At 44.4% G+C, this 72089-nt stretch overlaps 3 protein-coding genes and 2 pseudogenes across 4 annotated transcripts; 2 read left to right on the top strand and 3 right to left on the bottom strand.

Moving 5' to 3' along the window:
- The first annotated feature begins 18960 nt into the window (after positions 1 to 18960).
- Positions 18961 to 22506, top strand: LOC123403679 (phosphoglycerate mutase-like protein 4). 2 transcript variants are annotated; one of them, XM_045097593.1, is made up of 7 exons: positions 18961 to 19182; positions 20093 to 20225; positions 20625 to 20675; positions 20760 to 20870; positions 21021 to 21152; positions 21616 to 21691; positions 22111 to 22506. In XM_045097593.1, exons 2-7 carry the CDS (start codon positions 20124 to 20126, stop codon positions 22332 to 22334), a joined length of 696 nt encoding a protein of 231 aa, XP_044953528.1. In that variant the 5' UTR covers positions 18961 to 19182; positions 20093 to 20123; the 3' UTR covers positions 22335 to 22506. The 2 variants fall into 2 exon arrangements, with proteins under 2 accessions (XP_044953528.1, XP_044953530.1); XM_045097595.1 differs by having other exon boundaries at positions 18988 to 19182; positions 20625 to 20870.
- A 2415-nt stretch (positions 22507 to 24921) lies between these two features.
- LOC123403946 (eukaryotic translation initiation factor 5-like) lies at positions 24922 to 27329 on the top strand. Its single transcript, XM_045097851.1, has 2 exons — positions 24922 to 25004; positions 25582 to 27329. Exon 2 carries the CDS (start codon positions 25835 to 25837, stop codon positions 27128 to 27130), a length of 1296 nt encoding a protein of 431 aa, XP_044953786.1. The 5' UTR covers positions 24922 to 25004; positions 25582 to 25834; the 3' UTR covers positions 27131 to 27329.
- A 7018-nt stretch (positions 27330 to 34347) lies between these two features.
- On the bottom strand, positions 34348 to 40823 carry LOC123405072 (annotated as a pseudogene).
- Positions 40824 to 41485: 662 nt separating this feature from the next.
- On the bottom strand, positions 41486 to 42542 carry LOC123401037 (annotated as a pseudogene).
- Positions 42543 to 49485: 6943 nt separating this feature from the next.
- LOC123405071 (coniferyl alcohol acyltransferase-like) lies at positions 49486 to 50367 on the bottom strand. The gene has a single exon (XM_045098922.1). It carries the CDS (start codon positions 50365 to 50367, stop codon positions 49486 to 49488), a length of 882 nt encoding a protein of 293 aa, XP_044954857.1.
- Positions 50368 to 72089: the final 21722 nt, after the last annotated feature.

Below are 72089 nucleotides of genomic sequence, written 5' to 3'. Positions count from 1 at the left end.
TTGTGTGATGTGAGACTTGGACTAGTGTGAGACTTATTTCTATCATATGTTGTGAGTCATATGCTCTTTCATTTTCTCTACCACTATCTTTATGCTCACATGCTATTCACTGTGCAAATCCGGTATTGTCATCAATCCACCAAAAAGGGGGAAATTGTTAGGGCATATTTTATGCCTAAGTAATTTTGGTGATTGATGACAGTACCACAAATGACTAATCGTGTGTGTTAAGATTTCAGATAACACATGTCAACGGCACAAGACGACTCGTCCCCCCTTCCATGGAACAGAAGCACTGTGTACTCTACGATTCTCTTTGTTTGAGTCATAGGAACGTCGTACTATTAAGAGGGGACCCGTAGTGGAAAGGTTTGGGTGGAATCAATTTTGCACGCACGCACACACTTTATCTCCTTTCCCTTTCCGTGCAACTTTGGAGTGGCTCCCGCCTCTGGTTTATCTCCTCTAATAAAAAAGGTCTCTCAGCGGTAGTACCGCTGGAGCTGGCGGTAGTACCGCTGTCCCTAGCGGTAGTACCACCAGTGCTGGCGGTAGTACCGCCCCTGGTCAGCGGTAGTACCTCTCCAGGAACTTAGTACCGCCTTCCTAGCGGCTGTACTTCTCGGAATTTTTGTGAAGACTTTCTTGGCGGTGGTTGGCCCGGTAGTGCATCTGCACTACCATGGGCCCAGCGGTAGTACCGCTGCAGCCAGCGGTAGTACCGCTGGAGTGCCAGCGGTAGTACCGCTGCAGCGAGCGGTAGTACCGCTAGGCTCGGGCTGTGAGTGGGAAAACGGTTGGATTCCCCCCCCCACTATATAAGGGGTTCTTCTTGCTCTAGAACCCTACCTTTGACCCTCCCAAGCTCCATTGTTGCTCCCTAAGCTCAAAAGTGCCCGATCTCTCACCCTAGCCAATCAAACTTGTTGATTCTCTAGGGATTGGTTGAGAAGTGTAAGTGCATCTAGTGCCCCTTAGTGATTTTGGTGGTTTGAGGACTTATAGGTTAAGTATCTAATGTGTTTATGAGTGTACACAGGATCTATAAGTCATTGAGGAGTTTGAGATATTTGAAGAATATCGACCCCTAAAAATGTATGTCTTCAGTTGAAGAAATTGGTCTGAAGCTGAAGAAATGAATCGCAAGGAATCTGCGATGAAATTGATATTCCTCATGAAGATACTGATATTGAGGAATCCGGTGTGTCCTAAAGAAAATCACTCTGAAGATTTTGAAGCAGGAAGATTTACACATTATGTTTTATTTTCTTCGCATTTGAGTAATAGGAACACCGTACTGTTAAAGGGGGTCGAAGTTACACTTTGGAATGAATTTCTTCATGATGATCAACCCAAGCCTAATCCTACCAAAAGCCTCAAGTGAGGAATACGAGTGACATGAGGACTCTCACATTTGAGGGTTCCGACCGTTTCGATAGCCACGCCAAGTCATTGGTCTCATCCACTCCAACGGTCATATTATTTGAGGGCATTAGTGTCAAATCATGTCGGGATGCTCCCAGGCTATAAATAGCCACCCCCACAACCATTAGCTGGTTGGCTGCTCCGTTAGAAACTGACACTTGTCATAAGAGCAACCCAATTCCTCAAAGTCTTTGAGAGTAATTCATCAGTGAGGAAATACCCCATACACCGAAACCACAAACCAAACCTAGTGATTGAGCATCACTGAAAAAGTTGTTCCTGTGTGGGACTGAAGCCTTTTACCTTTGAGGACTGTGCATCCTCCAGACGGTTAGGCGTCATGGTCTAGAGCTTTCCAGCAGTCAATTGTGGATCGCCGGGTGACCAAGTTTGTGAGGGTTTGGAAGTCTGCCCTGAAGACTTACCACGAATGTTGGGCGAGGACTGTGTGTCCTTAGCTCAAGGAGAACACGGTAGGGACTGTGTGTCCTTTGGTTTCAATACCGAGCCGTTCCAAACCAGATGTACGACTGTCACAGCAGTTGGAACTCGGTCATCAATGATTGTCTTCACTGAGAAACGGGTTCTAATTCCTCAACTCCTTACTTTCCTCGTATTATGTGTTGATGACTTTCACTGCGACTGTTTGAAGAATTTGCTGAAGACTTTCTCTGAATTTCCTCAACCCCAAATTCTTAACGTTAGTTAATCTTCATCTGTATTTCTGCGTGCCTGCTCACAGTGCAATCTGTTTTCACATTCTTCACTCTAAAAAACTGTTGTTGTGAAACTTTGCACTACTGATCCTTTACTGTTTCCGCTGTAAGTTAGTCATCAGTGAGGAATTTCCTCAAAAGGAATTTCCTCAGTGATTAAATTCTAAAAATCTCCTATTCACCCCCCCTCTAGTCGATATAACGCACTTTCAATTGGTATCAGAGCAAGGTACTCCCTTTTCTGTGTGATTTTGGTTTAACCACCTGGAGTTTTAGTTATGTCGACTGCAGACATGTTTAAGGTGAGTGCAGCATGTCCTACCTTCGAAGGAAATAACTTTCCCTTCTGGAAGAACAAAATGCAAATGCATCTACAAGCTATTGATAATGATCTCTGGTATATTGTGGAACATGGCGTCCCCATCATCTCTGCTAGTGTCTCTGCTGCTGATATGAAGAAATTCAAGCAACTCGATTCTCAAGCGAAGAATATCATCTCTGGCCATCTAAGTCCAGGCCAGTTTGGAAGAGTAAGTGCTTTGGGCTCTGCAACACTGATCTGGGAGAGACTGTGCAAGGTAAATGAAGGAGTATCAACCCAGCGTGACTCTCGTGTTGATATTCTTCGCAATCTCTTCAATCGCTTCAAGAGACATGACAATGAAAGCTGCCAAGACACCTTTGATCGCCTCACTGACATATCAAATGAACTGCAAGCACTGGGAGCTCGAGACATCACTGATCGCAAAGTTGTGAATAAACTGCTGAGATCTTTGGATTCTTCATTTGATACTTTAGTTCTGATGATTCAAGAAAGACCAGACTACAAGATGCTTGATCCAGCTGATATACTTGAAAGGCTAAATACTCATGAATTGCAGCTAGAAGAAAAGAAAGATCTATATGGACCAAGCTATTCCAAACCACGTGCACTCAAGGCTAGAGCAATTTCCTCATCTGAAGAAGAAGACACAGATGACAGCATTGGTGACCCTGAAGAATTTGGACAGGAGCTTTCAATGCTCGTGAAGAAATTCCAGAGATTTACACGACGTGGCCAGTTCGGTAAATCTTCAAGAAGATACATGAGGAAATCAGAATCTTCATCTGAGGACTACAAGAAACGAACCTGCCACAAGTGCAAGAAATCAGGTCATTACATTGCTGATTGTCTCCGTTGGGGAAAGGAATCAAAGAAGAAGAAATACAAGGATGGCAGTTCTGATGACTCGAAGAAGAAGAAGAAATCTTCAAAATCCTCATCTTCAAAGCCCTCATCACACAAGAAGACTAGTTTCAGAAAGGCTCGGGCACTTATTGGCAAGGAAATGGACTCCGAGGCAGAATCAGAGGAATGTGATGAAGAAGAGGGTTCTGATGAAGACTCAGAATCCGGACAGGCTAGTCTTGCACTGGCAACCACTTTCGTCAGCAAGTCAATCTTCAATCTTGAAGAAAATGATTGCACCATCCATACTGATGACTATGCTGATGACTTCGCTCCAACCTATTGCTTCATGGAAAAAGGTTCAAAGGTACCAAATAATGCCTCCTCCTCTGATTCAAGTGACTGTGAACCTCATGATTATAAGAAACCCAGTTACAGTAAACTTGCTATCATTGCCACTAAACAACAAACTGCTCTGGAAAAGCTTCAGAAACTGCTAGATAAAAGTGATGATCTGTTGAATGATGAAATGAACCTTACCCAAATCCTCACTGAAGATGTGAAAAGTCTTCAGTCTAGATTTGATAATCTTCAGGATCGTTATGATACACTCCTCACTGATCATGAGAAGCTTTCCTATGAGTTTCTTCAAAGGAAGCTTGATCTTGAGAAGCTGAGGATGTCTCATGATGATCTTCGTATGGAAAATGATTCATTACTAGCTCAACAGATCAGCGCTGGTCAAGTTGAATTCATTCCTCCATGTCTTAAATGCATTGAACGCGAAACTGCTAATTCCTCACCAGAATAATCAAATGCTACTATTGCTACAAGTTCTTCAACTGCACCTGTTGTGTCTATTTCCACACTTGAGGAAAACACAAATGTTACCGATGAAAATGCAGGGTTGAAGGAATTGTACGTGACATGCATATACAAAAGCTTCAAAGGACATCAAACCCTGTGTGATGTGCTCAAAAAGCAGATCTTGAACAGGAACCCGAGGAAAGAAGGAATTGCCTTTGAGAGGAAATTAAATGCTGATGGATCTTATTGGAAACCTGAGTAGTATCCCAAAACCTCATGGGTTGCTGCTACTGGGCCTCCTTTTGATCCATCTAATCTAACTATCTTTTCATGTGAATTATCCTATTCCTCAGATGAGTCATTTGAATCCAACTATAAACTGTTCAAAAATCAATCTGGTGAAGTATTTGCTCGATATGTTGGAACTAACTGCAGGAATGGCCCTCCCTTGAGGAAAATCTGGGTTCCCAAAAGCTGTCTTGAAAATATTTAGGTGAATGTCCTCATGACACCACCACTGAAGAATCTGAACCCCAGATCAAATTCCTCAGGAGGACCAAAGTCTTCAAGAGGATCAAAATGCTCAACTGGTCAAAACTATGCTCGTACCCGTGCTAATGCATCTAACATGCAGGGAAACTACAAGGAATATGAATATGAGCGTTACTCCTCAAATCATTATGTCCATAAATCCTCAAACCAGTTCTCTGCATATTCATATGAGTACTTTAATCCCCCTACTGTTAAGAGAAGTGCATTGGCCTCAGTGCCACCGTTCTCATATGGTGCTCGCAGGATGATGAATGCTTTGCCACCCCTTCAGATGTGGGTGGTGAAGAAATCGAACTAATCACTTCTGCAGGTCAGGTCTCCAGATGAAAATCATCATCTGAAGAATTTGCTGGAGACCTGAGGAAATGCTTGATAGGACGCAAGCTAATGATTGATGAAATAGAAATATCTCACACGTCCTTACATTTCTGTTATGATGAAATTACTGATCTGATGAAATTAGTATCATATTCTTCAAATCTGAAGCATATGAGATGATAAGCTGTACTAATTCATCTGCAGGATGAAAAACCCAAGAATACTGAGTGGGTTCTTGATAGTGGCTGCACACATCACATGACTGGTGATAAAAGCTTACTGATGAATATGTCACTAACTCCATCACCTCTGAAGCAAATCACATATGTTGACAAAGGTAAAAGCAAGGTATTGGGACTTGGCAAAGTGGCTATTTCCAAGGATAGGCATATGGACAAAGTGATGCTTGTTGAATCCCTTGGTTTTAACCTCATGTCAGTATCGATTCTTTGTGATCTTGATATGATTGTTATCTTTGGTAGATATAGATGTGTAGTCATCATGGAATCTGACAGATCCAAAGTCTTCGAAGGTGTAAGAAGAGGGGATTTGTACATTGTTGATTTCTCTACAGGTCCTCAACCAGCCACTTGCTTACTAGCAAAAACCTCAGAAGGATGGTTGTGGCACCGAAGACTAGGTCATGCAGGCATGAGGAATTTGCACACGCTCGCGAAGAAGAAGCATGTCATCGGCATCGAATCAGTCAAATTCCTCAAGGATCATCTCTGCGGTGCTTGTGAATCTGGGAAAATGACCAGATCCAAGCATCCCTCGAAGACTATCATGACCACTACACGTCCATTTGAATTGCTTCATATGGATCTATTTGGACCTACTCACTATGCCAGACTAACCAATGCATCATCTTTATATGGCTTCGTCATAGTTGATGATTATTCCAGATATACTTGGGTGCATATCATAGTGTATAAAACTGAAGTGCAGAAAATCTTCAAACGATTTTCTTCAAGGGCCTCGACGAACTTTGGCATCAACATCAAACATATCAGGAGTGATAACGGAACCGAGTTCAAAAACTCTGGTCTTGATGATTATCTTGATGAACTTGGTATTACTCACGAATTATCTGCTCCTTATACTCCTCAGCAGAATGGTGTCGTCGAAAGGAAGAACAGGACTCTGGTTGAAATGGCAAGAACTATGCTTGAAGAATATCAGACTCCTCGTCGCTTTTGGCCTGAAGCAATCAACACTGCATGTCATATCATCAGCAGGGTATATCTTCACAAATTCCTCAAGAAAACCTCATATGAACTCCTCACTGACAAGAAACCAAATGTAAGTTATTTCAAAGTCTTCGGTGCAAAATGCTGGATTAGAGATCCTCACCATATCTCAAAATTTGCACCTAAGGCACATGAAGGTTTTATGCTCGGTTATGGAAAGGACTCGCACACTTACAGAGTCTTCAACAACTATCACAACAAAGTTGTTGAGACTGTAGATGTGCGGTTCGATGAAACTAATGGCTCGCAAAGAGAGCAATTGCCTTCTGATCCAGATAAACTGTCTCCTGAGGAAGCAATAAAGCTCAAACCTACTGAAGACATTGTCCCCACTGAGGAAATTGGTGAAGAAACGACCCCCATCACTGATGAAAATCAAGAAGATGCTCCTGAGGAAATTGCACCAGAACCACTTCCTCAGCCCATACGAAATCCTCAACCAGCTCATCCGAGGATTGCAAATGAAGTAGAACTTGACAAAATCCTCAACGACATCAACGCGCCAGGTCCTCTCACTCGCTCAAAAGCTTCACACTTAGTTAACTTTTGTGGGCATTTTTCCTTTGTATCCATCACAGAACCCCTTAAAAGTTGCTGAGGCTTTTCTGGAACCGGAGTGGATCCAAGCTATGCAAGACGAACTTCTTCAATTCAAGCTAAATGACGTATGGGAGCTCGTCAAACGACCAGATCCTCGCAAGCACAGCATCATCGGCACCAAGTGGATTTTCCGAAACAAGCAAGATGAGGACGGTCAAGTGGTGAGGAACAAGGCATGACTTGTAGCCCAAGGCTACGCCTAGGTTGAAGGAATAGATTTCGATGAAACTTTTGCACCTGTTGCTAGACTTGAAGCTATTCGAATACTACTTGCTTATGCTAATCATCATAACATCATCTTATATCAAATGGATGTAAAAAGTGCATTCCTCAATGGTAAGCTTGAGGAAGAAGTATATGTTGCTCAGCCCCCAGGTTTTGAGGATCCAAAGGATCCAGACAAAGTCTTCAGACTCAAAAAGGCTCTTTATGGTCTCAAGCAAGCCCCTCGGGCATGGTATGATACATTGAAGGAATTCCTCATGAAGAAAGGCTTCAAACCTGGTTCACTCGATCCAACTCTTTTCACTAAATCCTATGATAATGAGTTGTTTGTGTGTCAAATATATGTCGATGATATCATATTTGGATGTACTGACAAACGATACAGTGATGAATTTGCTTACATGATGAGTGAAGAATATCAGATGTCCATGATGGGGGAGCTGAAATTCTTCTTAGGTCTTAAAATTCGTCAACAAAGTAATGGAATCTTCATATCACAGGAGAAATACCTCAAAGATGTTCTGAGGAAATTCGACATGCATGAATGCAAAGGTGCCAAGACTCCAATGCCTACCAACAGCCACCTCGGCACTGATGAAAATGGTAAAGATTTTGATCAACAGGTATATCGTTCTATGATTGGTTCTTTATTGTATCTATGTGCATCTAGGCCAGATATAATGCTTAGTGTTTGCATGTGTGCACGTTTTCAAGCAAAACCGAAGGAATCACACCATAAGGTTGTGAAACATATTCTTCGATACTTAGCTCACACACCAACACTAGGATTATGGTATCCCAAGGACTCAAATCTTCATCTGGTAGGGAATTCGGATTCTGACTATGCTGGTGACCGTGTGGATCGCAAGTCAACTTTTGGCACATGCCATTTCCTCGGAAGATCACTAGTTTGCTGGTCCTCAAAGAAGCAGAAATGCGTATCACTTTCCACTGCCGAAGCTGAGTACATTGCTGCTGGTTCTTGCTGTGCTCAATTACTATGGATGAAGCAAACCCTCAAGGACTACGACATCAACATGAAGAATGTGCCTCTCTACTGTGACAATGAGAGTGCTATCAAGATTGCATACAACCCAGTATAGCACTCGAAGACCAAGCACATCCAGATTCGTCATCATTTTCTTCGGGACCATGTCCTCAAGGGCAATATCATCATCGACCATGTGAAGACTGATGATCAACTGACAGATATCTTCACTAAGCCCTTGGATGAGAAAAGGTTTTGCAAGTTGCGGTGTGAGCTAAATATCTTAGAATCTTCAAATGTTTTGTGAAAACATGCACACATCCTAACACTTATGCAAAATTCATGACTTAGATGTGCAACACATGATGAATCAATTTTCTTCAACTGATGAAGAATGTCAGTCTGAATGTGAAGAAATCAACGAAGAAATTGATTCTCAGGGCCCTACGACAATTGTACGCGGCGTCTGTAATCAACATTCTTATATGGTGGGTCACGCCACCGCCCAATGTGAAATTCCTCAAGTTGATTTTTCAAATGTTCTATTTCCTCAAAATGTGTTTTTTCTTCAAAACAACTGTTCTTCAGTGTGACGATTTATCACAAAATCTTCAAAAACACTTGATGACTTTCATTTGACTAGATAGACTGTGATTTCAAGTCCTCAACAACATCACTTATTGCTATTTCTTCAAGTTGATATTTCTGCTAAGTGAATGTGATCGGACCCTACTTTTCCTCTATGCTATACTCATCCAGTCTATTCAATTCTTCATATGCGTTCTACTTGAAACTTTGTTCAAAATCCTCACTGCATCCTTGTCAGCTGATGATTTTGTAACGAAAATCCTCAAATCTTCAAAAATTGTTTCTTTAATGCATAGTAACTGAACCCCACTTTCCACGATCGTATAACCACGATCTCCACTATCTCCACTGCATTGTTCGGGAACTACACGTGTCCTGCGGAGACGTAGAGGCAGGGGCTATTTGGTCCGAAATTTTCGCGCCAACAGTAACTTTTGGCTATAAATATGTCCTTATCCCCCTCGGCATACTCTTCTTCGCTCCATCGCTCTCCTACCACAGCAAACACCACCGAACCCTAGTGCCATCGCTGGTAGTCTCGTCGCCGGTGAGGAAGAGCTTCACTGCCTCGACTTCTCCGTCGCCGGAACCACGCCGGAGTCGGACCATCTTCGTCCGCCGTCGCGGTAGACGTCCTCTGTCACCGGGTTAGGGTGCATTGGACACGCGACCGAAGAGCTTCTCTACACACCTTTATGTGTTCTTCGTGCGCACCTTCCAGGGTAAATAAATCCCATTTTTACAGCAAGTTAGATCTAAAATTTTACATCTTCTATGTGAAATCTGTTTTTCCTCAAGAATCGATAAGCACTTGATTCCTCAAACACTGTCTATCACCACATCATTGATGAACTATGCTAAGCATCTAAGATTTTCACGAGTTTCCTCAATTGTGCGAATTTTCGGATCTGTACAACTCTGGAACCTAAGAACAGTATGCTTAGGCAAATTCCTCAACCACTGGTTATATTCCTCAACTGTCAAACTTTTTCATTTTCTTCAAATCTGAGAACGCATATGACCTCTCCAAATTCCTCGCAACTATACTCTGTTCACAGGTACACACATGTCAGCTGATGAATCTCTCGGTTCTCATCACATTAACTCATTTGCAGCGTTTCTGGAAGAAAATCTTCAAGTCTCATTAGAATCCTCAAGAGTTCAATCTCATCAGCAAAATCCTCAGCTGAAGAAAATGGAGGATGACAAAAAACAGAAGGTAGGAAAGAAACTTGAGCAAAACACAACTGTGGATATCCCTGACGATATTTACTTGGACTGTTGCACGCCTGATGAAAATGAGACAATGGACAAGAGAAAGATACGACTGCAGAAGATAGAACGCCGATGGGCGAAGGAATGGAAGGAATACAGATTTGTGAGTCCCAAGTATGCGAAGAATTCGCTCTGAAGCCCCCTGGCAGACGGGCCTGACTTGAGGATCATCAAGTAGCACATCCCTCAAGCCTCAAGACCATTGATGACTATCCAGATGAGAAAGAAAAGCATCTGGCTAAGCTCAAGAAGCAGGCAGAAACTGCAGTGAGGAAATTCAATGAATCCTCAACTGGTGCCTCAGCTGCTGCTACTTCTTCTGCCGCTGAGATCTCTGGCTCAGAAATTCCTCAAATGCAGTCTGTACCGTCAAAACCAAGGGCTCCAAAGCCTCAAGAGAAGTCTGCTCAGGCTTCAGTCACAAAACCCTCAGCACCAAAACCTTCAACACCAAAACCATCAGCGCCAAAGCCCTCAGTACCAATCTCCTCAACTCCAAAATCCTCAGCGCCACCACCAAAGCCTCAAGAGAAACCAGTACAGAAGCAAGTCATGAAGCCTATGACAGCCAGCTCCAGCTCCTCACTCCCAGCTGCAACCAGCTCGGAGACAAAGTTCTCAACACCTCCTGCGAAGACTCATGTATCTGCTGAACGTGCAACACTGCCAAGCCCCAGCAAAATCATCACCGTCCCGTCTGCATCAGAGGGCAGTGATGAATTTGATGATCAAACCCTGCAAGCAATCATCAGAAACAAGCAGGAAAGAGTAGCTCAAGCATCAGGCAGTGCCATTCCTCTGGCAATGGACCCCAAGGTCCTTCTTGACTACATCAACATCTGGTATGAGGATCCAAACACTCCGCTTGATGATTTGAAACTTCCCCCTGGCATCAGCCACATGGTGACCACTTTCATCAATGAAGCCAAGTGGAAAGAACAGCAAGCCAAGCAGGCCAAAGTTGCAAAGCTTAAAAAGGAAAAATTCCTCAAGCAGAATCTCCTCAAATTGACTCCTGATGCACTGGTATCCACACAGGCAGAGCTGAAGAAATTGACTGACAAGTACTCCAAGCTGTCAGATCGTAAGAGACTCAAGAGCAATTTCATCAAGCTGGCCACTAGTGCTGTTGATGACTACAACAAGAAGGTTGCACCCCCAGCACCAACTTCTCAGCCCTTGATTGAGGAGCCAACAGATGAATCTCCTCATGATGGGGAAACTCCTCAAGCTGAGGAAGTACACCAAGAACGCCGTGTGGATGAACCGGCTATTGAAGAAATCATAATGGAAACTCCAGCTGATGAATTTGCTGCAGCTGATGAGACTGCCCCTGACCCAGCTGCTTCGTCAAAACAAGCTGATGACTCTGTTCGAGCTGGTTCCTCAATACCAGCTGAAGAATCTGTCAAGAGAACCCCTTCACCAAAATCTTCAACGGTGAAGAAGATGACTCCGTCTGCATCAGACGTGAAGAAAACCAGGGCTGCTGAGAAGGAAGCCAAAAAGAGAAAGGCCTCCTCAGCAGAAGAAGAAACAGAGGCCAAGCGCCTCAAAGCACTTGAAAAAACTACTCATCTGGACCCCGTGCCCGTGAATGTTGCTCCTTCTTATGAAATGGTCATCATTGATGATCCAGCGAAAAAGGCAGATGAGTAAATGAAGGATGCCGCCTCTGAGGAACACACTGACGAGGAAATTCATATAGACGACAGTCCTCAGCCTTTCATTCCTCAGAAAGACACTGCTCAAGAATCAGCTGCACCAGCTGATGAAACTGCATCTGCCACCAAGCCAGCTGAGGAAGAACAAACTGAAAATCCTCAAACTGATGACATTCAACGCTCTGAGCAAAATCCTTAAGATGAGGAACAGGCTGACCCAACTCCTCCAACTGAGCAAGAAGAAGTTATTCCTCAGCCTGATGCACAGCTAGAGCATGCCCCTGAGCCTAACGCCCAGCAAGCACCATCTCCTCAGCCTGAAGTACCAGCTGCTGAAATTCCTCACCCTGAGGAAAATGCTGAGGAAAATGCACCTGACCAAGACAATGCATTCGTCGTGCTTAACCCAGAGACTGCCATTGTTGTCTCCCCTCCTGTTTCTCAGCAAAATCTTCAGCCAGTTCAACGTCAGCCATTCTCCAAGCGTCCCAAGTTTCAAAAGGAAATTTTCTTTGAAGAACGCATGTACTTCATTGGAGAGAACCCCTATGACAAGCCTCAAATGAGGCATCTGAAGTTTTGGACTAGGACTCAGATGAATTACTATGCCTCTGTGTTGTGTGGACGAAACAAGATATTCCAGCACAGGCATATTCCTCATGTTGAACTTGAAGCAATACCGTGCCTGGAGCCAGTCCTCAGTGTACTCCATGATGCTGGTTTACTACCTATGTGCTCCGACATCTCTGACTGGAACATCGAGCTAATTCTTCAGTTCTATGCCACTCTTCACATATCCGGCAACCCTGAAGATATTAACACTTGGGTGTTTGATTGGATGTCACAAAACACTCACTACAAGGCTCCTGCTACTGAACTCCTCCGAGAATTGCTTGTACCAATTCCCTCAGATGAGGCTGTAAAGCTTTATGGTGAGCGTGAGCTGCCAAATGGGATGATGAAAGTCCTCATGAAGCCTTTGGCTGAAGGAAAATCTCCGAGAACAACCTTCCTCATCCACGAGCTCAAGTACACACCCAGGTCTGTCTACAGAATCCTCTGCAGTGTGCTCGCGCTGATCAAACACCACCTTGAAGACAGCTCCTTTTCTTCATTCCGCACTGCTGAAACTGATGAAGAACAGCTCGACACTGCTACCGGTCCAAGGAAGAAGACTACTTCCAAGAAGCATCACGGCTCTTCCTCAACTGCCAAGAAGTGAAGTCTTCACGGACGTTAGTCCTCAGTTTGTCCCTTTTTGTCACTTGATGACAAAGGGGGAGAAACTTGAGAGTTAGTCTTCAAGCGGGATATTTTTGGGGCTTATGAACTATATTTAAGTTACAAACTCTTGGCTCTTCTGAAGTTTTTATGTAATGAGTTGTAACTTAAGCCCGATGGTACTCTGACGCTTTTGAACGTTTTTCTTTGCATGCTTATTCCTCAAATTTTAATGCACGCATGCTGAAATTCGTCAGATACCATTTGTCATCATGCATTCTCATTTTCTTCATATGATATGTTACATGTATGCATGATTTACAAGACTCAGGGGGAGATCTCCATGATATAAATCATCAATGTGCATTTGCTGTGAAAAGCAAAATCCTCAAGATATGCACATCTTCAGGGGGAGTCTCTGTGAATCTTGTCTTCAAATACCTCAAATGAGTATTTACACTTCATATTTTTGATCCCTGTTGAAGACTTAACCTAATAGTCATCAACCAACAAAAAGGGGGAGATTGTAAGTGCATCTAGTGCCCCTTAGTGATTTTGGTGGTTTGAAGACTTATAGGTTAAGTATGTGATGTGTTTATGAGTGTACACAGGATCTATAAGTCATTGAGGAGTTTGAGATATTTGAAGAATATCGACCCCTAAAAATGTATGTCTTCAGTTGAAGAAATTGGTCTGAAGCTGAAGAAATGAACCGCGAGGAATCTGCGATGAAATTGATATTCCTCATGAAGATACTGATATTGAGGAATCCCGTGTGTCCTGAAGAAAATCACTCTGAAGAATTTGAAGCATGAAGATTTACACTTTCTGTTTTATTTTCTTCGCATTTGAGTAATAGGAACACCGTACTGTTAAAGGGGGTCGAAGTTACACTTTGGAATGAATTTCCTCATGATGCTCAACCCAAGCCTAATCCCAACAAAAGCCTCAAGTGCGGAATACGAGTGACATGAGGACTCTCACAGTTGAGGGTTCCGACCGTTTCGGTAGCCACGCCAAGTCATTGGTCTTATCCACTCCAACGGTCATATTATTTAAGGGCATTAGTGTCAAATCATGTCGGGATGCTCCCAGGCTATAAATAGCCACCCCCACAACCATTAGCTGGTTGGCTGCTCCGTTAGAAACTGACACTTGTCATAAGAGCAACCCAATTCCTCAGAGTCTTTGAGAGTAATTCATCAGTGAGGAAATACCCCATACACCGAAACCACAAACCAAACCTAGTGATTGAGCATCACTGAATAAGTTGTTCCTGTGTGGGACTGAAGCCTTTTACCTTTGAGGACTGTGCATCCTCCAGACGGTTAGGCATCATGGTCTAGAGCTTTCCAGCAGTCAATTGTGGATCGCCGGGTGACCAAGTTTGTGAGGGTTTGGAAGTCTGCCCTGAAGACTTACCACGAGTGTTGGGCGAGGACTGTGTGTCCTTAGCTCAAGGAGAACACGGTAGGGACTGTGCGTCCCGGGACTGTGTGTCCTTTGGTTTCAATACCAAGCCGCTCCAAACCAGATGTACAACTGTCACAGCAGTTGGAACTGGGTCATCAACGACTGTCTTCACTGAGAAACGGGTCCTAATTCCTCAACTCCTTACTTTCCTCGTATTATGTGTTGATGACTTTCACTGTGACTGTTTGAAGAATTTGCTGAAGACTTTCTCTGAATTTCCTCAACCCCAAATTCTTCACGTCAGTTAATCCTCATCTGTATTCTGCGTGCCTGCTCACAGTGCAATCTATTTTCACATTCTTCACTCTGAAAAACTGTTGTTGTGAAACTTTGCACTACTGATCCTTTACTGTTTCTGCTATAAGTTAGTCATCAGTGAGGAATTTCCTCAAAAGGAATTTCCTCAGTGATGAAATTCTAAAAATCTCCTATTCACCCCCCTCTAGTCGATATAACGCACTTTCAAGAAGGCCTAGATCTACACTTCCACCAAGAGAAAAGTTGATTCCCCCACCAATCCCTTGCGGATCTTGTTACTCTTAGGTGTTTGAGCACCCTAGACGGTTGAGGTCACCTCGGAGCCACGTTCCATTGTGGTGAAGCTTCGTGGTCTTGTTGGGAGCCTCCAAGCTTTGTGTGGAGTTTGCCCCAACCTTGTTTGTAAAGGTTCGGTCGCCGCCTTCAAGGGCACCTATAGTGGAATCACGGTACCTCGCATCGTGTGTGGGCGTGAGGAGAATACGGTGGCCCTAGTGGCTTATTGGGGAGCATTGTGCCTCCACACCGCTCCAACGGAGACGTACTTCCTGTCAAAGGGAAGGAACTTCGGTAACACATCCTCGTCTTCATTGGTTTCACTTGTGGTTATCTCTAACCTTTACATTGTGTATGCTTATGTTGTTGTGTATCTCTTACTTGTCTTAGTTATCTTTGTTGTTAGCATCATATAGGTTCACCTCTTGTTGTTATTTTAGTGAACCCTTATGTTGCTTACCCTAACTTGCTAAGATAAATTAAAAAGTGGTCGTTGCCTATTCACCCCCCTCTAGTCAACCATATCGATCCTTTCACTGCGTCACCTTGTGAGAGTGATGCCTCAAGATTTTTACTGATGGGGTCATCTTGACTGTTCGGGGCGGCTAACAGCATCTACAGCCGCAACTTGCAAATCCATCCCCTTAAACGCCCATGGACGCGCTCGGACGCGTTCGTGGACACTGACCGGTCACATCTTAAATAATGCATTCTACATCCAGACATCTCAAATTAGAAACCTCAAATCCATATTATTACATGCAACATAAACCTAATACAAGCGGAGCTCGTCCAGCTCCGTCGTGCCCATATACGGTGACCGACTGCACCCTTCGTAGTGTCGATCCGGTCGACGACGAGGTAGAGTAGGACATGTGACACTAGCCGGCTCACGGGAGTCGAGAACCCGTCGTCTCCCATGCACTACTCTTCCTTGTCAGAGCCCGTGACCCGGACGGTGTCGATGGACGTCAGGTCGATGACATATCCTTCCTGGGAGGAGATGATGTCGACAACTAGGCGGTTGCGGCTACTGCATCCGTGCATTATACGGGGCACCGGAGAGTGTGACTTTGCCTCTCCAACGTCCACCGCCGCTAGGTCCTCCGCAACCTCCCGTGTACGCTGCCTCGCACAACGGCCATGCCATGTTAGCGTCCTTGACGCGCCAACGGAGGGGTTGCGCGTCCACCATGACGTTCTAACGCCAAACGGACCGCACCGCCTCCGGTGAGGCTGCGACGCCAGATCTAGGTACCAGTTGTGCCGATGCAATGGATTCCCGACGCTGCGAGTCGGAGTGCTGCCGAAGGGTGGCCGCCTCCCGGGAGCGGTGGAGCGCAAGCCAGGCAAACATCTCCTCCTCGGGGCCGTGTGAAACAAACTCATGGTCGGCAGATCTGGAGGTGAAGGATTCAGATCCGCTGCCCGCCATTCCGAAGAAGGCGGAAGGTTGCCGAAGGTGAGCTTGGGTGGCGGATGGGAGTGGAGTGGAGTGCAGTGAAGTAGCTAGGGTTTGGTCCGACGAACCCATGTATATGAGGGGTCGATGCGGGCTAGCGTGGACCAGTGCGGGCCAGGTAAGCGTGGCCGGGGCGCCCGAGCTCCCCTATATCCGCCCCATATTTGAACTGAATATGAGGGGTACTGGTCAGTCCACATGTTTGAGGCCCGTTTGACGGGTTCGATTGGATCGATTTTTTGTGACCGGTTACTGACCGGACGGTCTACCCGGATGTTTAAGAAGGATATGAAGGGTCCCGGTGTAGATGCTCTTAGTCGACTCAAAAAGGATGTACAATCTCTGGATCGCAAGGACATGTTCGAGTAAAACATCAACAAAAGTCTCTCGTGGCCTATTCGATTCAAAGGATTTCTAAAACCTAGGGATATATTGAAGAAAGAATAAAGTGATCAAATGTTTCAACGATGCCAGGGATTGGTGGAAGAGGCGTGGAACAAGAGGAGGCACAATAACTTTTGACTAACATTGAAGTGGTGTAGCATGATTAGCATTGAGTGTGTCCAGAAGTAAAGCAACAACTTCCGCAAAAATGGAGCAAATGTCATGCAAAGACATCATCGTGCCTCGCAATAGATCTGCATTTGCCAATAATTTTCCTAGAATAATTTTCAGAGCCTACTCGATTCATAAACCAACGATAACATCTTGAGCCACAACTATGCCGGAGAGCTACCTCCCATAATAACTAAAGCCGAAATTGGTTGTCTTGATTGGCAAAGTATGCAGAAAAAACATATGATTGTCCGGAAAGGCAAATCTACCATCTAGATTATGTTCGTGCCATTTATCTCACGATGACGAGACATGTCCCAAGCTACTAATAACCTACTCTTTATGTTTTGAAACTGTTCGTCAGTACCGGATAGGCCCTAGGCCAGGAGGCGGGGGGTCCGGGGCATGAGGGCCTGAACCTTGTGTATACCGGAGTGAAATACTGTAGCAATTGCTACATTGTACAAAGGGGCTCGGGACGGCCCGCTGGTGTGGATCCGCCCGTGCTGATCGTACTTGTCTTTTATGTTTTGTAATGAATGCATTTTTACTATGATTTCAGTGTGCAATATGCTTATAAAAAATCGCAAAAGGACATCCGAAATAGAGGCCAACTTGTTACCTACTCCCTCCGTTCCATAATATAAGTCTTTTTAGAGTGTAGATTCACTCATTTTGCTCCTTTTATAGTCTTTTAGTGAAATCGCTTAAAAGACTTATATTTCTATACCTAATAATAAAGCGGCTATTGCTTCCGTCGAAAAACCCACCGCGGCATTTTTATAAAAAAGGCTCTCTAATTTTTGTTATTCAACCCGCGCTACACCATTTATCTGCAACGTAAAAGGAAAAAACGATTCGCTACAAAAATTATACCCGTACGCATCGCCTCCTCCCGTCGTTCCTGAGCCACCCTCGCTTGTGCCCAGGCCGCCGCCACACCACTCGCCACCGCAGCCGACCTCAACCGCTGTCGATCTCAACCCACCCGTCTCCGCGGCCGTACCTCTCCCCGCTCACTGCCCCTGTTGCGGCGCTCGACCGCATCGCGTCGACCCTGGTCCACCCTGGCCTGTGCCTAGGCCGCTGCCACACCACCCGCCGCCGCGGCCGACCTCAAGCACCACTGTTGTCGATCTCAACCCACCCGCCTCCGCGGCCGTACCTCTGCCCGCTTGCTGCCCCCGTTTCGGCGCTCGAGCACAACTTCTGGATCAAATCAACGCGACATCTATAGTGACCGGGGATAATGCGTCTGCTCGATGCAGAACGGTGGCGGCGCACGAATAAGGCGAGGCGGAGCGAAGTACTTGCAGGTGGAGGCGGGCCTCCATGGCTCACACGGGGAACTCCGAGGTTATGGCGCGGCAACGACGACTCCTTATGGCCAGATAGAGGCGCCTAACCCTTGCTCCCCTCATCATATCTCCTCATCCGGCAGGAATTCATCATCTGGTGAGATCCCCTCCCCATGCCTCCACCGTGTGCCAAACACCGGCAAGAAATTTTGTTTTGTGGGGATTTGTTTGCTGATGAATGAATGTATTGAATGTCAAATTGTATTGTTGTAGAGACAGAGAATGGAACACCACCTTCAGTTTGTTATCTGATCCCACATTCTCTACCCCATGAGTGGAATAAGATAACAATCCATTGATCAATTCATGTAGCCTCTTTTGTTTTGCTTTGCTTGTCTCGTTCAATTTCTCATCATGGTGGAATTAACAATGGACGGGTTGATTTCTTAACAAAATAAAATAAGACTGACTACATTAGTTAGTTAGCTTATTATTTTAATAAATCAAAATAATTATTAAGAAAATTAAAAACGTGTGGTATTTTTTCTCCCGTTGCAACGCACGGGCCTTTTGCTAGTAGGAACAGAGGGAGTAACTGAGATGGACGGATAATTTCAACCTATTTTATAAAGAGTATAAAACCGAGCCATTTTCCAGCCCTTTCACATCATGCGTTTCCGGCCGTTCGTTTTCCTGATCTGGCCATCCAAGCCGTTAGATTTATGGGGTGGCCTTTGACCATAAAAAAAGGAAAATAAAAACTCAAACGTGCGCGTCAAGCTGATTGGGCTGGCTCAGACCCAAGTTACCAGCGACCATCGAATCGATCCATCGCCAACTCCTCTGCCCAGCATCCCATCGCCTAGCGCGGTCGCTCCACGGCACTGGAGCAGGGCGGCGCCCCAGCAGCAGCGGCGGCGCACAGGAGGAGCGCCGCGCTCGCCGACCCGGGCCTTCTCCCCGCGCTCCGCCTCCCCGCGTCGCTCGCCTCTGGTCGGCAGCGCCTCGCCCGCAGCCTCCTCTGCTCGGTTCCTCCCAGCCGGCGCCGAATTCCCTGCTCTAGGTGAGCAATCTCGTCCGTCATCTCTCCTTCAGTTCCGCCGTTAGTTCGGTTCGCCGTATCCGCTTGTGCTCGATGTATCGGGATGGCCCTGGGGCCCTATGCTGCTAGCTCTTGTTGATTCGGCGAGACGAGTTTAGACTTCAGATTAGATTAAAAATCTTCTGTGCCGCTTGTTCCTCTGTTTCGTTTCCAGCTAGTAGTTATTTTTTTAGGATGGAAAAAAAAGGGGAAACCGTGCCAGTATTTGTAGTGATTGTCATGGCCCAGCTAGTAGTTGTTTTTTTGGTGACCTGGTAATACTTGAAGGCAAATAGATAAGTAGTAGGTATCATCCTCTTTGCTTTTCAGTTTTAGATACCTGATTGATTCGCCATCCTGAGCGCAAGAGCATTGCTTGATTCTCATTGTGAACTGACGCTATTCATGTGAATGTTGGGTATCGTAAATTCACAATCATTTGGCTATTTACCCAAGGATGGGGATATGGGTAAGATGTAAGACTTCTTGTATACTAGCCTAGTAGTTTGTACTTAATTAGTTCAGTATCGTTATCTGAGTGTTGATAGAAGTATACCTGTCGATTAATCAAAATTTGGGAGTTGTACTTGCGGTTAAATGTCCTTTGCATGTTGCTAGTACAACCATTGCCACATGTGGAATTGCTTCTGCATTGCATCTTTTCGTAGTTTGCACGGAACCATTGGTAATTTCTAGGCACTATCTGATTTGGTTTTTATACTGACCACACCTGTGTAATGGAATGGTTTTTGTACTGACCACACCTCCATATGGATTGAAACTGTAATCTTGTGTCCCCTTTCTGGCAAATACCTTTGGTTGAATTGGAATTTCAGTCTTACCTTGTATGCAGAACCGCTAATGCATGATCTTTAATTTATTTTAATTCTAGGTGGCAGAATCTCTTCGCTACAGCTTTAGGGATGTCGTCCTCTTCCACAATCGAGGGCAAGGATGGCGAGTTCACCGAGGTCGTGGTGGTGCGGCATGGCGAGACTTCCTGGAACGCCTTGCGCATCATACAGGTGATCACAATTGCTGAATACTCCCTTATTTTCATTGGATTTGGAGCTTGGTACAATGTACTGTTAAAGAGAGGTGGTAGATTTAGATTGCCTGGTAGCTACAAACACAGATTGGCCTTCTCTTAATTGGGCAAGCTAATTTAATATTTCCAGCGTTCTCTTGCAAATGACCATGAATTTGTGATGGCACTGAGCCAATTAACAGTTTTGTAGTGTGTGTGAGCAAATGCCAACAGATAATAGTGTCCTAGTGCCAATTTCTCTTATCTGATTTTATAATCTGAATAAATAGGTAGGAGCAATAAATTTAATAGCATGATATGATTTTCATCTCTGGTTCGTATTTGCACATTACCTAACCCTCTATTGATCCGATATGCTATCCTACTCCTGTGTTAGGGGCACTTGGATGCAGAGCTGAATGAGATTGGGAGGCAGCAAGCTGTTGTGGTATTGTATGGCTTACTTATATATTACTACAAGACATCTGGAGTAGCATTTTTTATGTGGAACTTGTTTGACTCTAATGCCCAGGTTGCTCATCGGCTGTCCAAAGAAGCCAAACCAGCTGCCATATACTCGTCGGATTTGAAGCGGGCGGCAGAGACTGCAAGAACAATAGCAAAATTCTGCAATTTACCAAATGTTTGTTCATTCATGTTGACCCTTTCTATTATTCAAATATCTCGAGCATAGACCACGTTGCTGCCACGTAATTTGTGGAGTCTCTGCATCCCCACACATCTTGACAAATTGCTTGATATAATATTAATGAGCGAACAATTTGCATTATAGGTTGTGTTTGATCCTGCACTTAGAGAAAGACACATAGGAGATGTCCAGGGCCTGACGCTTCAAGATGCTGTCAAAGAAAAGCCAGAGGCTTACAAAGCTTTTATGTCCCACAAGAGAAACCAGCAAATTCCTGTAAGCATTCACATTTTTCTACTTTAGAGAAAATGTTTATCAGTTAATTTTATTTTTTAGAGCTGAAAGTTAAATATTAGTTCACTGACCAGTGCAGAATGATGTACTTGAAATATTGCAAATACATGGTTGGCTGTAACCGTAGTCTTAAAGAAGTCACAAGTAGATATGCATCGACACTGCACCATTTAATACCCTGCAATAGACTTGCAGCTGTTTCTGAGGGCAACTTAACAGAAAAACATCGCTGCCATATCTAACTGTCATTTCTTATGAACTTACATACACAACGGGTTCATATAGATTTGTACATGAAAGACGGTTTGGTATTCTAGGTCGATTATTATCATACAGGATGCCCATACAGCTTTCCTCTAACCAGCCTATGGCTGTATCAGCTGCATGCGTTAGCTTGTCTCGAAAGATTTGTTTTTCTGAATTTTTTTGGGGCTTGTCCTTTCAGGGTGGTGGAGAGAGCCTTGATCAACTGTCAGAGCGATGTGTCTCATGCCTGTATAAAATAGTCGAGAAACATAGAGGTAAACTCCAGGCTTCAGACTTTTCCCTGCAAAAAGCAGAATGAAAACAAAACAAAACTGCGAGCTTCATTTTCTCTTTGACTTGTAACTGGTAGTAAATCAGACTATTATTTTGTAAACTTGACAATCTGGATAAAATATACTGTATATTTCAATCTCGAAAAAGAAAACCATGACTGTTTGCTATTCATAGGAGGGATTGGCTTATTGGCTTCCTTTCGTGGGCTATGGAGGAGATACTGTGTTAATGTTTAACACTATAAATAACTGTTAACAAGAAATATTCCTGACAAAAACTACTCCCTCTGTAACTTAATACAAGACCTTTTTTTGACACTGTGCCTGTTCTGCATGAGATTTGCTTACTTGCCTATGACCTCCTGAGCATTTCTGAACCTGCTTTTCTCATTTACTAACAGGGGAGCGAGTTATCCTGGTATCTCATGGAGGAACCATCAGAGAGCTCTACAGGCACGCCAGTCCCATGCCGCTTCGCGGCAAAATACACAACACGTCGGTTACTGTCGTGCTCGTTTCTGGTGACACTGGCCGCTGCATTGTCAAGATGTGTGGAGATGTTAGCCACCTTGAGGCCACCGGTGTTCTGGAGAATGCGTTTGGGGGCGACAAGTCTTCAGCCTAAGAGCACCCCACCTGCAGCAGTTCTTACATGTAGAGGATACGGTTTACCATCTTGTCGTCATGTTTTTGCTGTAACACATACGGGTGCGATATATGGAGCGGATGCTACTTGAATACGGATATGGATTAGATGTTACTCAATCGCAGCATATATGGACGCTAAAATTTAGTGATGTAGTATTAGGTACAAAACTAAGTTAGCAACTACGAGTATACAACAAGTCAACAACACAAAGCCTTTAGGCTAGATGGAAAAACCATAAGATCTTACGACCAACTCATTATTCTCGCGCATGGATTGCAAACTTCCAAGCATCCATGTCCATGACAAAATTAAGTTAGCAACTATGTGACACAAAATTATTGACTCGTATAACATATAACAAATCAATGATATAATGGTAGATGAATAAATACCACTATAATGCATAACAGTTTTAAATTTTTTTGGCATCTTCTCCCACTGCAAGTCTATGATTGAAACCCAAGGTGGGTAGGTTTTGCTAAAAAAGGAACCTAACCAAGCCGAGCTATGCTCAATTCGCACAATAATTCTCTTAGTGTAATCATAAAAAGGTGAAATTTGACCACTTCTTAGACTTTCATGTTGGATATATAATTGAGATATGGGGGCTAGAATTGTTTAAATTGTTGACGTAAAATGTTGTTAATGAATACATCCAGTGCACAGAAGCTTCCACACAAGATGAGGTTTTAGGAAGGGACTAGCAAAAGGGCCCGTGCGTTGCAACGGGAGAAAAAATACCACACGTTTTTAATCTTTTTATAATCATTTTGATTTATTAAAATAATAAGCTAACTAACTAATGTAGTGAGTCCTATCCTATTTTGTTGAGAAATCAACCCGTTCATTGTTAATTCCACCATGATGAGAAATTGAGCGGGACAAACAAAGCAAAACAAAGAGGCTACGTGAATTGATCAATGGACTGTTATCTTATTTCACTCATGGGGTAGAGAATGTGGGATCAGATGACAAACTGAAGGTGGTGTTCCATTCTTTGTCTCTACAAACAATACAATCTTACATTCAATACATTCATTCATCAGCAAACAAATCCCCACAAAACAAAATTTCTTGTCGGTGCTTGGCACACGGTTGGAGGCATGGGGAGGGGATCTCACCAGATGATGAGTTCGTGCCGGAGGAGGGGATACGATGAGGGGGGAAGGCTTAGGCGCCTCTATCTGGCCATAAGGAGTCGCCGTTGCCGCGCCATAACCTCGAAGTTTCCCGTGTGAGCCATGGAGGCCCGCCTCCACCTGCAAGTACTTCGCTCCGCCGCGCCTTATCCGCGCGCCGCCGCTTTTCTGCATCTTGCAGACGCATCATCCCCAGTCACTGTAGCTGTCACGTTGATTTGATCCAGAAGTTATGCTCGAGCGCCGAAACGGGGGCAGCAAGCGGGCAGAGGTACGACCGCGGAGGCGGTGGGTTGAGATCGACAATAGTGGTGGTTGAGGTCGGCCGCGGCAACGAGTGGTGTGGCAGCGGCCTGGGCACATGCCAGGGTGGACCAGGGTCGACGCGATGCGCTCGAGGGGGCAGTGAGCGGGGAGAGGTACGGTCGCGGAGGCGGGTGGGTTGAGATCGGCAGCGGTGGCGGTTGAGGTCGACCGCGGCGGCGAGTGGTGTGGCGGCGGCCTGGGCACAGGCCAGGGTGGCCCAGGGTCGACGGGAGGAGGCGATGCGTACAGATATAATTTTTGCAGCGAATCATTTTTTTGCTTTTGCGTTGCAGATAAATGATGAAGCGCGGGTTGGATAACAAAAATTACAGGGGCTTTTTTATAAAAATATCACGGTGGGTTTTCCGACGGAAGCAATAGCCGCTTTATTATTAGGTATAGATTATAGGGACCTAGTCTTACCCCTGCTACAGCGCAATGCAGAGAGGCTGGTTCGAACCACTTTCATATCTGCGTACAATTTTAAAATTCTCTGTCATATTTGTATTTATAAAATAAATTCAGATATTTTTTACATTGAGTTATGTAGTACTCCCTCCGTTCCTAAATATAAGTCTTTTAAGATATTTTACTAAGAGCCTACATACGAAGCAAAATGAGTGAATCTACACTCTAGAATATGTCTATATACATCCGTATGTAGTCCATGAATAAAACCTCTGTAAAGACTTATATTTAGGAACGGAGGGAGTATTTGTTTGGATAAGAATGTCAACTTGTTTTTGTTTTATTTTATGATTCGATCGTGTGAAGATTCTAATTCACGTGTCACATGGCATACGTGGCAAGTTATATATTGGCAGGATGCAAATAATTTGAAATAAATTATTTTCTAACCCCAATACAAAAGCACAACAATTATATGGCAACTTTAAAAAGAAAACTTTCTCGATGAAAAAAAATATAAAAAAAACTTAAAAAGAAAACTTTCTCGATGAAAAAAATATATAAAGAAAAACTTAAAAAGAAAACTAAGTTCCTAGCACAGGTCGGACTAGATTAGAAACCGAATCCATCACGAAATCCACCCGGCCGCGCCTCGACCGCTTCAAATAAAAGCCGCACGCACGCCCTCCCTCCCTCCCCAAGCCTACTCTCATCAATCGCCAGCGCCGCCATCGCCCCCAAACTCCCCTGTTCGAGTGCTCCTCCCCGCCGGCGCCCGAGTTTCCGGCCCTAGGTGAGTAATAACATCGCTCTGTATTTTTGATTGATTCAGGGTGGATCCGAGCGGGAAGGCCCTGCTACCTGGATACTCTTTGTTTCGGTAGTTTTAGCGATTATTGCTGTGGACTGCGCATGAGCTAGGGTTTGGGCGTCCTCGTATTTATTTACTGTGTTTATTTATTTAGAACAAGAAAAATCTTAGGATCGTCCACTACGATGTCAGCTGAGCCGGACCTGATCCGGCGTAGGTTTTATTTGTTTTTTCATGGGGAATGATATGATCTTTACGGCAGTAGCAGGATGCGATTCAGCATTTGCAGCGTATGATCCTGTGCTGCTACCTTACCTTGGTTGATTGCGCGAGATGATTGATTGTTTGATTGAACCGGATCTGATCTATTTGCACTATCTGATTCTGTGTATACTGGCCACGCATATGCTGTATGCCAGTATGTAATGTTGATTTAGTAGTTGGTGCCATATGGATGGTTTTATCACGTGCCCCCTTTTCTGGCATGATGATATGCTTTCTCAATCTTAGCTCGTACGTCGAATCTCTAATGTGTGAACGTTGACTTGCTTTAATCCAGGTAGTAGGATCGCTTCGATACATCCTGACGAAGTGGAGTGGAGGGCATCTTTCATGTCTGGACAACATTGGCTCTACTTTGGATCAGTTAGATTGCCGGGAGAGTGTTCTCGCACATCGAAAAAGAGGGATAAGCTTGTCTTCCCCGTTATAGTTCCGAGAGATCAGTTGCCACTGGTCAAAGTCGGCTCAAACTCTGCTCTTGCTTCTGAATTTGGACACGGCTGATAGGACATAAGAAAGCTCGAGCCAAGATGGCGCTGCAGAACATTGGTGCTTCCAACAAGGATGACGCCTTCTACAGGTACAAGATGCCCAGAATGTTAACCAAAATAGAAGGCCGTGGTAATGGCATCAAGACAAACATCGTCAACATGGTTGACATTGCAAAAGCGCTTGCCAGGCCTGCTTCCTACACAACGAAGTTCTTTGGCTGTGAGCTTGGGGCCCAGTCTAAATTTGATGACAAGACGGGGGTTTCCATTGTCAATGGTGCCCACGACACTGCAAAGCTGGCCGGTCTTCTGGAGACCTTCATCAGTAAGTATGTCCAGTGTTACAAGTGTCGCAATCCTGAGACAGAGGTCGTCATCTCCAAGAAACAGACGCTGTCTTTGAAATGTGCCGCCTGTGGCTTCATCTCGGATGTTGACATGAGGGACAAGCTCGCTACATTCATCCTGAAGCACCCGCCAGAACAGAAGAAGGGAGGCCAGGACAAGAAGGCTATGCGAAGAGCTGAGAAGGAGCGGCTCAAGGAAGGTCAGGCTGCTGATGAGGAGATGAAGAAACTCAAGAAGAAGATAGGTGCTTCATCCAAGGACAGTAGTGCTGCAAAAGGTGTTGCTGCAAAGAAAAATGCTACTGCTGGTGGTTCTGATGAAGAACGTGCAACCTCGCCAACTTGCAGTCAAGATGCTGACTTTGCAGCTGCTGCAGACGATGACGATGATGATGATGATGGTGTGGAGTGGCAGACTGACACGTCAGCAGAGGCTGCGAGAAAGCGCATGGAGGAGCAGCTGAGTGCGGCAACTGCCGAGATGGTCATGCTTGCCACCGAAGAGGCAGAGAAGAAGAAGAAGAAACAGGCCAAAATGACTCCATATGATGAACTGGTCGAGGAGATCAAGGCCAACTTGGGCAATGCTGCCACTCCAGCCCAGATCAAGGCTGTGCTGTCCTCCTCAACCTTACCCGCCAAGGACGTGATGGGCGCTCTCTTTGAGGCGCTCTTCCATGGTGTCGGCAAGGGCTTTGCAAAGGACGTCAAGAAGAACAATGGCTACCTTGCCGCTGCCGTGCCTGATGAAGGAGCCCAGATGCTGCTGCTCCAGGCCATGGAGGCGTTCTGCGGCAGGTGCAGCGCCGAGGCCCTGAAGGAGGTGCCGGTAGTCCTGAAATACCTGTATGATGGCGACGTCCTCGAGGAAGAAGCCATTGTCCAGTGGTACGATGAAGCTGTTGCTGCCGGCAAGGACTCCCAGGTTGTGAAGAATGCTAGGCCGTTCGTGGTGTGGCTCCAGGCCGCCGAACCGGACGAGGAGTGAGAGGCCGTGCTGCTTGGTCCCGTTTACACGCTCTCTTTCTACCCCTATATACTTGCTTTAGGTGGTGTCTTTTGAGTTTTTATAGTGTTTGAAGTGCCCATTTTTGGATCAGTATTTGAAATGTCAGACGTATGCGTTGGTGTTTAAACACCTGATTCTGTCTTGAGCCGGTTAAAATATTTCTAATATAACAAATCAAGTCTTTTGATAGTGTTTGAACTGTGCATTTTTGGACCAGCATTTGAAGTGAGAGACGTACCGCATAGTCTGCTGCATCCGCTGTGTCCTGTTTTCAACTACTCCCTCCCTCCGTTCAGTAAGACATTTACGAGTATCAGAAAACGTCTTACATTAGTAAAGATACCATTTTTAATTTTACTTTGCTGTTGCTAAAGGTAGTAAATAAGTTGTTGAGCATTTGTAAGAACAAGACTGTTGTATGGTGACGCCACTTGTGTTGGGCTAAGTTCCTCCACATGAAGGTGTGTTGGCAACCTAACATCAGCCCATAAGTCCAACACATGTCAGCCGTTGATCCTCGCTGCATCCAACGGCTGAGAGTGCTTTCAAGGGAAGGAAAGCAAGAAGAAAACTCTAGCCACTCCACCCTTACTTGTGGTGGTGTCATTCTAAGAGTGAGAGAGAGCACACAAGAGAAAACACAACGTGTGAGAGAGGAAAGAGAAGAAGTGGAGATTCTGTCCAGATTTGGTGCATCTGACTAGACAATGTTCAAGCTAGTGATTGGAGGCTCAAACGTGCTTGGATCGACCCCAAACTTGGTGAGCTCGTTTCTTACTTTGAGTATTCGATCTGGTTAGCTCTTTTGAGGATTGGGTCAGCGGAGAATCAAATTTGAGAGTGGTTTTGTCACGAACTCGTGCGTCTACTTGTCTGCCAAATCTGGTGCTATTTGGTTCAGCGGGTGTCCCAACCGGACACGAATTCTTGGTTTTGTCAATTGCATCTGACGCCATCGAGGAGTACGGTGAGATGGGCTGGCCGAACATGAGTGCTCATTCCCCGGGTTCAGTTCGGGGCGTAGCTCGATTGCCGAACTTCCGAGGGAGTCTGGTCGGATACCGAAATATAGACGATTTTGAGCTCTGATGGTTGGGAAGGCGAACCTTGCCGGTTTCTCAATGGTGGCAATCAAGTGGGTGATAGGTGGGATGTGGATTTCCCTGTCGTCAGGTTTGATTCCTATCTGATCATAGATTGACGTTTGGTCGTGGGGTACTCCCATGGCCTAAATTTGACCGAGCAGCTCGTTTAATTCCGTAACATCCACGACGTCCATGTTTTCGGAGTTCATGGGGTCAACCCCTAGTGCCGCTGTTATCGGAATATTCGGAGTTGTGCCAGAGTAGAGTTCACCCAAAGATGATCCGGATATGCCATTTGGCTCGGGCCTCGAGGCCGGAGCTTGGATGAGAGTCATCTCGAGGACGAGATCCGCCCCTCCAATGTCAGGGCATCGAGGGTGAAAGTTGTTGTTAGAATAAGCTCTCCCCAGGAGTCGACGACGAACTCTAAGTTCCCGAACCCGATCTCCTCATCGGGGGAAAGGTTTCCGATCCGGTCTAAGCGACCAGATGGGTTAGCATGCATCACGATGCTGCCGAACACGAAGATCTATACGGGGAGGAAAACATCCTCGGTGCGGATGTCATCATTGACAATGAGACATGCCATCAATCAATCTGTAGTTCCACAACAGGCTCTTGTTGAAAGCACCAATGTCAAAACTGGCAGATCTCAAGTAGGGGGTCCAAACTATGGATCTTGGATCGGGTAACGAGAGACAGGGGAGACGATGTTTACCCAGGTTCGGGCCCTCTTGATGGAGGTAAAACCATACGTCCTGCTTTTGTTGTGTTGATGGGGTTGCACAGAGTATATATTTGATCTACCTCGAGATCGGATGGTGTGGTCTAAACCCTAATAGTAATGAGCTTAATCTACCCTGCAAACTATGACCCCCTGGTTTATATAGATACCAGGGGTGTTAGGGTTACACAGCGTCGGTTACACATTAAGGAGGGATCACGTAGGTCTCCACAGGATCATGGAGTACATGCCAAGTCTTTGAAAGAGTCCATCTTGAACATAACATCACTTTACTTATGACGATAGAACGGCCCGAGAGTCCGGCCCAGGGAAACCTGTAAGCGGCCCGAGGGCCCCTTAGTCCTGGACTCCCTCACTTGGTATATACTAGAGCGGTTTGCATGTTTGCCATGTTTTATTTGACATCTTATTGTGTGAGCATGTTGGTATGCATATTTTTCTTCATTCGAGGAAATCCAATTATTGTTCTTTGGCTTTCATTTTTCTCGCCAATTGGATGTACAAGAATGCCTAAGTACCCCCTCTAGCTATTTATGCTTTCTTGCCTACAATTATATTCATGCTTCATCATAAAATTTGAGCAAGCACTTTTCGGACCCTCTGGGTGAGCACTCACAACCACTGTTTCGACAAAGGGCTGACTTCCAAAACCTCCCAAGTGCAATTGATGTGACCAACTTATAAAACTCATTTCCACCGAGGCACTAGGGTTGATCTGGTTTTTGAACCTCGGCACCACAGATTGAAAAATCTCGGCGTAACCGGGTTGCCCTACCAACATACAGTAAAGCATCTCAATGAAACTGATTTCGATTAATCGGTGTTGCCGACAACACATGGGTATATATATCCGCAACCCCCGAACTTTAAAATTTCTCCAAACCTTCGGTCGCCCGCACACAACTGCTGCGTCCGCCCACGTTTGCACGACTTTGATGTTGCTTCCCGTGTGCCCTTGCCATAGAAATCCTCCACCCTCAATGGATTCATCCCCGTCGTTGCCTCCGTAGAGGAGATTTCGCTAAGTTAGGGTAAATCTTCAACTCCTCTTGCGCTCCAGAGTCCGATTCATGCGCATTAGGCTAAATTAGTTTTCTTACCATAGTTTCCAATGCATCCATCCTTAAGAAAACTTCATAGAATAGATGGAACTAAAAAATTTAGGGTTAGGTTTCCGCCGTAAGCAATTTTGGAGTCACCAAGTCTAAACGTTTCTGCGGCACCGATGTGGGCCGCCCACAGCACAAAGGGCCACTTGATGAAACACAGAAGTTCCTATCAGTGTCACCTAGATGGATATTTAGGGTTTTTGAGCACAACTTCGATGAGACCGAGTCTTTCTTCAGTAAAACGAATCCAAGTGACCACGTTTTTGTTAAGAAGGTTTGTTGCTTCGGAAGCTCCGAATTTTGAAACTCGATGGAACCAAACTTACTTACAGTGAAAACCTAGTACTAAATTTTTGAGTTCAAACTTGCAAAAATGTCTGAATTTTGTGATGCTCATCTTTTCAACTCCTCTACATCTATTCACAGGGTCAGTGCTCAGCCATGTCATGTTCAGATGATTGTTAGAACAATTTCAAAGAGCAGAGTATAGATCTTGATGCACACACTAGTCCCGAGGCAGGCCATTCACACCCAGGGACTCCTAGCTCCCATGACTTGCCCAAGGCAGACACTAGAGCAAGGAAGCCAAGGAACTCGGATGAAGAGGATGCTGATTTCATACTTGAGAAAAATACATCCAAGAGGAAACTTGTCAGGAAGGTGCTACCTCTTGAGCTTGAGTTGGTTTTCCCTTGAAGAGGAAAGGGTGATACATCGAAGTAGATAAGTATTTCCCTCAGTTTGTTGAGAACCAAGGTATCAATCCAGTATTAGGAACAAGCAAGGCCCCAATAGTAGTACCTACACAAACAATCAAACACTTCCACCCAACGCTATAAAGGGGTTGTCAATTCCTTCAGAGTTATTTGCAAGGATGAGATCTGATAGAGATAGACATAAAAGATTGCGGAAACAAAAGTAAATAAACTGCAACAAAATATTTTTGGTTTGTTTTGTTTATAGATCTGAAAATATAATATGGAAAATAGACCCCGGGGGCCATAGGTTCCACTAGAGGCTTCTCTCATAAAGGAAAAATAATACGGTGGGTGAACAAATTACTGTCGAGCAATTGATAGAAAAGCGAATAATTATAAAGATATCTAAGGCACTGATTATGCATATAGGCATCACGTTCGTATCAAGTAGACCGAAATGATTCTGCATCTACTACTACTAGTTAATTGCCCGTGCGTTGCTACGGGAGCCAATATTTTTGCAACACAACTGAGATTATATTGAAAAAACATGATGAGTTGAGATCATCAAAACATCTATCCGATCTTACAAACATGATATTTTGAGCAACATTAAGATAAATACGCATCAATTACACATATCAGAGTGAAAGCAAGCATGAATCAAGTATAGTAAACACGAAGTTCAAATTAAAGGAAGCATGTTCACATCATGATGGCTAAGTTCACCACAAGTCTCTATTGCAAATTATTTTCCTATGATATGGCTCAAATACCCCCATACACTTGCAGGAATCACAAATCATAGGGGATTCCTGTCATATGTGAGCAGGTTGATTCCCATCATATGTCATATAGGGGATTCCTCAATAATGTGTGTTCATTCCATGCATATGTCAAATATATGCATATCTCTAAGATTTGTACTAAAAAAATCTCACAACGACAAACAAACTGTACCAGTTCAAAATAAAATGGCAACCTTTTGTCCTCTTTAACCAATCAATTCTCCCATATAAGCATGAAGGAAGTAGTAGTGCATTATGATCACATGACTTCTTATCCAGTTAGAAAGATAGTCAATACTTCCACGAGAACAAACTCAACATTCTCAAATATAAATTATCATAGAAATTGCTTGGTATTTAGATGCTTATTTTCTCAATCGTTACTTCAAACCTTACATATGCTAGCAACTAAGATTTCTGGAAATTGAAACCTCCCCATGGTCCGGCTCCAGCAGAGTACCGTCTCGCCTCCTTGTTCTCGTGTTGCGTAGCCTTTCTCTGTCGAGGTGGCAGCATCGTCATGATGGCCTCCTCCAAGCTCCCCTTCTCATCACAGTCAGCTCAAGAATTTTTTTGAAAAGGAATGTTTTTGTTTATAGATGACAACTACATCATCAATATTTAGACATACAAGACCAACAATGAAGAATTTTGTAACAACTACTTGTTTTATGTGAGTATATATAAGCTCCCACATTTTGCATTACAAGTTAGAAAACAAAAATGACACTCCCTCCAATCCATATTAATTGACACTACTTTAGTACAATCCTACCCATAATAATTGACGCTGCTTTAGTACAACTTTGTACTAAAGCAGCGTCAATATTAATTGTATTGGAGGGAGTGGTTAGTTTCCTTTTTCTAGTTTGCAAGACATACGATTATATAAAACATGTTATTGGAGCTACTTTGTTTTTTCTCTCCGAGCAAGAATAAATAAATGGAAAAAGATATGTGTGTGTATTATAATTGATTTTTCTCTCCCAGCAATAATATGCATAAATGTGAAGAGAATATAGCTTACTGTTATATGTGCGATCATTGTTCCATCTACATAGTTAAGAGGAGAAACAATGAACTACAATAAACCATAAATTGGCTGCAACTTCAAATAATAAAATATGCAGACAGAAAAAGACAACAATGAACTTGAGATCAACGTTCTTGCCTCAATCTCCTCTCGGTCTTGTTGACGCCTTTGAGAATTCCTGGCATTTCACGTGGAGAGAAAGTCTCCATCCCTACAACAGTACATCCACCAAGTTAAAAAAGGTTCCCTACTTACCTCCACAAAAACTCTAATGGATTCACGGAGCTTTAAAGTAGGCTTTCTGAAAATAAAATAAAAATTGATTTAGAACACAACTTACAAAATTAAGTTAACTGGAAGATATGGCAAAATTCCTGAAATTCTCATAAGATTTGTACTCTGAATGACAATAGAGAAAAGAAAAGATCTGAATAACCGTAATTGGAAGGATAGAACAATATTAGCTTTAAATAGAATCAGCTAGGTGAGGCTGCAAGAACAACATACAAAGCTAGCATGGCTCTAGCAACTAACAAAATACATTTTAGGCAAGCACACCTGACCAGCTATAGACCATTTAATCGCTGGTGCTGAAAGAGATAACTCTGAAATGCAGAGATGCACGTCTCCTTGCATCCTTAGCTATTTGTGTGCCTCCCCTTTGCCGGATGGTCTTGTACTCTTCTTCATGTTGCACGGGCCATCGCCCTCGGGGCTCGTTGGCACATCCATTCGCTGCTGCTCCTTCTACACCACATCTCCAACTATGATAAAAAGGCAAATGATTCAAGTTTGAGTTAGTCAATGAGTGACCTAATTCTTATGGAATTAATCGAAAGAAATGACCCCTCTTTGTAGATGCAAATAACATCTTTCAGCATTGTACATTTTGCCTTCTACAAGTACTCATGAGAGTTAAAATATGCATCCATGGACCGTCTATTTGCAGCATTGTGACCACAAGTGGCACCTGCAGTAGGAAAACATATGCAGTTCTAAGAACTTTATGGTACGACAATTTTATAACATGATAAAACCAATGTAAAAAAAATGAACAGACCATATAATTAAACTGAATCTAAATGTCACTGATAAATTTTCTTGATAATCAATTCCAAATGTGTAGAGAACTTCCTAATACCGATACTTTTGGTAGAACAAAGGAATTGTGAAAAGCATCAATGCATCAAGCCAGTTACACTCGTCGCCATGCATCTTGTGCACCACCTTATTTTTCCTGAACCAAAACCATAGGTAGCACATTACCAGGGTAAATCACAAGCTTTCGTAGAGCACTCGCTCCAATTGAGTTCAGGATCTACCGGTTTAATCAATTTCAGTTGGTCATGATGATTGACAAAAAAACTCCCATAGAGCAAAAGAGAATGCATTACAGATAGTATGGTCAATCATGATGTCTTTGGTTATCATTTAGCCTATTCCATGGTGTTAGATAAATGTCACATTTAGATTTGCCCAGGATGACGCTGATTATATATCACGAGTGTTCGTTAGGTAGGAAAAACATACTGAAATAGATCTATGCCTGGTTGGTTATTTATGTACAACAAATCTATGAATTGGTTTGTTACAAATTATAGATGTGAAAATGCACATGCACCAAATCCTGAAGAAAATGCAAGGCAAAAATGATTCAAATGGGCTGGTCACCAGCAAGGCGACTAATGCCTTCTATCAGTTTTCTTCAGCAGAACCGTCCTCACCTTCCATCGCGACATCAGATTATAAGAGCAACAAAATGTACCACTGCTAGAACAAGATCACTCGAGCAGTGGCACGGCTCATCAGGTGATGCTCTCAAAAGCTTTACAGCAGAACTAAAAGCGCTTTCAACCTTGTGAAGACTAAAGAAAGGTCAGGATCATGCAGTAGTTTTGTCTGGAAGATATTCAAAGAACTAAGTGGAAACTTACACCATCTCGATCGCCAGGTTTTCGCAATGTAGCTGCATGAACTTACACCATCTTGATCATTAGGTTTTCGCAGTGCATCTGCATGATCACTTAGATGTGTGACATTGTTCTGCAAATCAGTGTCATCATCTGACAGATCATATGGCTCCAGGGATGAATCATTGAAGATGCAAAGACCTGGTAGAGTCACGAGGGACATGAGAACGGAACGGTAATTCCAACCATAGCCTTCAGAATTTAGAATTTGACGCACTGTGTATCAAATCAAACAGAAAAAGCTTGAAGCAAAGGAATTACCGATGATGTACGTGATGAAGGCGTGGTAGGGCCACCCTGCGGCGTTGTTCCAGATGTCGAGCAGCAACAGCCGTGCGCCACAGGAGAAGCGGACGGATGGGCGCGGCACGCCATAGGAGATGCAGAAGGGCGGGTGATGCAGTGTTACAACCTGACGAGGAGGGCCTGGCCGAGCGTGCCGCCGGGGTCGATGACGATGCTGGGCAGCCGCTTGACGTCCCAGCCGAGCACGCGGCAGAGACAGCGGCGAGCGCACGGTGCGCCAGTGGCCTCCCGCAGTGCTTGGCATCGCGCGCGTGGTGCACGAGGTTGATGCCCTTCCTCTTCCTCCCCACGCACCGGAACTCCCCCTCCTCGTGGCTCCGCTCATAGTACTCCGTAGCGCAGCATCCCGCTTGAACAGGCCGAGGAAGAACCCCGTTGCCGCGTCCCCGCCGTCCTCCGGCTCGGAGCCCTCATCCTCGCCGTCCTCGTCCGAGGAGCCGCGTCCGGAGAAGAACTCCTCGACGGCGCGGAGGGCGTCCCGCTGCGCGAGTGAGGCGGGGGAAGGCCGCGGCTCTAGCTGCGGCCTGGGCGCGGTGGAGGAGGGGGCGGCCTCGGGCCAGGATGCGGGGGACGGGGAGGCGGGCGGGGAGGGCGCGAGGGGCCAGTCGGCGCCGGGTCCCTCAGGCTCCGCGGTGGGGCGCTCGATCCTGAGATGGTTCGTGAGAGCGTGGGACGAGTGGATACGGACCGATCCCTGGGTCGGTGTCGATGATGACCTTCTTCTTCTTGGTGACGGCGGCCATGGACATGGATCCCGGGGATCGATCGCGGCGGCGTCGGTTGCGCTGGCGGATCGAGCGAGGTGGAGACAGAGAGAGAGGGGGGCGGAGATCCAGGAGGCTCAGTTGGGAGCATCGCAGGAGGGGATCATGCGTTCGTGGGTGCGTTCTTTTTTTTATGTGCAGGGTCGTACAAGGAGGTGGGATCGTTGGGAGAGGTCGAACCATCGCTAGGTTGAACCATCACGACGTTCGATCCTGCTTTAATAGTAGAGATTACTCCACACATGACCGACTCCTGCCTGCATCTAGAGTATTAAGTTCATGAAGAACAAAGTAACACATTAAGTAAGATGGCATGATGTAGATGGATAAACTCAAGCAGTATGATGAAAACCCCATCTTTTTATCCTTGATGGCAACAATACAATACGTGCCTCGCTACCCCTACTTTGTCACTGGGTGAGGACACCACAAGATTGAATCCAAAACTAAGCACTTCTCCCATTGCAAGAATTACTTATCTAGGCCAAAAGAAATTAATAATTCGAAGAGACTTGCAAAGATACGAAATCATGCATATAAGAATTCAGAAGAGATAATCTGAACATAAACTCACAATTCATCGGACCTCGACAAACACACCGAAAAAGAGTATTGCATCGGATAGATCTCCATGAAGATCATGAAGAACATGGTATTGAAGATCAAAGAGAGAGAAGAAGCCATTTAGCTACTAGCTATGGACCCGTAGGTCTGTGGTGAACTACTCACACATCATCGGAGGGGCAATGGAGTTGATGTAGATGCCCTCCGTGATCAATTCCCTCTCCGTCAGATTACCGAAAAAGGCTCCCAGATTGGATCTCACAAGAAGAGAGGCTCCCGGCGGCATAAAAGTATTTTCGTTGCTCTTTTTGGCAATACAGGAATATTTGGGAATTTATTGGGCAAAGAATAGGGTTAGGAGACCTGTAGGGGCCCCACAAGACAGGGGGCGCAACCACCCCCCAGGGTGCGCCCTGCAGGCTTGTGGCCTCCTAACAGTTGTCCTGCCCCCTACTCCAAGTCTACTGGGTGTCTTCTGGTCCAAGAAAAATCTTTCCGGAAATTTTGTTCTGTTTGGACTCCGTTTAATATTCCTTATCTGCAAGACTCAAAAGCGTGGAAAACCAGAAACTGTTACTAGGCTCTAGATTAATAGGTTAGTCCCCAAAATAATATAAAACATCATATAAATGCATATAAAACATCTAAAAGAGACAATATAATAGCATGGAACAATAAAAAATTATAGATACGTTGGAGACGTATCAAGCATCCTCAAGCTTAATTCCTCCTCGTCCTCGAGTAGGTAAATGATAAAAACAATTTTTTTGATGTGGAATGCTACCTAACATATTTATCCATGCAATATTCTCTATTGTGGCATGAATATTCAGATCCATAAGATTCAAAACAGAAGTCTAATATTGACACAAAAACAATAATACTTCAAGCATACTAATAAGGTAATTGATTCCTTTCAAAATAAGATGGTCTTAGAAAGTTATCCCTACAAAATCATATGGTCTAGCAATGCTCCATCTTCACCACACAACGTATCTAAATCATGCACAACCCCTATGAAAGTCAAGCAATATTTTCACACTTTTTATGTTCTCAAACCTTTTCAACTCTCACGTAATACATGAGCGTGAGCCATGGATATAGCACTATAGGTGGAATAGAGTGTGGTGGAGGTTGCAAAGAGAAAGGAAGAAGATAGTCTCACATCAAGTAGGCATATCAACGGGCTATGGATAGGGGCGGAGCCAGGATTTAGGCATAGGGGGGGCGAGATGATGGTGAAGCCAAATTTTTTTTTGTGCCTTGTGACTACTAAAAGTTTTATACCTAGTATTAAAAAAATGAGCAGGAGCATCCCTTAGCTATAGCTAGTAATGGTGAACAATTTCATATATATATATATATATATATATATATATATATATATATATATATATATATATATGTATGTAAATTATCTAGGGCACCTAGGAGCCTGGGCACCTTAGTCGGGTCCAACCCGTTTTTGCATTTGTATAAAAGCAACCAGCCACGCATTTAATTTCTTTCCTATTTGACTAGCATGCAAGACATACCATGTATGAGATGGTTCCAACAGATTGAAATTGCCTAATCAAGTGCATATATTCTTCATTGATTTTCTTCTCCCATAACTTTTCAAGAAGTGCTAACTAGATCAGTTACTCACCAGATCTTATACGACATCCTCACGTAAATATTTCTAATATACACAACGAACTTAAAAGTGAACAAATATACCCGAAAATAACACAGTAATACGCGCGGTTATAAAATGATATACGCAAGTCCCAACATACCTATTATTAGAACATATGATTTTTTACAAATGATATACTCTAATGGAAATATACCCACTGTGTCCGCGCATGTGTATACCTCACTATGTGAAAAAAGGGTATAAAATTGTTGTTGGTATCTAGTTAATGTATATATACCTATGTAGAAATATGGCTACGTATATGCCTGCCTACGTTGAATATGGCATCCCTAGGTATTTGGCAATCTCGCATACCCATTTATTTTTAGACTATGTACTTTAAAAAACAATTAGGTATAATACCTTCGTATTATTGAGGAATATATTCATATATTTAAAGCTAGGGTATGTAGATGTAGGGAAATATGGAAAAATAATTAGGTATAATACCTACGAATTATTGAGGTATGTACTCGTATATTTCACGCCGAGGTATATAGTTGTAGAGAAAATATTGCTACACAAATCTAATGAGTATATACACAGTTAAAACCTATACGTACGCAATTCAAAAAGTTCTTACTATATTTTACACGATAATAAAATGCATTCTATTTATTACTTGATCTCATTAATGGACAATTGATGTCGCACATTAAATAATCAGATTTATGTGTTTTCATAGATGACACGTCATGCAAACATCTATGGAAGGTGATTCATTGACACAATTAACATGTATCAAGGTCATGCAAAGAAGTATGGAAAGTTTTTCCCGACAAACATCTAAATTAAATATCAGCTCACTTGTTAATGGATGAGATCCAATAACCCATATATCCATCATCACAATAGAATCATGATGCAATCGAACGACATCTAGGCAAGGTGCCCAGGCACCTAGGTGCCCCAAATGACCGTCCTATATACTTATATAGAAGATGTAACCGAAATACTCCAAAATTATGAAATGAAATAAAACTTTATCGTATATTAAGTTTAAGATGTAAGAACTAGGAAAATCTTCATGTAACTAAATGGTAGTATTCAGTGTATCTAAATTGGTTGGGTCAACACTTACATTGTACCTGATGTGGAGTTGGTAGCTACCAATGCGTACACATCCTTAAACACACGTGATCAATTAGTGTTGCATTAGGAGAAAACGATCAAGATTTTCCAAAAACATACCTAGAGCATTAAATCCACACTGTCTTATCCCCTCCACTGCTAGGTCGAAGCAGATCGACTGGTGGTAGCTAGTCACCAGGCATGCAACAAGCATCCCTGATCACCAACGCTACAAAACGTTAGGGCGTCCGAGCTTCAGAGTTCTAACCAATTATGTGCGCCTATGCTCTCTAGGTGCAGTGATGGGCCACGACAACCAATTAACTCGAACATAAACATGATTAGATCAAAGGATAGTTGCTAGATCATAGCATCTTCCGAACTCGATTCTCATAAAGTGCTCGAGGCAGGAATCTGGGAATAACTTATGTGGATACTACGTTTGCGAGTTTATTCGCCAAACGTCCTGTGAGAGAGGCAGACTTTTGGAAAAACTTGAAGTACTTAAACAATATTCACAAATTATTTTATTACCATCAATTGTTTTTGAGTTTCATTCATAAATATATTAGCCCCCTTCTTTAAATTAGATCGAACGGAGGTGGGACGTACTCTTACCAAAGGCTCGCATACGAGCAATTCAAGAGGAATTGGCGGGATTCTTCCTTGAAGAGATCATAGCTAAAACTGGAGAATACCCTCGAGAATGGGTAGTTAATGTTGGTAACTACTCCCTCCGTTCCTAAATATAAGTCTTTTAAGAAATTTCATTAGGAGTCTACATACGGAACAAAATGAGTGAATCTACACTCTAAAATATGTCTATATACATCCGTATGTAGTCCACTAATGAAACCTCTTTAAAGACTTATATTTAGGAACGGAGGGAGTAGATATTAGGGATCGTAAGAGATGTTACATTGTATATATGCATGAACGTGTAGTATACGCAGTAGCGTCGAATAGATATATGAAAACGTGTTGTTCGATCAAGCACGGAGAAAATGAGGTCACTTTGCTCTTTATTCATGACGATTTGTGTAATATTTCCTTCATTGCTATATTTAGAAGCTAGCGTCGAGTTGAACGGAAAACATAAAATAAAAATGGAAACCCTTAATGTAAAAGAATTGAATGGTAAACAAAAAAAAAAGAAATGGGGACACACAATATGAAACCCCTAAACCCTCCAAATCCCTAAACCCCTCATATAAAGAAAACCACATCGCTTGGCAGATGCTGACGTGTGTCTACCATTTAGTCTCGGTCAGTGTTACTAACCGGTACTAAAGGTCCTCCTGCCTGAACGCCCCACAGCGGTCACATGGAGCTCCTTTAGTCCCGGTTCGTAACGCAACCAGGACTAAAAGTTGGGGCCTTTTGTCCAGATTGCTTAGTCCTGGTTGCAGAACCGAGACTAAAGGCCCTTAGAAACCGGGCCTGGTGCCCTGTTTTCTACTAGTCGCCGTCCACGGGTGCAAAAGGCAGGGCCTTTCTACTCGTCTCTTCGGTTGGATTAGAGGCGGGTCTCGGGTCAGGTGGTGTCTAGGTCTTGGATTCCGTGGCAGTGGCGCTGGTGGTGGTAGCGCGATGCATTTGGGCAGAGCCCGCGGCTTGGTTCTACCCGGTGGCCATGGCTGTGTGGGCGGCGTGGCAGCCGTGGTGTGGTGTTCCATGGAGGTGAGTGGTGGCAGGGGTAAAAACATGTTCGTTCTTCGGACTGTGTGGCGGTGGCGAAGCTCATTTCCTTCTTGAAGGCATCGTCCCGGTTCTCATCGTCTATCATGTTGCTCGAGGGGAAACTCTGATCCCTGGTTCGGGCGGTGGCAGCGCTCCGGTGTCGTATCCTTCCTGACGGCATCGCTTTGGAGTCCACGGATCGTCGTATGCGGTTTCAGCTCTTCATAGTTAAGGATGATGTTGTTGCACTGAGCGTCTTTGTATCATGCCTTAGATGTGTGCGTTTAGTGTGCGTTTGTATCGAGATGTTGATAATCATTGCTTTAGTATATGAAGCGGGGCAGAAGACTTTTTCAGTAAACATACAAGGAAGCTGCACTGTATGTTTTAGACTGAATTAAATATATTAAAGTCCCCGCAGAAAAATATATCAAAGTGAGTTATTGCCTTACCAAACGAAATTTTGCTGGTTACCAAACCAAATGTAATTTACCCCACCCGATTGATATACAGCAGTTTCCTTGCCGATTGAAAACCGAGTTGAGTAAAATTAGGAAGGGAAAAAACGTTTGTGGGTGGGAAAGCGTATCGTGGGGTTGACGAAGGGGAAGTTGGACGAACAATGTAAGGCAGGAGATGAAACCTTACATTCCTTTTTATTAGGAAGCATATAAGTATAAGTATTTGGATATAGAAGACATAAAAAAATACGGATAAATGAAAAAAATAGTAAGTCTAGGCGTGCATGGAATGTTAATCACATGGTTTCACACATGCGCACCATTTTGCTTTTCATTTAGACTGCCAACATTATTTTCATGATATCATCAACATCTTTGTTACTTAATTTTTCACAGGGTACGATGCTTCCATCAGGATGCCACATATGCCCTCCTTGGTGCGACCATCCACGCTGCGCGCGCCAGACGGATGTAGCCGTTTTCACCCCATTTTGGCCCCCAAGAGTTCTTTACGATCCAGTAATCTACGGGATCAGTCTCATCTGTCGTGCCATAGCCCACCACCGTCATCGAATGGGTTCCATTCGTCCCACATGGACCCACAAATACACCTCCACCGTAGCGCCGGAAGGTCTTCGTGTCAACCACCAAAACGACGGATTGGGCCGCCACCGCGTGCAGCAACGCCACCTCGTCATTTCGCGGCACCTTCTTGAAGCCGTCGATGGTGACAACAGGGTTCTTTCGTTTCGGCACCCAGCAGTAGCCGTGCTCATCGGCAATGTACGGGTAGTCAGCCTCTGTCGAGATTCCGACGTGGCCCATCATGTACTGGAAGGCCAATATCGCATTGCCGCCACTACAACCGCCACTTTTCTTGTCGCAGTCTAGACAACGACACCAGCTTCCTCGTCCTGATTGAATTGATGCCCTCCACCACGGCTATCGCCGAGAAGGCCCAACAAGAACCGCACCCTCTTTGGATCTTCACGTTGGTCACAGCCGACAGGCGTTGGTCGTACCCTGTCATGCGCCAGTCGACGTACATTGGGTAGTTTGCACGGTCGGCAATGACGCCGTGTGTGACCTGCCCTTGGCGCTGCTTCCCGCTGTTTGACAAGGGGGTGGAGCAGCGACCGTACCCGTCATCGACCTCTTCATCGGTCATGTCACCGAAGAGGTTGGCTCAGCTTGTAGGGTGCGTCGCCTTGGTTGAATTGGTGGATCATGCGAGCGTTCTCTTCAAACACGCTGAAGCGCCGGGCCTTTTCGCCGAGGTCGCGTCCCACATTGTGATGCTCGCACCAGCGATCGTACAGTGCCCACAAGGACTTCTCCGACGCCAAGTCCATGTCCGTGATGTCCAGGGACGTCGCCACTTGCATAGCGGCAACAAGCAAGATAGCCATGAGTAGTATCGTTGCAAGTTCTCTTGCCATTGTGTATAAGCCCTAAGTGGTTGCTTCGAGCGTCCTAGGCAGCTCTTGGGGTAGAGTCGGTGTTGTAGGTCGATTTAGTCCTCCTTATATAGCAGAATCCTGTTGGCACACGCGCAGTTTCTGCCTATGAGGAATCCATTTCCCGTCGTCTGATGGCAAGTATCAATATTACTTCTTGGAAGGTAAAGATATGGACAATAACTTTTAGGGTTAATATGGACTTTTCCCTTTATACAAATGAGGAAATGAATTATCATGTCATTGAAACATGGTGATAAATAGGAAATACATAATGGTACGATATTAGTGCAAGGTTCGTATCTCTTGGAAAATTATGCGGATGAATATATATAAAATAAATGTGATCCTCTAGTAAGGCATGCCTATTATATTTGTAAGCCACCCATGAATATTTTTCAGAAATGTTACCAAATAATATGGCACGTTTATTATATATGGAAGCCATGCATGCGTGCCTGCTATATACGGAAGTAAATAAACGAAATTCATGAATTTCCTTTGAACGCAGGGAAAAATGATATCCACTAATAAGGTATGCTTATTATATGTATGTAAGCCACCCATGAATATTTAGAAAAAACGTTATCCGGTAATAAGGCATGACTATTGTACCATGCGTGCCTGTTATATATGGAAGCAAAAGAAATCATGAATTTTCTTTGAACGTAGCGAAAACGTTATCCACTAATAAGGAATGCGAATTACTCCCTCGGTTCCTAAATATCAAGGTCAAACTTCTCAAACTTTGACCAAGTTTGTAGACAAAAATATCAAGGCCTACAATACCAAATCATTGTTACTAGATTTATCATGAAATAAATTATTATATTAGATATATAGTATTATAAATCATTATATATTTTTCTATAAAGTTGGTCGAACATAAACAGATTTGACTTTTTTAAAACTAACACAACTTATATTTAGGAACGGAGGGAGTATATATGGAAGCCATGCGAGCCAGTTATATTGAATCAAAATGAACCAATTCATGAATGTCCTCAAAAACAAAGTGAAAAGTGAGGTTAAAAAATTGTTTAACATTCATTTTTCGACAAGTAGTTGCTATAATTAAAATATTATTCGTGGTCTTTTTTTAGAAACACCTATACTCATAGCAATTATAGGAACACTCGTTCGGACCTAAGATGCAAGAAAATATAATGAAATCCCTTGAAAACACCTCGCGGTACCAATCTTTACTTGAAGAAATAAGCCAAAGACTTTGGTAAAGAAGCTGCAACTGGACTGGAGCAACGATATTGTCACTCTTTCATCCGCACCAACATTATCAATAATGGTTTTTGAAAGTGCCTTGAGTCGCCCATCCAAAAAGACGGAAAGTCTTAACCGATGATGTACTTGAGCCGGGGATGACCCCTGAAGTGCAGGCCATGGAATCGCTATATCTTTACATGGTGTCGATGAAATATTTCACCTTCACAAAGAATCAGACAAAAAAAAGAGCTTGACACGACAACATAAATTCATGACATGCGAATTATTGGATATGTGAGGACAAAAACTCTCTAACCTCTTGGACCAACGGAAGAACGAGAGAAAGTTTATTTTAACAAAGTTGTGATGATCACTATACATTGATGAAAAATATAGATGTTTTTGAGATCCGAGGTGCCCCCACCTCTCAGTGCCAAGATGGCAGCCGGAGGTGAGGGGGCATAAATTTGTCGTATGACAGCGACGACACAAGAAACCCTCCTGCATGTCAGTTGAATGTCATGCGTGGTCAAATGCACCCTTAATGAATAGACAATTCGGAATAAATGTTTAACTACTACTAGGAGGTAAGTGGGGCATCTTATCGGCCAACATGGCCTTACGAGAGCGCGGCACGAAGCTTCATTTTCTTATCGGTGCCATGAGACATGTCTAAGTCAAGATTCCCAAGGCATTGATAGAGGTGGGAAAAGTCATGGCGGCTTCGATTGGAGGTCTTGAAGCTTCGGTGAATGAGTGCATTGAATGGGGTGAAGAATGTGTGCCATGTGAATGGTGATTTGTAATAGTGGCCTCGGCAAGCATGGGCGACAACACTAAAGGATTGCATTTTTGGTGGTACTTCTCGAGTATCCCTATGGTGAAAACCCAAAGTCTAACCTTTATTGCTTGTACCTGACAATGCCCTTGTTAAAGGCATTGTTTGGGTGAACTCAGACTTTCTCCGGGATGAAAACCCAAGATTTTTGATCGCGCAACGACAACGATTGTGCATTGTTTCATTATTAAAGGCATTGTTTTTGGAAAACCTTTTTTGTATTCTCAGTGTTGTCTTTGGTGGTGGTTAGAGTGTTGCTGCTGCTAATGATTGTTCATCGTGGCAGTGTCTTTTTTCTTTCTTCTGTTTGTGTGTATCCTTGATGTTTATCGACATCTTGTTAGTACAAAGGCCGGGTGTAATCGGTATCTTTATGATATTAATATTTTTTTATATAAAAGTGGGGCATCTTAAAATGGAAACATTTGTATACGGCCAACCGGCTCAACTTTGGACCGGTTGGTCGTGCGATGCTCCATTTTTTGAACTAATCGTGCATCTAACAACTACTACCTTATATACTCAGCTGATCTATCTCTCCTGAATCGATCATCGCTCATCTCCTACTCCCCCCTCGTCGACGGCCGCCCACCTCCTGCCCTCCCACACGCCCACCCACAAATCTGCCACCGTACATTGGATTTGATGTGACCAGTCTGCACTCGTCGTTTGCTACCCCGGCCTTGCCACAAGCACATCGAACACTGACAAGTTCGAGGCCATGAGTTACGAGCTATGCCCCGGGCGTGGCGTTGCATGCTGCAGCCGCAGCAGGCGTCGTTGCTGGAAGTGGCAGTCTCCGGAGCTGCAATCGGAAACAGCCGGCATGCGAGGTGCGTTTCTGGTGCCGTGGTCCCGTGGAGTCGACGTGCTATACAAAAATGCTACACTGACGTAAAACTCCTAATCGTAATGTTACTTAACTTTCTTAAATAATCTCTTCTCCCCCTTGTGATTTCAAGTGGGTGAGGTTCTTCCTTAATAAATATCAATTAAACGAGGACACCTAAGCAATTAGATTAGTTTACGTAGCATTGTTGCGTGCTACAAACGATACGATTTTGAGCTACAACTGGCTTTTCCTTCTGGTAGAAATAGACGGGATTTTTTGTTGTTGCTGGCGACAGTGAGGCAACTTTGTTGGAATTGGATTTTTTTTCTTCCTGTAACAAACCAAAAAAAATTCAACCGAAAATGCGGACGATTTTTTTTTGCTTCAACCCAATGACGGCGAGGTATTATTTGCTGGAATTGACATTTTTTGACAACCGGGTACTGTTATTCAAAAGAAAAAGGCAAGGGCTCCGTACCCTCCTGGATTCTGTCGGATATTGAAAAGAAAAATAGACTACCGTCAAGTGACACAACCGACGGTAGCTTCGGAGACTACACCCAGTGGGTGCGTTCAACGCGCTCTCACTATCACCCAGCGGGTGTGCCTCTAGGCATGCCCATTCGGGACTCATACCAAGAACCAAATTCAAAAAATACTAGCGTGAAGAACTTACCCCAATGTTCTTCGCCACAGCTTCACTCGCGTCATATTCCTTCTTCAATTGCCCAGCCATCACGTCCACCTGAGCTAAGACCTCCTTGCGCGCCTCCTCTTTACCTTCTGAGGTCGGATGGAGCTGGAAGAGATGACGAGGTGGTCAGCGGATATTGTTCGAGTGACGCCCCGGCCGAAGCGGACTCTTGCACCACAAGAGCATTGTCTTTGATGTTCGCTCGGCTGGGAGTCGGAGCCTGCCTCAACACTTCTCGAGCTGCAATTTCGAATGGATTGCTGGAAAAACTCTAGGATTACCTTTAGATGAAGCAACGTCAACGTCAGCTCTACCCTTGTTAGTAGTCTTGGGATCCATTGAAGCAGTCGAAGTGTCAGGACTGCAGCAGAAACAACAAAACCCGATCATCACTCGGAAGACATGGTTCAAATCAAGACAATTCACTCGGTGAAGATACTTACGCCGAAGCCACAGGCACGTCAACCTTGAGGCGCAGCAGGACAACCTTACGAGACTTGGTGCTTGAGATCTTGGGTTGCTTGGCGGCCTGCTCCGATAGGGCCTCAGTCTCGCCCCGACCTCGTTTGGAGCTACGGGTTGGCATGGTTGAGGCACTCGACTTTACCGCCGACGGAGTCTTTGAAGTGCCTGCACAGACCCTAGGGTCCTGGCGTGCCTTGGATCGGTTCTCGTCCTGTTTCACAACCTGGACTTCGTCACACGTAGAAGATTCCTCCTCATCGCCGCACTCCTCCTCGCTCTCTTCAGTCTCCGCATCGTCATCAGCGTCGTCCTCAACGTCCTCCGAGCCCTCCGGGAGCTCGGTGTCTTGGTTCTCCGTATCACTCTCCACGTCAATCGGCGAGCGACTAACTGCTGGTATGGTGCTAACCAGCCCTATGAAAGCCTGCCGAATGAAAGAAGCAAAACCATAAGTCGTAGTTAAAACAACAAATAAGTTCACTCGGTGCAGGTCTTCAATGACTCACCTCACTCGACTTGTTATCCACCGCGAAGGGTTGCACCTGCCTGGAGCCTCTGGGGTTGTCCCTCATTGGAGTAATGGCCATGATCTTATTCTCCACCGCCTCTTCATCGAGCTCCTCAGGATGCACTCGGGTATGATCATCCGACCCCTCATACTTCCACATCGGGTGAGCTCTAGCCTGAAGGGGTTGAATCCTACACTGGAAGAAAACCTCCAAGAGGTTCATCCCGTTCACCCCCTTTCGGATCAAAGACACCACTGCTACCGTCAAGTTCTCTGCGTCGGTCTTCTTCCCCGTGGAGAAGGTCAAAGTAGGATCCGAGTGAACCCTATCAATTGTGAAGGGAGGAAGACCCGACTCACCTTCGCCGACTGAAACATCTCGACAGCTAAACCAATAGTCCTGCCAGTTCTTCACCAAGTCCGGGAAGCTCATCTCAGGGAAGCTATTTCTGCCCCTAAGGTGGATGCCTAAACCGCCGCAAAGCTGAACTACATTGGTCTTTCCCCCCAGGAAGGAGTCTTCTTCACGGTCATCACTCGACATGTGAACAAGCGCTTGAACAAGCCCCAATGCGGATGCCATCCGAGGAACTTCTCGCACAAGGACACAAACGCAGCCAAGTACGAAACAACATTGGTACGGAAATGATGAAGCTGAGCCCGAAGAAAGCAAGGAATGCTCGGAAGAAAGGGTGCGGTGGCAGAGAGAACCCTCGCTCCATGTGGATGACCAAGAGCACCCGCTCGTCGTTCTGGGGCTCCGGTTCGATCTCGCCATCCTCAGGCAGTCGACAGCTCCCCAGGGCTATCAAGCCCTTGCCCTCCAACTCCCGCAAACGTGCCTCCGTGACGCAGGATGGCATCCAGTCGCCCTCGATCCACCCCCGCAGAAGCACTCGGGCGCTCGAGGAGGATCCATGCGACCCCCTCTTGGCTCGCTCGGTCTTCGACGTCGCCCCTTTGCCATGGTCGGCGGCGGAGAAGTAGAAGCTGGAGATCGACGGAGACAACGGGCGATTCCGGTCCTGGGTGGCAAGAGGCAGGAACGGGGACGGGAAGAATTTAGTCTTAGGACACGGTTCCTTCCCTCTTTCCCCCGTTTCGGGCCTTAAATACCCAACGGCACGAAATCCCCATCGAGCACATCGCAAGTAAAAGAAGAATCTATAATATCCCGGGGATCACGCGCACTGTAGCGCGACGGCGACGTTTCAGGCGTAGAAATCGGGTCGCCGCTCCACTACATCCACTATCCGCGTCTCCATCGAAACTGCCGCCGCGCGCCCCCCCTTGATTAAAAAAATCGTGAAAAATCCGCTCCACCTCATAACTCGAATGGATCCTGTATCCAAGTCGCGTGACAAGGTGAGTCGAATGATCTTTTTGCCCGTCCTCCTGCGGGACCCCGATCACTCGGGAAATCAATGAGGCCGACCCGATCGTCCATCCCTCAAAACTGGCAGGGGTCCATCCCCACTCGTCGATTGAGCTCGCGGAGTTCCGAACACTGGTATGCTCAATGCACGAAATCTATCTTCCCGAAAGATAGTCCTTCATCGCCGTCTGCAGCCGTATCCGTATGGCTGGACAGTCGGAATTCATCACTCTAGAATCCGTGGAGGTTTGCTGAAAGCCCTAATGACCCAGCTCCCCACTGCAGCTCAAGAATTTCCAAGACTCTGAAGACATCGAAGGAAGTCATTCACTCGGTCTGCAAAACCTCAACCTAGTCGGGGGCTACTAATGGGGTTGTACCTTAGGGGTAGGCCTACATATTCTTAGGCCCACCCAGGACCCCCGACGAACATAAATATCCTACAAGTTACCGTTGAAGCCTCGACCTCACTCGGTTCGATGACCGTCACTCGGACAACCTCACGTCAGTCGGACACATCTCGTCACTCGGCCCATAACAAGGTGATGGAGCCGAAGAGGCAGCAATGGCTAAGAACTTAATCCATCACATGATGTACAGTGTAGACCTATGTTACTAATAACGCCAGGGGTTAAGGCTGCCTTAGGTGGTCGGTTGTGTTAGGGAAAAGGGTAATCTTACCAAAAAGAAGTATATATTGGACGATTGAGGGAGAGAAGACCAATGGCATAAACTGCCCAAAATCAATCTGTTTTAGTACCGACAACGACATTTCAAAGGCATAAGCTACATTGGAATGTTTTTAAACTTACAGATCGGAATGGCACTTGAAGTTGCCTATTTTATACTCACACTGCCAACAAACAAATAAATTTTCACTTCATTTTTTTTTTGACAAAGTTCGTGAATTTAAAACAAATAATAAGAAGTAAAAAAATAAAAGCAAAAAAGAGGAGAAGAAATTAAATAAAAATGAAAAGCGACAAAATTTTTCAAAGCCGTCTATAATGGCCAAGGCCGAGGAACTCAGCGGTGAGAGGCTTGAAGATGCGGCACTCGTCGGAGTCGAGCGCGGCGGCGAGCCTCGGCCACACATACATGTCGACGAGCCAGCCGTCGCCTCCCGGGCGCGCGATGATCTGCACGAAGCCACTGCACAGCCTCCCGCAGTCCTCCCCTGTGGGCATCGTCAGCGCGGCACGCCCGAAGCCGAAGTCGGTGTCCAAACTGAACGTCGCGAACGAGGTCACGGTCACCGCCGGGCTACCCAACCCGACGCAGGCCGTCTCGACGTACTTGGTAGCCCTGTGCTCCTCCACCCAGTCCACCTGCTGCTGGAAGTGCTCGTCCGTGGCCGTGGACCTGATCGTCTCGCGCACCGTCGACGCGATGTCCGGGAGCGGAAGCCGGCGGGTGTCCTCCACCCTCGCCTCGGCCACCGCGAGCGTGGTGACGTTGCCGATGTACTCGCGCTCCCGCATCGCCGCCTTGTACCTCGGCGCGGCGAGACGGGGCCGCCCGTTCACCCACCAGCCCATGCGGCAGCTCTCGTCGGACGCGCCCACGACGGCGGCGAAGGCCTTCCACAGGTACGCGGACACCGCCTCGAGGCGGGTGGCCACCACGCCGTCCTGGCTCGCCTGAGAGCGCAGCGTCTCGAGGTCTCGCGCCTCGACGTAATACGTGCGCTCGACGAAGGAGCACTGGGTAGTCAGCGCATTGACGAGGTGCTCGCCCTCCAGCGGCGAGAACTGCTCGCCGAACGAGGGGCTGTAGGACGGCGGGGCGCGTGGGCGGAACACGGAGCGGTCGTGGTTGACGGCGGCGGAGAGCGTCCCGGAGCGCGCGACCTCGGACCACGCGCTGGCGATCATGCACAACGAGTACCCGTCCGTGAGCACGTGGTTGCTGGCCCACGCCACGGCGAACCCGCCGCAAGAGAACGACACCAGCTGCACCGACAGCGCGACGCCGGCGTCGTACTTGATGGGGACGCCGACCTCCGCCAGCGACGCGCCTAGTTGGCCGTAGTCCAGGCTCGCCAGGGCCACGCCCGCCTCGGCGAGGACGAGCTCGGCGCCCTGGTTGTCGCAGTTTAGCATCTCCCTGCGCCCGGACCGCGGGTCGACGACGATGCGGCCGGTGAGGGGGAGGAAGTGGTCGAGCAAGGACAGCAGCTTGGCCTCGAAGGCCGCGACGACGTCGCCGAAGCCGCCGCCGGAGGAGGGCCGCCGGTAGGCGCAGAAGAGCGAGGCGGGGATGTTTTGAGGGGGCGCGGGCCAATAGCTCCTGTGCGACGTCTTTCCTGGGAATTGGAAGAAGTGCGACATCTTTCGATGAAATAGCTCTCGTGCGACGGTTTGCAGGGAGAAAATAGCTCACGACCACACATGCGATAAAACCTTAGTCAACTAGTCCAATTTGCGTTAAGTCATGTCTTACCTAATTTGGGCCCAAATTAATTAGCACCGCATCTCGTGAAACTGCCCGACTAGAGCTGTCCGAAACTGCCCGACATCTTCAGCTCCGGCAGCGGCTACGATGGAGGAGCCCTCTTTCTCGGCGTAGCCCGGTGGCGGCGGCGGCCATGGTGGTAAGTGAATTCAATACTCTAGTCCCAATCCCCTCCGCCTTGTAGATCCGAGCTCTCTGTTTTGCTTGGTGAAATCGATAGAAGGTGAGAGGGGGCGGCGCGGTGAGAGGAGCCCGTGGTCAGGTCGAGAAGGAGCCGTCAGATTCAGCTTCGAATAGGTAACACGCCTCCCTTCCGCCCATTTTGTGAGTGCGATTGAAGGCAATCTTTGCTCTGTCTGACACTGCCCGCCCGCCTATAACAAAGGGAATGCTGCTGAAACATTTGAATTTGCAATCAATTTCTTTCCATCGACGGCAAAATTAGTTGATGGTAGCATTGAGAACATCCAGAGAGACACAATTGTGAAATGGGAGGTTGATTGTGCAGAAATTGATCCCAATGAGATACAGTCGATGGAAGAGAAGGCAGTGAGGAAATTGGTGGAGAAAATTAGGGAAACTGTGCTTTGGGGTCCAGAGCAAGAGGTTTCACTATTGCGGTATGATGATTTCAAAGGAGAGTATGTCAGAATTGAAGATGGTGAAGATATTGTTGTTGAAATCGATAGGCAAGAGGGCTGGGCAAGCCTTAGGGCTGAATTTTTTCCTGAGCTCATTGATCTGAATATTGACTCGAAGGTAGGTTATGTGCCGTCACACTTGGCTATGCAGAAGGCAGATGATGATTGGGCTTCGCAGAGGCATATCGTTCCCATTATTACGGATCTAACAGTAATAGTCGATGGAGCTAATGCACATGCAGAAGAGGGAAATGTTAATGTTGTTGATTTGAATGCAGTTGAGTTGGAGGAGCCTACTGATTTGGTCATTGCACCAATTGCTGACACTGAGATGGCCAAACTATTTGGCATTCCAGTCGATGACAGAGATGAGGAGGAGAGGGATGAAGCTAATACAAGTGATAATGATGACAAAGAATTGAGTGATGTAGATGAACAGTTGATGAAAGATGCTGCAGATGATGTAGATGATGCACATGATGAAGAGCTAGTGCATGTGTATGACAAGGAAAACCCTGTCATTCGAGTGGGGAAGTTGTGGCCAAACATGGATGAGTTCAGGTTGTCTTTCAAGACTTATGCAGTCAGACATCAGTTTGATGCCAAGACAATTTGGACTGATAGAAAGAAGTTTTATGCTAAGTGCAGAGGTTTTGATGGTAGTGGTAGGAGGGCTTGCAAGTGGTACATATCTGCTAGACTGTAGCCTGATGGAAGTACTGTCAGGGTTAACCAAATCCCTAATAAACATACTTGTCTCACAAGTTCACAGAAAAAATCAAGCATGACATCACAGATTTGGGTTGTAGAAAAGATAACTCCAATTTTGGCCAAAACACCCAACACTACTGCAAAAAGACTACAAGTAGACTTGGAAAAGTTGTACCCCATTAAACTGCATTATACCACAGTGTGGAAGGCTAAACAAAGGGCAATGAAGAATTTGTATGGTGATTGGGCAAACACATTTAGGCTGCTTTCCAATTTCAAAGCAGAGGTGGAGAAAAGGTCACCTGGCAGTGTTGTCGAGATAGATACTGAGGTATCAGAGGATGGCAAGGTTTATTTCTCCAAATTTTTTATGGCTTTAAAGCCTTGCATCGATGGCTTCAAAGCAGGATGTCGTCCATATTTGAGCATAGACTCATCATTTTTGACAGGCAAGTGGAATGGTCAGTTGGCAGCATGTAATGCTCTAGATGGACATAACTGGATGTTTCCAGTTGCTATTGGCTTGTTTCAGTCAGAGATAGAGGCTTCATGGACATGGTTCATGATGCAGTTGAAAAGAAGCTTAGGGCCAGTGTCACCTTTGGCAATACACACAGATGCATGCAAAGGTCTAGAAAATGCAGTTAAAAATGTGTTCCCACATGCTGAGCAAAGGGAGTGCTTCGGCCATTTGTGGATGAATTTGATCAAAAAATTCAGAGGAGATGAATTTGGGAGAATGTGGCCACCAGCAAGATCTTACACTAAATAGACACATTCATATCATCTTAGTAAGGTAATGGCAACATGTGAGGAGTTTGGTACATGGTTGAACACCTACCATTCTTTATTATGGTACATGTTAGGATTCAACACTGCCATCAAGTGTGACCATATCAACAACAATTTGGCAGAAAGTTTCAACAACAAGGTGAAGCAGCTAAAAGATTTGCGTGTGCATGACATGGTTGATCAAATCAGGATCATGCTCATGCGGCTGTGGGAAATGAGAAAAAAGATTGCTGATTGTCTGCAAGGTGATAAACTTCCAGCAGTGGTGCAACAGGTGGTCAACAGAAGCAGAGGTCTTACACATTTGTCTGTTGAAAAATCATCACTGTGGGGTGCTGAAGTTAGAGATAACAAGACTGAAAGGAGGCATGTTGTTAACACTGAATTGCATGATTGCAGTTGCCTCGAATGGCAGGCCACTGGTAAACCATGTGATCATGCCATTCTATTCTTAGCCGGCCAACCAAAGATAAATATGCATCCATATCTGCATGAGTATTATTCGGTAGCAAAATTCAGAGCTGCATATGCAACTCCAATTCCACCTCTTACAGATCAGGAACAGTGGCCAGAAGTGCCTCTTGAATATTCCATGTGTCCTCCTCTAACAAAAAGAAAGGCAGGCAGACCTAAACAGAGTAGATTCAAAGCATGGTTTGAAAAAGGTGGGAGTAGTAAGAAGGGCAAGAAGGACAAGAAAGATGCAAAGCCAAAAAGGGCTCAAAAGGGTAACAAAAACAGATGCAAAAGGTGCCAAATACTTGGGCACAGAGAGGGATCGAGACTATGCATTTTCTCTCCTCCTAATCCGAGAAAGTATGTGCTTGTTTATTTGTGTTTGTTCATATTCTGATTTTGTTTAAATTATAAATATGTGGCATGCTTTGTTGTTTTCAGGAGGAAGCTTCCAAGTCAGCCTATTGTTGTTGAACAGTGTTGGCCAACAAAAAGAGCAAGAGTGAGTGGCAGCAGAAGGCAAACAAGTGAGTGGATGGAACAATTTGGTGCTGCAAGTGACGAAATTGAAGCTGCGCACACTGTGAAACTGTCGAAACTGAAGCTGTGCACACTGTCGAAACTGAAGTTGTGCACACTGTCGAAACTGAAGTTGTGCACACTGTCGAAACTGAAACTGAAGCTGTGCACACTGTCGAAACCGAAGTTGTGCACACTGTCGAAACTGAAACTGAAGCTGTGCACACTGTCGAAACTGTCGAAACCGAAGCTGATATCGAGTTTCATGAGGCGATAGCATCGAGTCCAGTGAAGAAAACCAAGATGATCAGTGAACTTGTGTGTGCAGTACAACCAAAAACAAGAAATGCCAAGGCGAAGAAGGGTACACGGCGTGGTCGGAAGAGATAGATCTGTTGATCATTTGAAATTTATGGCATGTAATAAAATTTGTTGGGCACTATGTGCCCATGTACCCACATGTTTCCATCAAAACTTGTTTGATTATTATTCTTTTCAAACTGAATTTCAAATTTGATGAAAAATAAAAATTTCGGTTTAAATTCAAATTTGGAGTAAGTTGAACTTTTGACTCGGGTATGATGTTTCAATGCTACCACAACAACTCAAATATGGTTGTTATGTCATCATTCTGAGCTCTTTTGTTAAGTTAGAGCCATAGTCATGAAAAATGTGTGACAAACGACCTCATAAGATAGGGTAAACGCCATCTTCTTAAAGGCATTTTTCTGCAAATGTATATAAACCATGTTTATGTATATTTTTGGTTGCTATTCAACATAATAGGACTACGGGCACAAGTTTTGATTTTTTTTTGATTTTTTTTGAATTATTTGTGCTCATTTGAAAAATAGTCAACTTTTTCACAAAAACGTTGACCGACTCAAAATCAAAGTTTATATTTTTGTTTGCTAAGTATGTGATGTAAAATGACAATGTGTGCTGGTTTTATATTTTTTTGATTTTTGTTGTATTAATTTTGTTCAACCCTAGCTCATTTCGTCGATATCGTGAACGTGTGAATTTTGGTTTTAAACTTTGCATATAAAAAATTTCCATTTTTTTATAGCAACTTAGTTGAATAAGTACACAATGTGCGCTGGTTTTGTATTTTTTGAATTTTTTTTGAATTACTTATGCTCTACCCTAGATCATTCCATCAATAACATGAATTGTGTGAATCTTTTTCATTTAAACATGGATATAACATGAATCAATTGTTTTATAGCAACGTAGTTGCATCAGTAAACAGTGGGAGAAAGTTTCATATTTTTTTTGATTTTTTTTGAATTTTTTATGCTCAACCCTAGCCCACTGCAACCCTAAACCCCGAAAACCCCATCCTAAACCCCTCCATAGTACATTGTAATTGTAACAAAATCCCATCTTCTTGAAGGCATTTTCCTGCAATTGTATATATACCATGTTTATATTTTTTTTTGATTGCTATGCAACATAATAGGACTATGGGCACAAGTTTTGATTTTTTTTGAATTATTTGTGCTCATTTGAAAAATAGTCAACTTTTTCACAAAAACGTTGACCGACTCAAAATCAAAGTTTATATTTTTGTTTGCTAAGTATGTGATGTAAAATGACAATGTGTGCTGGTTTTATATTTTTTTGATTTTTTTGAATTAATTATGTTCAACCCTAGCTCATTTCGTCGATATCGTGAACGTGTGAATTTTGGTTTTAAACTTTGCATATAACAAGTTTTCATTTTTTATAGCAACTCAGTTGAATAAGTACACAATGTGAGCTGGTTTTGTATTTTTTGAATTTTTTTTGAATTACTTATGCTCTACCCTAGATCATTCCATCAATAACATGAATTGTGTGAATCTTTTTCATTTAAACATGGATATAACATGAATCAATTTTTTTATAACAACGTAGTTGCATCAGTAGACAGTGGGAGAAAGTTTCATATTTTTTTGATTTTTTTTGAATTTTTTATGCTCAACCCTAGCCCACTGCAACCCTAAACCCCATAACCCCGGAAACCCCATCCGAAACCCCGCCATGTTTATAGCCGTCGATCATTGCTGAGTCAGCGGTTGGATCTGACCCCGCCATGTTTGTGATCCGCCCGTGATTCGCGTGTGCTGATTGGCTGGCGAGCGGGGGTTTGGATCGAGGGCCCGAGTGAGGGCCTGTCCGTTGGATCTAGTCAGTTCGGTGAAGATCCGACGATTGGAAATGAATCGGTGCATGGATGTGGCGTACGCGCCCCTGACTTCGTGTGCTTCTTTGTTCAATGACACGCGTCGATTTTTCTGCATGCATGCACGCGTCGCATCAGAGCCATTAGCAGCGCATCGAGGACCGCAGTCTGAATGGGCTCTGAATATGAGGGGGGCGTGCTCGACGCGGTGCACCGACGAAAGTCTGAACGGCGGGCGTGCTCGACGCAGTCCTCGACGCAGTGTGTGAATCGGCGACACACCCTTTGATCCAATAGGCAAACACAAATGGGCGGCATCCATTAATTGCTGCAACTGAATCGATGAACCGCAACCGACGTAGCCCAAAACCTGCTATTTAACCCTCCTCTGCCCCGTGCACATGTTCATCTTCCTCCTTGCCCTCCTAACATCCAAGAAACCGCAAGCCCCGGCATGGAGTTCCACGACCCGACGTTCCAAGCGCCAGGCACCAGGCCGGAAAGGATGTACCCCGCTGGGGTCGTCGTGGAGAACCAGCTCCGAGTCTGGGCCATGTCACGCTGGCGGGGTGGACGGGAGTTCGCGGGGCTCTTCCTTCGCGCCCTCTATCGCCACCTCCCTGTGGGTACTCCGCAGATGTTCACCATCGATGAGTCTCGCATGGGAGGAACGGACATGATCGTGCGCTTCCGCAACCCCTACGACGTGTATCACCTCCTCGGCCGTGTCTGGTTTGGCGGGTGCGAGTTCATCTGCTTCACCACCTACAACATCTTCACCGACCTCGACAGGATCTGGCCCAACGAGCACGCCATGCACACCCTCCCCTACAACCTCCCGCCGGCCGACGACGAGGAGTGAAGACGCACGCCCGTCGCCCCTCCATGCCGGGTTTATCGTAGTTTAATCTTTCTTATCTATCGTATCTGTAATGTTAAACACTATCTTATCTGTAAGTTTATTGTAATCGTCTGTACTGTTGTGCCCTACGTACTGTTGTGCCAGTTTATGTGATGCCTGTGTTTATATCGGGCCCGTTTATATCTTATCTATGTTGTGCACATCTATGTGTTTATCTGGGGCTATTTGTCAGTTTATATATTTATCAGTGACCGTGATGCAGTGCACCAGGTATTGGGCTGATCCTTTCTTCTCACCATTCATGGTTCTGTGTTTATCTTGTCACCATTCACCAGGAACTAATCTCTCGTTTGGTTGACCCAGGAGCAGCAAGGCAGCAATGGAGGGGGGACAATGGAGCACAGCCGCAGCGACCAAGGGGCGGGCTAGAAAAGAAGCAGCCAGAACCTGTTCCAGCCGGGCCCGTTCCAGCCAGAACAGGCGATTCTGCAGCGAGTAAGGGCCAGAAAAGAAGCAGCCAGAACCTGTTCCAGCCATTGTTCCACGCATTACACGCGTTCTGCAGCGAGTAAGCCCCAGAAAAGGAGCAGTCAGAAGACGTGCCCGACGTTCCTCACATGTAGTTGCCCCGTGTAGTACTTGCTCTATAGATTTTACACTTGTATCTTGCAGGCCGCTTAGGCCATGTTAGTAAATAATACAAATCATATTAGATGTTCAACCCTGTTAAGATAAATGAACTTGGATTGTTGTATATAATCCGTCGTTTTTATTTCCTATTGAAAATCATACATGACCAGTCAAATAATTTTGGGCCTGGTTATTCCTATTGAAATCAGTAGTACCTTTTGTAAATTACACCTTTGGGCCTGGTTATAATCCGTCGTTTTTATTTTGGGCCCAACATCTATTCGCCAGCCCACGAATAATTTTTTTGTACCGAAACTGAACTTTCTTTGGTCTCGCACTCGGCAGGCCAATTTTGTTTTTTTACTGCAAACTGAATTTGGGTGTGTACTTTGTTAACTGAAGAAGAAAAAACAGAGGAAACACAACATGAAAACTGAATAATTTGTGTTCCAAACTGCTGATTCATTTAAGATACATGAACTTGTCATGGCGCACAGATCACATCATCTACACTGGACAGACCTAAATGCCCCCTCTAATGACGATGAATAGCAAGTAAAACATAAACAGAGCAATGACACAGCAATAAAAAACACTGCCATGATATTTGCTTGCTTCTGCAAATCGATCATCTCCCTTTGATTTTTCTTTATCTTCTTCAGTTCATCGGTCAGTTCAGACTCCAAGTACCTCGCCATCGGCACAACTCTGCCCGCCCCTCTGTCAGAGCTCCCCCAATTCTCCATCTGCGGCACCCCGCCCAAATTGAGCTCCCAGGTTGCGGCCACGCTAGAATCAATGTAGCCCTTAGATTTAATCATGTGAACATATTCATCAATCCACTCGAAATGTGTGCATTTCTTCAGGATCTGCAAACCACAAAATGAACCCTAAATCTCAAATTCGAGGAGAAAAAACAAAATATGGAGAAATCAAAGAAAACAACAGCGAAAGAACGGGCTTAGAACCGAGATCTAACCTTGCCATCCCTTCCTGCCATTGGTTTGCTCAAGCATTTCACAAACTCCCGCCCAAGATTGCCATTCTCATCCGTCTTAGTCACCAACCGTTTGAGAGGCTCTGGGCGTGGGCAGTTAGGGCACCTTGTGAGCATCACTGGACCATACTGACGCCAGTTTGATTGTGTGGCCGAGGAGGTGGACATCTGCACTAGGTCGCCGGAGACCCGACGAAGAAGAAGAATGGGGAAAGGGGAAAGCAATGGGCGGCGGCGGACGGACGGGCACGGGCGGAATCGCTTCTAGCCGCGACGAGGTAGGTCTCGCGCTTACTGGACAAGTGGTGGGTCCCGCGCTTACGTGGATACGTTGTGGGTCCAACCCATAACAGCTAATGAGGATATCAGTTCAGCTTAAGGGCCATGTCGCACAGGAGCTCTTTACTCGCTCAAAAGTGTCGCTGCCAAGCCATTCTGTCGAACAACGTCTCATTCCATCCAATTCCCAGGAAAGACGTCGCACAGTGAGGCAGCAGGTCGAGGTTGGAGACGGCGAGGAGACGCGGTGGTGCGGGTGCGGCGGAGGAGCCTAACGCCTTGACGGTGCTCCGGCTCAGGACACGGACGCGCGAGTCGCTTGCCATCGCCGTTCGCCGCCGCTTATACAACAGACTTTGATTTTGAGATTTGGTGATGGCTTACGATTATAAGCTATCATGTTTTGTGAAAGTCTGTCACCTATTTTTATACAACCTTTGTCAATGCCAAGCATGATCAATAATCTTCAATTGGTTTGCAAATAAGTGTATACACCACAAGTGGACCTTGTGATTAACAAAGCAAGCTAGTGGATGCTCCCAAGTTTATTGACGACTACCGGACTTAGATCAGGTCTATGTCTAAACTTCTGAAAATTGTGGAATCTTTTGTATCATGGCGCTCGTTTAGCTTTGGATGCCCCAACAAATAAGACAATATCGAATTCACATGATTGACTAATGGAATAACATGACGACATCTACTCATCTAGGAACGCCCCCAAACCCGTCTCATACGTCCGGACAAGCCATCCGGTCACAAACCGATAAAAAATTCCGACCGAACCCGAGTGCCTCAAAACGGCCTCAAATGTCTGGGCTGACCGGTCCTCTCATATCCAATCCAAATAAGGGGCAAATATGAGGCTTATGGGCACCTCCGCCACGTCGACCTGGCTCACGCTGGCCGTCATCGACTCCATATGCATTCGTCCCACCACCCGTCGGACCAAACACTAGCCACTTCACTCCACTCAAATTCATCACACAAGCTCACTTTCAACGTTCTCCGGACTTCTCTAACATGGCGGACAGCGGATTCGAGTCCTTCACTTCGAGATCCGTCGACAACAAGCACGCAATTTTATTGGCGACTGCCAGACTCAGATCAGGTCTATGTCTAAACTTTTGATAATTGTGGAATCTTTGGTATCATGGCGCGCGTTTCGCTTTGATGCCCCAACCAATAAGACAATATCGAATTCACATGATTAACTAATGGAGCATGACGATACGCAATTACATGTCAAGAAATTCCAACACAACCGGACATCTCAAATGGGCCTCAAATATCCGGGCTGATTGGCTCTTTCATATCCGGTTTAAATATGGGACAAATATAGGGTGCCTGGGCACGTCCGCTATGTCGGCCTATCCCGCGTTGGCTCGCATCGACTCCACATATATCTGTCCCCGTCCACTCGCTGGACCAAACCCTAGGCACTTCACTCCACTCACATCCACCACACAAGCTCACCGTCGACGATCTCCGCCCTCCCCCGGCATGGCAGGAAGCGGATTTGAGTACTTCACCTCGAGATCCTTCAACCACGAGCTCATACCCCGCGACCCCGCGGAGTATATGGTCATACATCTTGCGCTCCGCCGCTCCTCGGAGGGAGCCGCCCTAGGGCAGCGCTGTTACTTGTGAGATGTGCTTGGTTTTTCCCAGAAGAGGGAGGGTGAAGCAATATAATAGCGGTAAGTATTTTCCTCGATGAGAATCAAGGTACCGAACCAATATAAGAATCAAACAAACTTTCGTCATCATCATCTACACACATAAAACCAAACACTTACACCCAACACGGTCAAGAGGGTTGTCATGTCTCTTGAACTCGTTACTTGCAAGGATTAATCCGGATAGATATAGATAATATAAACAGAAAAGTAAATAAATTATATAAAAAATACAGCAATGTATTTTTGGTTTTTATCAAGATGCTTAAGTATACCCGGAGGCCATAGTTTTCACTACAGGCTTCTCTATCAAACATAGCACATGATGGATAAACAAATTAATATTGGACTATTGACCGAATAACGCATAGATATGACATGTTATTGACGACAATGATTATGTGTATATAGGCATCACGTCCATATACAAATGGACTGAAATGATCCTACATCTACTACTATTACTTTAGTTCAAGAACGCTTCTATGCTTGCCTCTTTAGGTATTGAGTTCATGACAAACAGAGTAATGCTTGGAGCAAGATGACATGATGTAGACAAAGTAAGACAAGCAATATGTTCAGACCCCGTCGATTTATCCTTAGTAGCAACAATACAATATGTGTCTTGAACCTTTCTGCCATTCGGATATTGAGCACATCAAGATTGAACCCACTACAACGTACCACTCCCACTCGAGATAAATTAATCTAGTTGGCCAAACCAAATGGATAAATTGGAGTGAAATACGAAGCTATAATAATCGTGCATAATAGAATTCAGAGGGGATTAAATTACTTCCAATGAATAATCTAATCATAAACCAAAAATTTATCGGATCCCAACAAACACACCGTAAAAGAGGACTACATCGTATATATCACAACGGAAATCACGACAAACATCGTATTGAAGATCATAGAGAGAGAAGAAGCCATCTAGGTACTAGCTAGCTATGGACCCGTGGGTCTCTTGTGGACTACTCATACATCACCATGTAGGCAACAAGCTTGATGTAGACATCCTCCATGATCAATCCCCCCTCCAACCGGGCACCGAATCCACATGAGATCACGATGAAATAGAGACTTGTGGCAGCGCAAAAAGTTTTCCTGGTGGCTCTTTCATGTTTTTGGAATATTTCAAGATTTACAGAAGTAGAATTAAACTTGGGGATGCCACAATTTTAAAAATTATCATAGACCTAATTGTACTTGTGTAAATCTTGAAATATTTTGAAAACATCAAAGAGCCACCAGAAACACTTGTCCTCGAGTAGGTATATGATAAAAAACAGAATTTTTGATGTGGTATAATATCCAACATTTAATCCCTTTTATGCTTGGTCACTGAGAAACGATGAACTAATTGATGTCAACATCATAATATCGATGAACATAAGAAGCATTATACTTACTATTCAAACTATATGATCCTTAAAGAATGTTATTCCATACTCATTTTAAAATATTAGCATGGCATGACTCCATCTTCACTGCATAAGTATAAATTATGAGCAGCACAGTGAAATACAGGACCATGAAGCATGGATATAGCAATTGGATCGTATGTACTTCTAACGCGTTTCAGCATTTTCAATTTCACGCAATACATGAGCGTGAAGCATGGATATAACATATAGGTGGACTAGAGTATGGTGGTGTTAACATGTTACGCTGAGTTGTCCCTGTCATCCGCCACTCCTACCTCTTCAGCCTGCAACCCTAGCAGCTCCTACGTATTACTTGATACAAATAACAACACTAGAGCATAAAACTAACGTAGTGTTCATACACGTTATATTTAACATAGCAATAATCTAAACTTCAGATAAATAGATGTACACATTACCGTACAAAAACTCATGTCGCATCATTACTACGTACACATGCATACAAGACCTCATGATAACAACAATATCATAATGACAATGAGAAGGATAAATATAATCAAATTCTTTACTCGTCCACCTGTCCACACGGTCTTGCATACTTCATAGTTATTTTCTCTTTGCATACGTATTTGGCACAATGACCCTTAGTTTCTCTGCGGACGTAATTGGCATAATGACCCTTAGCTTCTTTTTTAGTTTTATATCTTTTGTAGAAGCTTTTTTTGTAATCATTCACTTGTTCCTTGCATATCTCCCATGAATAATAAATTCCATGATTCCTCCCGGTGTACCCCACATACCAGTTCCACTTCATCTCAGTAAATAAATAAAAAAGTCAACAAGTCAATTTCATAGTTATCCAATCACATCAAGCTAAGTCACATCTTAATCTTCAAAGAATCATAGATGATACAAGTCACCACGTTGCACAGTTCATTAGTTGTTCACAAGCACATGTCTAGCTCCATCATAGTAACTTAGAAATTTATTTCACAAGCATCGATCACGTGTATATAGGCATCACGTCCGTAAGAATATTGGCCGACTCCTGTCTGCATCTATTACTATTACTTCATCCACCGACCGCTGTCAATCATGCATCTAGAGTATTAAGTAAAATAGAGTAATGCTTGGAGAACAATGATATGATGTAGACAAAGAGAATCCAATTAATATGGATTAACCACATCATTTTATCCTTACTGTCAATAATACAAAGATCGATGTGTCTTGTCCCTTTCTGCCAATGGGATATTGAATCCACTACAACACACCCCTATCATTGAAGATAGATTAATCTAGTCGATCAAACTACATCAATAGATCAAAGATATTTACAAAGTTATAATAATCATGCAATTAAGAATCATATAATTCAAAATGACTCAAATCTTTTATCATGAATAATCTGAACATAAACCCACAATTCATCGGATCCCAACACACGCACTGCACAAAGTGATTACATCGAATAGATCACCACGAAGATGTGGTGAACTTTGTATTGAAGATCAAGAGAGATTTAAAGATAACCATCTAGGTACTAACTACGGACCCGTAGTTCTTAAGTAAACTACTCACACATCACCATGGGAGAAGCAAGGTAGATGTAGAGGCCCTTCATGATCGATCCCCTCTTCGGTAGGGCACCAAAACAGGGCTCTAGATGCGCACACGGTGAAACAGAGACTTGCGACGATGGAAAAAGTGTTTCGGGTTCCTCCCCAGGGTTTTTGAATATATTGGAATTCGTAGGCCAGAGAGGGACGTCGGGACACGCGGGGGGGGGGGGGGGGGGAGGGGGAGGGGGGGGGGTGCAGAACACAACACGGTACAAGCACCCCATGGGCGCACCCTGATGTCTGCTTCCTCCCTCGTGCATCCTCTGGTCTCCTCCTAAAGATTCCAAGTCTTCTTTTTCATAAAAAATAACCAAAAAGTTTCGAGGAAATTGGACTCTGCTTGGTACTATAAACCTGAAAAACCAAAAACACATAGAAAACAACAACCGACACTAGGCACTGGGTTAATAGGTTATTGCTTAGAAATAATTTAAAATGAGTAAATAAATTCCCAAAAAGTATCCTAGAATGATAATATTATAGCATGGAAAAAAATATAGATATGTGATGACCCACAAGTATAGGGGATCAATCGTAGTCCTTTCGATAAGTAAGAGTGTCGAACCCAACGAGGAGCAGAAGGCTCTCATAAACGGTTTTCAGCAAGGTAATAACTGCAAGCATTGAAAGTAGCGGTAACAAGTAATGGTGTAGTGAGGTGAAACGTAGCAAGCGAAAAGTAACAAGTAACAAGTAGTAGCAACGGTGCAGCAAGTGGCCCAATCCCTTTTGCAGCAAGGACAAGCCTGAACAATGTCTTATAGGAGGAAAAACGCTCCCGAGGACACACGAGAATTTCTGTCATGCTAGTTTCATCATGTTCATATGATTCGCGTTCGTTACTTTGATAGTTTGATATGTGGGTGGACCGGCGCTTGGGTAATTCCCTTACTTGGACAAGCATACCACTTATGATTAACCCCTCTCGCAAGCATCCGCAACTACGAAAGAAGAATTAAGACAATGTCTAACCATAGCATTAAACTAGTGGATCCAAATCAGCCCCTTACGAAGCAACGCATAGACTGGGGTTTAAGCTTCTGTCACTCCAGCAACCCATCATCTTCTTACTACTCCCCAATGCCTTCCTCTAGGCCCAAGTATGGTGAAGTGTTATGTAGTCGACGTTCACATAACACCACTAGAGGAAAAGACAACATACAACATATCAAAATACCGAACGAATAGCAAATTCACATGACTATTATCAGCATGACTTATCCCATGTCCTGAGGAACAAAAGTAACTACTCACAAAGCATAATCATAATCATGATCAGAGGTGTAATGAATAGCATCAAGGATCTGAGCATAAAATCTTCCACCAAGTAATCAAACTAGCATCAACTACAAAGAGTAATCAAAACTACTAGTAACCTTACAAGTACCAATCGGGGTCGTGAGACGGAGATTGGTCACAAGAGATGAACTAGGGATTGGAGAGGAGATGGTGCTGATGAAGATGTTGATGAATATGCCTCCCCTCCGACGAGAGGAGTGTTGGTGATGACGATGGTGACGATTTCCCCCTCAGGGAGGGAAGTTTCCCCGGCAGGATCGTCCTGCGGGAGCTCTAGATTGGATCTGCTCAAGTTCCGCCTCGTGGCGTCGGCGAAACCACGAAAAAGATCCCGATTGATTTTTTCTGGAACGAAACGCTTCATATAGAAAAAGAGGGGGGCCAGTGGGCCATCAGGGAGCCCACAAGCTTGCTAGCCGCCACTAGGGGGTGGCGGCTACCAGGCTTGTGGCGCCGTGGTAGCTCCCCTCTCGTACTTCTTTTGCCCAGTATTTTTTATATAATCCCAAAAAATTCCACGTAAATTTTCATGGCATTTGGAGATGTGCAGAATAGTGGACTAAGATTTGCTCCTTTTCCAGTCCAGAATTCCAGCTGCCTGAATTCTCCCTCTTCAAATAAACCTTGCAAAATAAGAGAGAAAAGGCATAAATATGGTACCACAAAGTAATATAACAGCCCAAAAAGGAATAAATATCAACATGAAAGCATGATGCAAAATGGACATATCAACTCCCCCAAGCTTAGACCTCGCTTGTCCTCAAGCAAAAACCAAGTTCCATAAACATGTCCACATGTTTAGGGACGAAGGTATCGATAAAACATAATACGGACATGAGGGCAGCATGATCACACATATAACAACAATACAATATAAAGATTCTTATGGGAAAGTAACAATTCCTTCACAAAGCAAAGCATGAAGCAAAAACCTTACCGAGAAGTAACCAACAACAGTCCAAAGTCATTGAAGCAATTGCAATTTATCACAACACCAGAAAGAGTCAAATAAGAGCTTGTAAGGCAAACCCACATACTCAATCATCTCTTTTGTTTTCCACAATTGTTACAACTCACGGGTTACTCATGGTGTAAAAGTTTCAGCTCGACACAGAGGACGATAGGGGCTTATAGTTTTGCCTCCTAACTATTCACCTCAAGGGTAAAGTCAACAATAATAAAGCATAAGTACTCAACTGCAAGTTGATATATGAATATAGATATTTCCCAAGCATGTGACGGTAGCCAAGACAAAGGCAAAAATAGGGAATTGGTGAAGATCACCATGACTCTTACAAGGGAGAAAAGTAAAGGTACAAGATAAGCCCTTCGCAGAGGGCAGCAGAGGTTGTCATGCGCTTTTGAGGTTTGAATGTGTGTCCTCTTAGTGCGGAGGAACGTCACTTTATATTGCCTCCTGTGATAAAGAACTTTATTATGCAGTCTGTCGCTTTTATGTCTTCCTCATCACAGGTTCGTACAAAGCTTATTTTCCACACACTAATAGATCATACATATTAGAGAGCAATTTTTATTGCTTGCACCGATGACAACTTACTTGAAGGATCTTATTCAATCCATAGGTAGGTATGGTGGACTCTCATGGCAAAACTGGGTTGAAGGTTTATGGATGCACAAGTAGTATCTCTACTTGGTGCAGGAGTTTTGGCTAATATGAGGTGGAAGAAATCGTCACATGCTAAGGGATCTCTAATCATATAACATTGTTTGGAACCAAGCAAACACAATTCATTATGTTGTCTTCCTTGTCCAACATCTACTCCTAAGCATGTAATAGTTTGGTGAGTGCTCACAATTGTAAAAAGTGTCTAAGATGATATATTTATATGTGAACCTCTCTTTCCTTATTACTTCTTATTAATTGCAACAATGACTGAGGTCTATGTTGATTTATTCTCAACAAGTTTCAATCATGATACTTGTCATATGTGAAGTTATCACTTTCCATAAGATTGTCTCATGATCTTTCATGCTATCATTCTTTTCATATTTTTGATCACGACATAAAGCAAAGCCCTTGACTAAGATACTATTTATTATATAGCTCGCAAGCTCGAATACAACGGGGGAGAGAGAAAAGAAAAAGACTCAAACTAAAGACTTATTCCACTAAGAGAAGAAATAAAAACTGAAAAGGAAAGAACTAAAACAAAGGTAAAAGCAAAAGATATAAAGGTGATACGATACCAGGGCAACTCCCCCAAGCTTGGCAGAAGCCAAGGGGATTGACCATACCAATGCTTAGTTGTCTTCCTTTGGTGGTGATGGTGGTGGTGTTGTTGCCTTTGATTCCAAGAGAGATATCAATCTTTGATTTATACCTTTGAGATCTGTGACATGGTTTTCCCGCAAAACAACTTCATGAGAAAGGGAAATATTGCGAGCACGAGTTGTTTCGCAAAACCTCAAGAGTTCAATCAAGGATGGAGACAACACCTGGAGTAAGGGTTGGAGAAAATCTACGCCTTCAACGTCTTCAATGTTGAACATAGGTTGAACTTCCTCCCTAGCTTGGGTTTTCTCCTTGGTCCCTGGCTTCCGTGACTTCTACTCTTTTCAGATCAGCATCTACTTCCTCATGAACTTGGTGAAGATCATTCTCCCCAACAGATTCCTGAGACATCTTTGCTCTAAATCTACGGCAGACAACAAAATCGAAACGAAAACAGAGGAAAACTGCGCGATACGGAGATCAAAACCTTCGGGCGAATATATATTGATTTTTTCTGGATGAGAAGGAGTGCTCCGCAAGAAAACAGAGTCCGGGAGGCACACGAGGTGCCCACAAGCCCTCTATCCGCCACCAAGGGGGTAGGTGGCAGCTTCCAAGCTTGTGGCCGCCTCGTGCGCTCTCCGGACTGCTTTTTATTTTTATAATTTTCCAAAAATTCCAAAACGGAGGAAATTTCCTATTGGAAAAGCATCGGAGTCCAATTTCTTACCGAAATAGATACCTCTTCGTTTTCAGGGTCTGAAACAGGCTGATAAACATCCCTTATGTACTCCTGTGGAGTTATGACATTGATGATATTGGTCTCAACATTTATGGGAGTACCCGATATGTAATGCTTGATTCTTTGCCCATTTACCACTCTAGGAAAATTTCCTTCCGTGTTATTGATTTTGATGGCACCGGAATGATATACTTCCTCGATAACATAAGGACCTTCCCATTTAGAGAGAAGCTTGCCTGCGAAGAATCTTAAACGAGAATTGTATAGCAGGACATAATCACCTACATTGAACTCTCATTTCTGTATTCGTTTATCGTGCCATCTCTTAACCTTTTCCTTGAACAACTTGGCATTCTCATATGCCTAGGCTCTCCATTCATCTAATGAGCTGATATCAAACAACCGCTTCTCACCGGCCAGTTTGAAATCGAAGTTGAGCTCTTTGATTGCCCAATAAGCTTTGTGTTCCAGCTCAAGAGGTGAATGACAGGCCTTACCGTAAACCATTTTATACGGTGACATGCCCATGAGATTCTTATAAGCAGTCCTATAAGCCCATAGTGCATCATCAAGTTTGCTAGACCAATTCTTTCGAAATCTATTGACGGTCTTTTGTAGGATCAATTTGATCTCCCTATTACTCAACTCCACTTGACCACTAGACTGAGGATGATAAGGAGATGCAACTCTATGGTTGACATCATACTTAGCGAGCATCTTGCGGAAAACACCATGAATGAAGTGTGAACTGCCATCAGTCATCAAATATCTAGGGACTCCAAATCTTTGGAAAATGACTTCTTTAAGCATCTTAATAGAGGTGTGGTGATCAGCATTTTTAGTGGAGATAACTTCTACCCACTGATACGTCTCCAACGTATCTATAATTTTTTATGGTTCCATACTATCATCTTGTCAACTTTGGATGTTTTATATGCATGAATATGCTATTTTATATCTTTTTGGGACTAACCTATTAACTCAGTGCCAAGTGCGAGTTTCTGTTTTTTCCGTGTTTTTTACCCTTTTTCAGACGGAGCCCAAATGGAATGAAACTTTACAATGATTTTTTTTGGACCAAAAGAGACCCCCGAAGCTTTGAAAGAAGGCCAGAAGAGCCACGAGGGAGTCACAAGCCCTGACGCCGCCACCACCCCCCTAGGTGGCGCAGGGCAGGCTTGTGACCTCCTCGTGGGCCCAACCGACATAATTCCACCGCCATAAATTCCTATAAATTCAGAAACCTCCAGGAAGAAACCTAGATCGGGAGTTCCGCCGCCGCAAGCCTCTGTAGCCACCAAAAACCAATCTGGAGCCCGTTCCGGCACCCTGCCGGAGGGGGAATCCATCTCCGGTGGCCATCTTCATCATCCCGGCGATCTCCATGACGAGGAGGGAGTAGTTCTCCCTCGGGGCTGAGGGTATGTACTAGTAGCTATGTGTTTGATCTCTCTCTCTCTCGTGTTCTTGAGATGTCTTGATCTCGATGTACCATGGGCTTTGCTAATATAGTTGGATCTTATGATGTTCTTGCCCCTCTCCCTCTTGTAATGAATTGAGTTTCCCCTTTGGAGTTATCTTATCGGATTGAGTCTTTGAGAACACTTGATGTATGTCTTGCACGTGTCTATCTGTTGTGATCAACTTGCGGGTTTGTGACAATTGGGAACCTATGCATATGGGCTGGCACACGTGGATTCATGTGAGTACTCGATGTATGTTTTGGTGATCAACTTGCGGGTTCGTGACATTCGGAACCTATGCACATGGGTTGGCACACGTTTTGACTCTCTCGTAGAAACTTTGGGGCACTCTTTGAAGTTCTATGTGTGGGTTGAATAGATGATTCTGAGATTGTGTGATGCATATCGTATAATCATACCCACGGATACTTGAGGTGACAATGGAGTATCTAGGTGACATTAGGGTCTTGGTTGATATGTATCTTAAGGTGTTATTCTAGTACGAACTCTATGATGGATCGAACGGAAAGAATAGCTTCGTGTTATTTTACTACGGACGCTTGAATAGATCGATCAGAAAGAATAACTTTGTGGTGGTTTCGTACCCGACAATAACCTCTTCATTTGTTCTTCGTTATTAGTGACTTTGGAGTGACTCTTTGTGGCATGTTGAGGGCTAGTTATATGATCCAATTATGTTATCATTGTTGAGAGAACTTCACTAGTGAAAGTATGAACCCTAGGCCTTGTTTCCACACTTTGCAATACCGTTCGTGCTCACTTTTACCGTTTGTTACCTTGCTGTTTTTGTAATTTCAGATTACAAAAACCTATATCTACCATCCATATTGCACTTGTTTCACCATCTCTTCGCCGAACTAGTGCACCTATACAACTTACCATTGTATTAGGTGTGTTGGGGACACAAGAGACTCTTTGTTATTTGGTTGCAGGGTTGCTTGAGAGAGACCATCTTCATCCTACGCCTCCCGCGGATTGATAAACCTTAGGTCACCCACTTTAGGGAAAATTGCTACTGTCCTACAACCCTCTGCACTTGGAGGCCCAACAACGTCTACAAGGAGAAGGTTGCGTAGTAGACATCACCCACTTAGTGACGTAATCCACATCAACTAAGATGTGAGTGTACCCATTGGAACTCGGGAAGGGTCCCATATAATCAAAGCCCCAGACATAGAATGGTTCAATGACAACTGAATAGTTCATAGGCATTTCCTGACGCTTACTTATGTTCCCTATTCTTTGGCATTTATCACAAGACAAGACAAACTTACGGGTATCCTTGAAGAGAGTGGGCCAATAGAAACCTGATTGCAATACCTTATGGGCAGTTCTATCTCCAGCGTGGTGTACTCCGTAGGATTCGGAATGACACTTCTGCAAGATCTGTCCCTGTTCATGTTCAGGCACACAACGTCTAATAACACCATCTACTCCTTCCTTATAAAGGTGAGGATCATCCCAAAAGTAGTGTCTCAAATCAAAGAAGAATTTCTTCTTTTGCTGATAGGTGAAACTGGGTGGTATGTATTTGGCTACGATATAATTTGCGTAATCAGCATACCACGGTTCACTATGTGAAATGCGAATGACATTTAATTGTTCATCAAGAAAGCAGTCATCAAGAGGTCGTGGGTCATCAAGGACATTCTCTAGCCTAGACAAGTTATCTGCTATAGGGTTATCAGCACCCTTTCGGTCAACGACGTGCAAATCAAATTCCTGTAGCAGGAGAACCCATCTGATCAGCCTAGGCTTAGCGCCTTTATTCTCCATAAGGTACTTAATAGCAGCATGATCAGAGTGAATAGTGACTTTGGAATCAACTATATAGGATCTGAACTTTTCACATGCAAACACGACTACTAAAAACTCCTTTTCCGTAGTGGCATAGTTTCTTTGGGCACTTCTAGAGTTTTACTAGCGTAGTGAATAACATTCAACTTCTTGTCAACTCTTTGTCCTAGAACAACACCAACAGCATAATCACTAGCGTCGCACATGATTTCAAAGGGCAAGTTCCAGTCAGGTGGTTGAACAATAGGTGCGGTTATCAAAGCCTTCTTAAGTATTTTGAAAGCTTCCTCACAATCCTCATCAAAAACAAAAGGAACATCCTTCTGCAAGAGGTTGGTAAGAGGCCTAGAAATCTTAGAGAAGTCTTTAATGAACCTTCTATAGAAACCAGCATGACCTAGGAAACTTCGTATACCTCTGATATCTGTAGGGCAAGGCATTTTCTCAATTGTATCAACTTTAGCCTTATCAACTTCAATGCCTGTTTCAGAAATTTTGTGTCCTAAGACGATACCTTCATTAACCATAAAGTGGCACTTCTCCCAATTCAAGACGAGGTTCGTATCTTTGCATCTCTGTAAGACTCGATCAAGGTTGCTGAGGCAATCATCAAAGGAAGACCCGTAAACGGAGAAGTCATCCATGAAAACCTCTACAATCTTTTCACAAAAGTCAGAGAATATAGCCATCATACATCTTTGAAAGGTGGCAGGTGCATTGCATAAGCCAAAATGCATACGTCTATAAGCAAAGGTACCGAAGGGGCAGGTGAAAGTGGTTTTCTCCTGATCAGATTGTGCAACACGTATTTGAGAGAAACCTGAATAACCGTCGAGAAAGC

This window comes from Hordeum vulgare, chromosome 6H, assembly GCF_904849725.1.
Source record: "Hordeum vulgare subsp. vulgare chromosome 6H, MorexV3_pseudomolecules_assembly, whole genome shotgun sequence".
Classification (NCBI taxonomy): domain Eukaryota; kingdom Viridiplantae; phylum Streptophyta; class Magnoliopsida; order Poales; family Poaceae; genus Hordeum; species Hordeum vulgare.
The sequence above is the reverse complement of the archived record's forward strand: the minus strand, read 5'-3'. Positions and strand labels throughout refer to the sequence as shown.

Coding starts and splice junctions, on each gene's coding strand:
- LOC123403679 (XM_045097595.1), top strand. CDS start 20,124: ATGTCGTCCTCTTCCACAATCGAGGGCAAGGATGGCGAGTTCACCGAG. Junction 20,226..20,624: donor ACGCCTTGCGCATCATACAG/GTGATCACAATT, acceptor CTCCTGTGTTAG/GGGCACTTGGATGCAGAGCT. Junction 21,153..21,615: donor AGAGAAACCAGCAAATTCCT/GTAAGCATTCAC, acceptor TTGTCCTTTCAG/GGTGGTGGAGAGAGCCTTGA.
- LOC123403946 (XM_045097851.1), top strand. CDS start 25,835: ATGGCGCTGCAGAACATTGGTGCTTCCAACAAGGATGACGCCTTCTAC.
- LOC123405071 (XM_045098922.1), bottom strand. CDS start 50,367: ATGATCGCCAGCGCGTGGTCCGAGGTCGCGCGCTCCGGGACGCTCTCC.